The 72,089-nt window shown below is 33.7% G+C and overlaps 3 protein-coding genes and 1 long non-coding RNA gene across 6 annotated transcripts; 2 read left to right on the top strand and 2 right to left on the bottom strand.

Annotated features, from left to right (window-relative positions):
- Positions 1–5,591: 5,591 nt before the first annotated feature.
- On the bottom strand, positions 5,592–25,707 carry LOC147407430 (kinesin-like protein KIN-7D, mitochondrial). Its single transcript, XM_086436002.1, has 26 exons — positions 25,349–25,707; positions 25,119–25,216; positions 24,687–24,776; positions 24,467–24,519; positions 23,129–23,194; positions 22,959–23,012; positions 22,572–22,631; positions 19,855–19,933; positions 19,688–19,755; positions 16,138–16,194; positions 15,943–16,047; positions 15,579–15,683; positions 15,169–15,276; positions 14,924–15,055; positions 14,627–14,809; positions 13,119–13,349; positions 11,962–12,102; positions 10,081–10,200; positions 9,905–9,955; positions 9,620–9,667; positions 9,265–9,411; positions 7,735–8,490; positions 7,459–7,588; positions 7,243–7,364; positions 7,032–7,127; positions 5,592–6,712 (listed from the first exon to the last, which is right to left on the bottom strand). Exons 1-24 carry the CDS (start codon positions 25,690–25,692, stop codon positions 7,279–7,281), a joined length of 3,312 nt encoding a protein of 1,103 aa, XP_086292128.1. The 5' UTR covers positions 25,693–25,707; the 3' UTR covers positions 5,592–6,712; positions 7,032–7,127; positions 7,243–7,278.
- A 4,585-nt stretch (positions 25,708–30,292) lies between these two features.
- On the top strand, positions 30,293–35,164 carry LOC147407431 (uncharacterized). Its single transcript, XM_086436004.1, has 3 exons — positions 30,293–30,849; positions 34,372–34,578; positions 34,731–35,164. The coding sequence occupies exons 1-3, from the start codon at positions 30,352–30,354 to the stop codon at positions 34,788–34,790; spliced, it is 765 nt and encodes a 254-aa protein (XP_086292130.1). The 5' UTR covers positions 30,293–30,351; the 3' UTR covers positions 34,791–35,164.
- Positions 35,165–35,830: 666 nt separating this feature from the next.
- On the bottom strand, positions 35,831–47,046 carry LOC147407432 (protein DETOXIFICATION 46, chloroplastic-like). 2 transcript variants are annotated; one of them, XM_086436003.1, is made up of 14 exons: positions 46,463–47,044; positions 46,267–46,361; positions 44,112–44,220; positions 43,882–43,937; positions 41,316–41,371; positions 39,540–39,678; positions 39,255–39,392; positions 39,109–39,177; positions 38,867–38,977; positions 38,499–38,627; positions 37,608–37,685; positions 36,917–36,988; positions 36,307–36,369; positions 35,831–36,222 (listed from the first exon to the last, which is right to left on the bottom strand). In XM_086436003.1, the coding sequence occupies exons 1-14, from the start codon at positions 46,875–46,877 to the stop codon at positions 36,115–36,117; spliced, it is 1,638 nt and encodes a 545-aa protein (XP_086292129.1). In that variant the 5' UTR covers positions 46,878–47,044; the 3' UTR covers positions 35,831–36,114. The 2 variants fall into 2 exon arrangements, 1 of the variants encoding a protein (XP_086292129.1); XR_015176796.1 differs by having other exon boundaries at positions 36,147–36,222; positions 36,896–36,988; positions 46,463–47,046.
- Positions 47,047–54,744: 7,698 nt separating this feature from the next.
- Positions 54,745–57,543, top strand: LOC147407433 (uncharacterized). 2 transcript variants are annotated; one of them, XR_015176798.1, is made up of 4 exons: positions 54,745–55,103; positions 55,234–55,586; positions 55,674–55,782; positions 56,881–57,543. It is a non-coding gene; the product is annotated as an uncharacterized LOC147407433 (long non-coding RNA). The 2 variants fall into 2 exon arrangements; XR_015176797.1 differs by lacking the exon at positions 56,881–57,543 and having other exon boundaries at positions 54,746–55,103; positions 55,674–56,361.
- The last annotated feature ends 14,546 nt before the right edge of the window (positions 57,544–72,089 follow it).

Genomic DNA, 72,089 nt, shown 5'->3' on the forward strand with positions numbered 1-72,089 from the left:
GACTCGGGCGATGTCTCGGTCTTGGATGAGTTTTGAAACAATACTCCAAGTAGTCTTTTTTTAAAATTTAAAAAAAAAAAAAATTTCTTTTTCATATTTGAAGGACAAATTGGCCCCTTTAAATCACTATTCAACATTTTAAACATTAATCATTTAGTTACAAAATAAAATAAATATATTCAAAGACAGACATGGACATCTTTTATAATACATAAACTCAAATAAACAGCTGATCAGTATTAAAGATAGTATTTGTTCCCAACCAAAAACCTTAATAAAATGTAAAATCCTCGAAAAAATACCTATTTGAATTAAATAATTCAATCAACTTAGAAAAACCTACACCTATCAAATAAGACAAAACTATTGACACCTCCTTGTGCTTAGTTGCTTATATCAAAATATCTTATTAACATTTTCTTGATAAATTAAATACACAAAATCATCAATTGATATCAACCACCCAACTTTTCACATATCTGAAGGTTCCATTGGTTATGGATAGCTCCTTTTGTTTAACATTGATGATGGTCACCAACTTGGGTCTATAAAAACAAAGTGTTACAAACGTAGTACCTAAGAAACATACGCTTCTTGACCTATTTGTGGGCTCTGAGTGCAGTGGAAGTCCCACATGGCCTACCTGTCTTGATGGGTTTGGTTTCCAATGATGCCTTCATGACTAATCCATCCGTTATACCACTAATCCATCCGTTATACCACTAATACCAACTATATTATAATATATTATTTGTCTTTCTTCATCCACTTAATTATATACTCCATCATTCTAGGTTTAGTAACCAATTACGAATTAGTTTAGTGAATTAAGTCATTAATCGCACTCGATCACAATTAGCAATTTCACTGGATATTAAAAAAAAAAATCATTTTCTTCATAAAGTTTTAATTAAATGTGGCCGACCTATTAAAATATATATTATAGTATTATACTTGTGTCTTTTAAAATATACTTAGCTTAGTTCAAACGAATTATTAAACAAAACTAAAGATGGGTACGTGTAAATTGCACAAAAATAAGCGGAAAAAATTTGTTTTTTTATCATATAAAATTTTTATCCCAAAAAATTTGAGATCATCTGGATGAATCTCATTTCTTCACTAATTTTTTTTTTCTTCTAAAATTATATCTTTTGTATTTTTTTTCTTCCACTCGATCTTAAAACATTTTACTTGTGCATTCTATTATAAGATTATAATTTGTCTTAGTTCCTGACCAAATCAACTCAATGATCATTCCCTTAATGTTTCATCTACTAGAGACACTATATCTTTTTAAATTAATACATTTATTTCATTCTTCATCCATATATTTAATAAAATTATAAATTATAAATTTTAAGTTATTATATATTTTTTTTCTTTTGCCTAAAATTTTAATTATTTTCATATTAGCAATTGAATCACCGAAGACAAATTAGTACATCACCCAACATGATGCATTCTATCAGTAAATGTATAGAAAGAAAAAAAATCTCTTTTTTTTTAGAGTGATGCTAAATACATGTTGTTTTTGGCCAACACCCTTGACGTCATTTTCTCTCTCCTGCCCATAGGGAAAAAAAAAAGAAGCAAACTTTCTGTTTTAATCACCTTGTGACATTCAAAAACATGATCCAATTCAATGGAATTGTAGAAGACAAAACTATATAAACTTTTAAAAAAAAAATTAAATAATTATATTTTTCACCGTTGAATTTTATTTTTAAATTTGTATATTCACTGGCCATCCATTTTCAACTCCTTGGATTAAGTTCAAAAAATAATATTTTTATAATTTCTTTTTTCTTTTTTAATATGAATATTTTCATGAAATCTAAAAGACTATATTTTTGGATTGTCAAAGTGATCATCAATGTGATCCCAACAACTCTTTTAAAGATTTGAAATCCAAAAATATAAATATGTGGACAACGAGCAAAAGAGAGAAACTCTCTTTATTGTTGATGTCATTACACCACATATCAAACGTTTGTTGGGCTGTGAGCTAACACCACAGGGCGTTGGCTAAAAACAACTTTTATTTAGTATTTATTTATTTTATTTTTTTATTATCGGGTATCCTTGTAGAAAGTAGATCGAGCCTATAATTGAATTTTGTCCAGTCCATAGACCATGGTCTAATCCAATGATAACTTTCTGGACACGCACATCACACGCACCAAGTAAGTGAGGGTGCACCGCAAGTGACCCTAAAGTATTAATGCCCATACTAGATATCGAACTCAAATCCAATCGGCATTAACCGTTTACATGGCCATTGAGCCAAGGAGCCAAAGCCTTGGAGTAAAAGAAAAAAAAACTACTCGTGCATGAATAATAAGAAAAAGGAAATAATACTCTGCCCACGTGCTATCCACTCTAGAATTATTTTTAATTATTTCTTAAATATTTTTATAATCGAAATAAAGTTCCACTCTTTTAGATTTTTGCCTTTAACGTTTGTAGTATTTCATTTGTGTCAGTGAGAACAAACAGTCAGACATCTCACTTGGATGTTAAACATTTGACAGTAATAACGTCAGCCCAGACTGACTGTAAGTAAGGCGGACTTTCATCCCAAGATCTAGGCCATTAGATCAGATTCACGGACTATGAAAGGGAGGATTATACAAAGATCTAAATTTTGGGATGACGGTGCACACTACTCTGTGGATTGAAAGGAACCATTTAGGAGGTTTATCAGATACAATAAGTACAGGTGCATACATCCATAGTTTTAATTGTTTGTAAAAACAATAACAGTAGACTCGAGTCCGGTTTCTAAACAAAGACAAAAGAAACTCCAAATGAAAATACCAATAAAAGAATTTAATTTTTTGAAAATATTTACCACCTTGACTCTTTTGTAGTGCCCGATAATGTTTCCAATATGTTAAATTTAGTCATTTTTAATATTATTTAATTACTATTAGAGTACTATTTATATTATTGCATGATAGTATGAAAAAATAAATGTATGTCGTAGTTGATGGTGTTAAAAATGGAGAGCTGCTATTGGCACCCTAATTTTTACTTATTACACTATGATTTCTTAAATTATTTATCACACCCTAATTAAAAATTAACTCACCTTCTCCAAACATTACAAAGGTTTGGCTCAAACTATAATCTCAACATTATAACACTCTTCAAACAATTCCAGGTAGATGTTTACAATTATGATTAAGCTCGTATAAAATCCTAAACCTACAAAAAAATCGAAAGAGTTTCTATTGGCAACCCAACTTTACTTATTCGCAATTATTCATTTATTTCGTTTATTTTAATTGGGGTGCCAATAGCAACTCTCTAAAAGTGGCAACTTTAAAGACTTTAAATCTATGTATACAAACTTAAAAGTAGAGAGCAACTCGAAGAAATGACCTTAAATTGTTATATATTAACTCCTAATCTCAAAAATGAAAAAATGAAAAAAATCAATCTAGTTCCTATTGCCCAGCTATAGATATAGGTATTTTGATAACGTCTTAACAACCAAGAGCAATCTATTTTTTAATATCTTTCTTTGATAGCAAACAAAGACCAATTTATATCTCTATATAGGTTATAGATATGGGAGGCGTTCAGCACCAAACATTTTGGCAAATATTTTGCCCAACCATTTTTGTCCTACATGGGTTGGAAGTTTTGGAATGGGCTGATTTTTGGTGAGGATGATCTCCGTAGAGATCATCCTCACCAAAAATCAGTCCATTCCAAAATTTCTAGCCCCATATTTACAAGTTGAAAAATCGTGAACCGTCCATTTTTTGTAAACCATTTTTGATGGGGTTAGAAGTTTTGGAATGGGCTGATTTTTGGTGATGATGATCTCCTCACTGTAGAAATCATCCTCACCAAAAATCAGTCAATTCCAAAACTTCTAACCCATGTTTTGAAAAATGTTTTGCCAAAATGTTTGGTGCCGAACATTTCCCTATAGATATATAACCTATATCAGACCATGGCTTGATCTACCAAATATTTCTATATTGATGCATCCAATAGTTTTTCTTCAACAATGTAATGGAAAATGGATACAAAAAATGATACTTTCATTTTCGATCTCCTATTATTTAATATTGTATTTAATTTTTTCATTTAGTTGTAAGAATAATAAAAAATCACTCATTGGGATTAGTAGAGTTACTAGATCAAGGCATTCGGATCTGGTTCAACCCAATTAACCTAGTATCATGGGTCCGACCCATACCCCAATCAATTTGGCCAAAAGGGATCCGACCCTTTAACCATGGCCCAAGTGGTTCGACCTTTATATTAGTCGATCCCATCACCCCCTCTCAACCTTAAGGGGGTTCAGCATCTCTATTGGAGTCAACCCCTTCACTTTTCCAAACCTCAAGGAGCCGACCCCATGTTATTTTCATCTGAATGAGGTCTAGACTTATCAAGGACGACCCCTTATCATTTTCATCTGAAAGAGATTCGATCTCCTCAAATAGTTGGCCCCTTGCTACATCATCCAACCTTTCCCTCAAACACTAAAGTAATTTGACCAAATTCTAACCGTAGCAACAGCAATAGCTGTTGCTACTTCTTCTTCTCTTGCTCTACTTAGCAGCTACTATTTCTTCTTCTTCTCATATCATGCTCAACAGTTACTACTTCTTCTTCTCTTACTCAATAGTTAACACTGTTACTATTGTTACTACTACTCTTTTTACTTCTGGGAATTATTATGAGGAAATTGATACACTAAAAAAATTATGTGAAGCTACCCAAATAGAAAAGAGCATGCTCTACAACCAAAGTAAAACATATATAGTGCCCGACAAAATTGCGAATACATAATGCAATTGAGTTAACTCAAAAATTGAATAATCACCGAATTTAACCAAATACACATTAAGACCACTCCTTATGAAAATTACAATAATCAAAAGGAATGGATCTACAATGTCATTAAGGTCTTTTATTATTATATGAGTAAGTAGTTATAACTGAATTTACTACCTTCTTTAATGAGTCAAATCTATAAATAAGGAGACTTCTCCCATTCAATAGATGGGATACAAGTCATACAAAAAATTCTCACTTATTCACTTCTTTTTACTACCTCCTTTAATGAGTCAAATCTATAAATAAGGAGACTTCTCCCATTCAATAGATAAGATACAAGTCATACAAAAAATTCTCACTTATTCACTTCTCTTTACTCTGTAATTTATCTAAGATCTAACTTGATCTTCAGAGACTCCTTAGTCAATGCTCCATTAGTGTCTTTTCAAGATAAAACGATATCAAGATGTGATTGGAGATTCTGATACATCATCAAAAGAATTTTCAAAACTCAGAAGTTACATCGGAGAAGACGACCTAGGTCGATCATCAATTGTAACTTGCATCTCGAAGAAAAGTCAATTAATCATTGTAACACGTATTTCAAGAAAATACTTATTATCTTTATAACTCATATCTCAAGGAGTGGGATACCCAAAAAAATCTCCTACAAAATTTATGTTAAAAATATTTCTAACACCTACTTCATGCCATCTAAGTTGTTAGAGAAAAAATCCAACATATATGTTATCAAAGAATAAATCTCTTTACTTGTACACCTTAAATATCTCATATTTATCAAAAAGTGATTTGATTGATGGGATTTTGTATGATACTCATGAGATCAATGAGATCGATATTCAAATATTTCTTCTTAGAATATATTGATTTCATATTGATTTCCCCAAGCAAGACCATCACTCAATAGTACGTTGCCACCAAAAGCAAAATGTTACATTTCTTCCACAGAATCTTCTAATTACTACGGAGCAACTAGAAATAGATTCTTTAACAAGAAAGAATTTTGTTTAGATGTAAGATATTTATCTAAACTCATACATTGAATGAAACTCTAAATGAAGAAAAGGATCATTTCTTAATTTCCCGGGGCATATCTCAACTTAACAATGCATGAATCAATGAGTGGAAGTTGAAGATGAATTTCAACCCCTCTTTTTTTTGTCAAACAATTCACTCTGAAGCTGTGACCTCCCCTTCCATGCCTTGCCTAATGGTTCATGTAGCATTACAACGCTTACCACAATGATGCTATCCACAAATCAAATTATTTGTGGTTTGGATTTCACTTGACTATCGACAACTCCATTACATGTGTTTAGGGTAAAATGTGTACCATGATGCATTTTAACACAAGACATGATCTTATAGATTTGAATGGAGGGATGTGATTGGTTGACGACCACGAAAATTTTGGGGAAAGGTGTGAGTTGAAGCCAATACTGCCTAAGCAAAAGATGGGTCGGGATCAAAGGACTCATGAAAAATTATTCATATAAAAACATTATTAATCCCAACCACTAAAATACTTCTCAGAATACTGAAGAAAGAGATGATCTCCCCAAGAATTATGCCTCACCCTTCTCTCGGTTAATAAAATACTGCTCCTCCCTCAACTGATTTCAAACCTGCAATGAGAAGTGTTTGAACAACGAAATTCAAGTCCTGACATGCTACACAGTAGTAGCCAGCCCATCCCAGTTATTTATTTGGTCCAAAAGAGTGAGCCAAAACCTGAACAGTGGAATTAAGATGTCACCTGATTCAACATGGGGTACGCATTGGCACCGTAAATCTAATATGCTTAGCCCAATTGTCGGACGGACCAACTACACCCTGTGTGCTAGCATTCTAGTTAATGAGGCACTTCTTGGATGGATGGAACCATATCCTGAAAGTAACATCAATGAGGCCATCAGCACTGTAAAATATAAATGCTGCATAACTGACGGGACAGAGGGATGAAAATAATGCTTCTCCACAATCCATTCAAAAGGAAGAAAAATTCCAATACAATGCTTCTTATTTACAGAAGCTTTAGTTGACCATCTGTACATGATAATGGTTGTCCAAAAACAAACTAGATAGTATTTTAGGTATATTTGAACACTAATCACACGTCTTAGAATTGAAACTTAAAAAATTTCTTGTTTGCTTCTTTTCCATTTTCTTTTTTTACAGCCCTTTAGGGAGAGAATATATGGTTGTACCTTTTAGACACAGCTACATACTGTCCAACTAATGAAACAATTGTAGCTGATATTACATGAAAAAATAATGAACGGCTGAATGATGATTCAAGTCCCCTGGAAAAAAAAATCAAAAGCATTTATCAGAAACGTTATTCAGATTACTGAGATCGATCAAGCTCTTGATTTAAATGGGTCTAATAAAAAATTTTGATCATGTTATGGAAGGTACCATTTTATACAACCTTCTGGAGCACATGATGCATGATTAGGAAGGGAAAGTGAAGATCCTATCTGCAACCTTTGTGCGACAAAATGGACACTCGGAACATGCAAGAGAACAAGGCTTGCACACTGCACAAATTACACCAAGGTTGATTATGAATCTCAAAATAATGAGCACATGCAAAATCATACACAGAATGAATTCAAGCCAATTAATGCTTACAGCAAAAATGCCGGCATGGGAGGAGAAGTGCAGCAGTTGGTGCTTCAAAGCAAATTTTACATACATGAGAATTTACATCACCGTTACCCAACCCTTCAAGCTGTCTTTCCTTCATCTCTTGCATTCGGGCCTAAATACAGACACGGTAAGGAAAGAATAAATAAAACACCTCCAAAAGAACAAAGTCTATAAGAACATGGAGTAAATCCAACCAGCCCATGCATTAGCATTGAGATATGTCAGACAAAAGCATATACGTACTCAAAATTAAATTACCTTCAGGCGGACAACCATAGGTTCTACCTCGGGAACATCTTGAACCATTTCTGTGCTATCTGAAACTTGTATATCTTTGAGGCCAATATCGTTATTGTCATTGTCATTTGCTTTCAGATCATTCACTAGGTATATTCTATCAGTAAATCTTTCATTAACATTCAACTCAGGGACAGCGCCACCCTCTTTCTTTAGCTTTGCAACAAGCACCCACATGTTTGCCAAGTCATTTTCCAAGGCTGTTTCTCTTTTCTTTGCCTCATCAACCTTCTTCATGTATTCCTCTTCAACAAGTTCCTTTTCAGCTAAAGCTGCTTCTAGAGTAGCCTCTCTATGTTTCCTTGCCTGCAATTCCATCTTTATATCATCGGGATCAAGATTCCAGTATTCACGATCATCATAGACTGTGCCATGAATTTCATTACCCCTTCCAGTAAGTCGACCTTTCCTTCCAAGCTTCATACTATCAATCTTGGTCTCGGAATACTTGCGGCTGGCACCATTATAATTTTGCATGACAGCACCTCTGGAATATGCCATATCTTGGGCGGCTATCAATTCTTTTTCTTGTCTTGCATTCTGTAACGAAAGCTTAGTGACCTCATCTGCCAAATTTTTCAGCTCAACGGCAGCAGCAGATGCCAATTCCTTTGCATAAGAAGCTTCTTCAGCCAACTTTTGATTCTGTACATGCAATCCACTGTTGTCCTCCATTAATTGAACATGTTCTAGCTTTAGTTTCTCATTCTCAATCTCCTGTTGGGACAAGTAAATTCATCTAAATTAGCTGCAAGAACCAATAAACATCCCATAAATCATAAATGTATTACCAGATCCAAGAGATGAGCCGAAATGCACTCTTATGTTTAATAAGAAGTTTCAAACAACATTGATTATGCAACACGGTACAAATGAGGAAAGGACTAAGGTTTAGCTATATTAATAAACAAGGCCCAATAAAATCTAGAATAAATACACAGAAAAAATATTGCACTAAACAGGGGAAAACCAAGGTCATCATATCCGTGGTTGAAGAATCCAGTTTGACTAAATCTAAAGCGCAATTAGATATATTTGTCCATTTCACTTACAAATATACTTGGTTCATTTAGAGTTTGCAAACTTCTATAATTTAGTTATTTCAAAGATTTATTAGTCTGTTTAGAACAACAAAGTTTTGCTTTCTATATAACAATGTAAACCAACAGCTTGAATTGAAACTGGTCCCAGTAACCAGTTCTATGTGAACAAAACTTCTAGACCAATAATCCCTACTAGAAGTATGTTTCGCTATATCAAAGAAAAGGTGCTGATGAATGTCCCTCAGTTTAGAATCTTCATGTGGCCGGTCAAATTTCAAATAAAAATTTATATTCCACTCAAGGAAATTAAACTAAAATGATTGGACTCAGTAAGTATGAATGTGGGGATTGGCATGGTATCTAACCCATTGTCACCAAAGACATCAACTATTAACAATTACGCCAAATGAACATATTAATTCAAATATAAGCAGATCATAGTAACAACCTGTGAATGAATTTTATTTTTCAACTCATCAATGTATTCTTCAGACACACACTGATCAGAAGATGATGTTGATTTATCACCCGTGACCGAAGCCAGCTGCCGTTGCAGGAGAAGTATTTTCTCTTGCAATTCTTTGTTCTCTGAACACTGAAAGCAACAAAACTACCTCAAACTTTGTAAAACGAAAAAAACAGGGAAAAAAGAGCTGCAGAGAAAGGCAGAGCTTTTTATTTATAAAAGATGGCTTCAAGCATCTTCAACCCAGAGGAATATTAAAGGTCTGGTACTGTAAAAAATAAAAAACAATATTGCTTATAAATAAACAAAAATTTGTCATATGAGCAAAGCTAAAAACCTTATCCTGAAGTTGTTCCTGAAGGATACGATTGTCTGCTGATTTTATCTGCATCGAAAACCCACAGGATTTAACCAAATGAGAAATAAGAATAGTTGATTTTAGCAAAAGTTGGTATCCTGCCATTAGCAAATAGTAGTTAATTAAAATGTTTATAACACTGAATACTATTTTAGCAAGAGAAGCATCAACGGGCATGAAATACATCACAAATTAAAAAGCTGCATGGCTCCAGCTTTTCTATGACAATAAATAGTATAAAAAATTTAAAAATCAAGGAGTTACCTCTAACTCAAAACCCTTCTCATTGCACTGTGTCATCAATCTCATAACTGTCTGTTTGCAAAATAACCCACAATATAATCACCCTTGTTAAATAAACTTCTTAGCACCTTAGTGAGTAAGGAGAAAAGTAACTGAAGTTTTGTTGTTGACAATGATAAAAATCAAACTATCACTACCTGCTGCATATCAACCACTGATGCATTGGACATTGAAGCTTCACCACTCTCGAGTATGTGTCCCTCTAGAACCCTCATTTGCCTCCTTTTCTCTTGGGTTTCACATTCCAGTTTCTGAATCTGTATTGTAGAAAGCATTCCCAACAAGAACCCAGTCAAGGAAAAGGGACAAAATTTCAGATAAAGAAACTCTGTTGTGCAATTGTATCATCGCTCGATACAGGAACCAATAAATCAATGGGATCCTGTTTAGGACTAATAGACAGTAACAAGTAGATTTTATAGATCGTTATATTCATGTATTATGGATATCAAAAGAAAGCATATGAAGCATCTTAATTGAAATTCATCCTCATAAATGTATATAAGCAACTTGAATTCTTTTTTTAGTGTCTAGCAAACAACTGCTAACATAATTGGCAATCTAGTCAAGCAACTTTCTATCCACTTTTTTAGTTTCCTTTATCAAGACCTCAGGCAAAAGGTCTCTCGTTAGTGCAATTACCAAGATGCAGTCTTGAATTCTTTTTTTTAGTGTCTAGCAAACAACTGCTAACATAATTGGCAATCTAGTCAAGCAACTTTCTATCCACTTTTTCAGTTTCCTTTACCAATACCTTGGGCAAGAGGTCTCTCGTTAGTGCAATTACCAAGATGCAGAGTCTATACCCCAGAATCATTGGAGGTGGTGGATGTTGAAATGTGAAATAGGTGGTACGGTGGGAAATCCCAAAATTCCTGGATGGGTTTCACCAATGTTTAGAATAGCAACAGTGAATCATCCAAAGATTGAAGTCTCGACAACAAAGCCTTATCCCAAATATTGAAATTTGCGAGAATAAAATGAAGGAAGTTTTATGATGTGAAGCTTGATGGGAGAGATTTCTGACTTTTAATCGGTGAGATGGTAACAGGGAATCAAGTATGAAAAAGGTAATAGTAACATAACCTTTCAACAAGCAGAATGCACGGCCTCGCCAACGCACCACTGGCTAGACGTGGAAAGGACTACGGAGACCAAAGGATCGAAGTGGAGCCGTCACGGGCAAGGTGGAATGGCAGGGAGGAGTGAGATTAGTCTCACATCGGACATGAGAACGTTCAAATCCTGGCCTATAAGACAAATCAGACCTTACATGGTCCAATGCGTTTTAAAACCGTGTGGGTTTCGGCCCAAAGCGGACAATATTGTACTATTGTAGGCCTAGGGCATTATAAATGGTATCAGAGCTGAGGACGGTTTTTCCTGTTTGGTCGGGAGATTGTCATGCTCGTCGATGCACCACTGGCTAGACATGGGAAGGGCTAAGGAGACCAAAGAGTCGAAGTGGAACCGTCAATGGCAAGGTGGAATGGCAGGAAGGAATGCAATTAGTCCCATATCGGACATGAGAACATTCAAATCCTGGTCTATAGGACAAACCAAACCCTATATGGTACAACGCATTTTAAAACCGTACGGGCTTCGGCCCAAAGGGGACAATATTGTACTATTGTGGGCAGAGGGCATTACACAGAAATTGCATCTCAACATGTCTATCGATATTATATGAAATAAGAATCTAATAAAGAGAAAACATTAAAGAAGCATATTTAGGGAAAAATGATATAAGGACATAATTTGAGTTTTTTATTCATACTAAGAATGAGATGCAAATATGCAATTCTTGAGATTTTACAAGGGGGGGGGGGCGCAAAATAGCAACGGAAATGTGATGACGAGGAGTCCAGATTTTGCAACCCACAATATTCTAGTATCATTAAGAGACCCTGTATCAGAATTTAAGACCACCCATTCAAAAAAAAATTTACACCTACCTATTGGAGAGAGATGATCCAACCAAATTTTTATGATATTTAGACAAGGAAGGAAATTTATACCTGAGCCTGCGAGCCATCTGGATCATTTATAGATTGCTCCATTAAGCGTTTCAGAGTACTAGTGCTGAACGCAATCTCTCCAGCAAGCATCTTAACCTGTTCAACAAGTAGCTCCCTCTGCTCTGAGACTGTCATCCCAGCCTACATTACGATAAGAGAAGGATAAGACCTAATGGTATACTCCCACAAACAAGAATTCCAAAATATGACAAGAATTAAGGTTAACAATACAGTTGTCAACTTCTAGAAGTGGTGGCAATAAAAACTATACGTCCATTGCTCATTGATCTTTGCGATGATTAAAAAGTTCAATGAAGCTAGTAATAGACAATCGAAGCCATAAATAATAGCAAACCGATGCATGTATGTCGATAGGATTTTCTTAAAAAAAACCCTTAATGCTAAACAGATAATGAGGTGAAAATATAATGAATACATTAAAAAGAAAGTACAGAATTAGAAAAGAAAAAAATACAGCATGCATACAAGGAAGGTAATCATCCTGACTAAAATATGATATATTCGATGTCTTTTACTTATGCCAACAATAAACTACTCATGTACAATGAGTTATGATCTAAGATGCCCAGATACTGATACGAACATTGCTAAAAATGTGGCACAGGTATCACGTCCATTATGTAGATGCTATGCTTTAATTTTAGCCTTTACAAAAGTAAGTATCTTTTTCTTATTTTTGTATTTATATCATGCTAAATCTAATGAAACATCTAATACAGAAAAGGTGTTTACTGTGAGATATGCAATGGTATACTATTTATCTATTTGTTGACAAAAACAAACAAACAAATTGTTAGGATTTAAGAAGTAATTACAAGTACAACAGGAAATGGGAAATAATATTGTAGAAGTATTCATGCAGTATCCAGTATAGTATGGCAGCATCTGTAACGTATCATGTGTATACGATTAAGATGAGCATAATGAAGTATCATTGATTATAGTGATAGTTTAAGGCTTTAAGGAATTATAGCAACACAGCATGTCCCTAATCTTGATTTGTGCAGTTGATTGCAGTGATAGAATTGTCATCCATCCATGCTACCGATATTTTATTAAACCAAAAAAAATAAGCACTTGGTTATCCTAGATATTGGTTAGAGATTATCATTTAGTAAATGGACACCAAAACATACCATTGGCAACCTAGAACCACTGGAACTACCACTGATAAGTTCACCGGCTTGAGTTGACTCTGTGACTGAACTGTTGACTGGTGATTGTTCTTCACCCCACTTACTGGAAGATCTTCTGTGTTTAAAATCACAAGAGGGGTCTGATGGCATTGACAGAGCATAATATGGGGAGTCTTTCTGATTCTCACTTTCATAAGGCAGAGGAGAAACCTCGCGTAAGACATCCAATTTCTGACAACAGACAAGATAAAGGATAGGCGTCAAAATGTCTTCCAGATTGAAATGGGGAATACGGCCAGCCCGAAAGGTTAGAAAGAAGTACAAATTTTTAACAACTTCAAATCACGATTTCAGTCAATCCCATAAATTCATGATTATAACATCCCTTGGACAAATGACATCCCAAAAATGGGACTCTGTATCAGATTGTTATTCCAAAGCTTTCATTTAATTGGTAAAAGATAATGTGTAGACATATGCTTCAATCTATGCAAGAAACTACAGAACACTGAATTTTTATAGCCACATGAATATATTAAGTCTATGGACATCGATGTGTGAAATGGCTAACTCTGAATTTACTTTAATAAGCTTCCCACAATTTTGGTTTTTCATCATTTCTCTAATATTTCATTGTAATATCATATTCATATTTCAAATGCTAAATATACCATCTACTATTTTCATCGAAAGAAAGCTTCAAAACTAAGCTAATAATGAATTTTCCTCTAATTTTGACTGTTTTTATTAAATGAAAAAAGCATAAAATAGTCTTTGTGCTGCCCTTGCACAATGACAACATTGTCTTTCCAACACACATCACAAGATTCACTCAAACCTTCAATCTTAAATGGTTCTTTTTTCCCTCGGGGAAACTTGAGGTGTTGGTCAATAGTACAAGTCGTATATGTTGGTTGAACCAAACTTCACTATTCAACAATCTTTTAGCCCATTGAACCAATGAATGTTTGGATTAATCCTTGACGAACCTCTACAATGGAAATCAGCTTAACAGGTGGTTCTAGACATTGGATTTGAGCTTTTTCTCATGGTGGACATTAAGAACAAATCATTTGTAACGCCCTAAGCCCACAATAGTATGATATTGTCTACTTAGGCCAAAGCCCGCACTGCTTTAAACCGCGTTATACTATGTAGGGTCTGGTTTGTCCTTATAGAAGATTTGAACATTCTCATATATGATGTGGGACTAAGCTTCACACTCATCCCTACCATTCCACCCCGCAACATGACGACTCCACTTCGACCATGCGGTCTCCACAGCCCTTTCCACGTCTAACTAGTGGCGCACCGGCGACGCCGTGACACCATCAGTTAAAAACAATGCTCAAATACAATAGATAGAAATCATCTATTCAGGTTGCTTTTGGGTGTGAAAGTGCATCTCATGCACCTCCCACTAGTATAGATTAAGATCAAAAAGAAAAGAACATAAAAGAGCACATACTAGTGCTAATTTTCACAACCAAACAAACCATAAAACTTACATCATCTTCACAAAAAGAATGGCGCCGTTGATGGCTGGGTACATCATTCAAACATCCAGGAATTGTATTCTTTGTAGAAACAAGTATTAGCTTCGTTAACCTTTGGATTCTACTCATGAGAGCTGCCTTTGCTTCCTCTTCTTCCTCTAGTCTTGACTGCATTTTTACCTGACCCTCTTCTAACTGTTCAAAGATACCAGAATCAATAAATTCTGAGCAAAAAAGAATAATACATATAATTAAAGCAACAAACTTAACAAGTATAATCACAAAAATCAAATATGACATGAACAGAACCTTTTGTCTCAAGCTTATGATCTCCTCATGATTGATAGCAGGAAGAATTCCCTGCTTTAGCTGATCAAGTTCTTGTTTGAGGATCGAAATTTCTCTTTGATACTTCTTAATCAATGACTTCTCATCAATAATCTGGCATGCCAAAGTTTTCAAAGAATGAAACCCAAGCTTTCAGTTTTTTAATAGTTGACATCTAATTGAAACCTTATAACTCATTTACACTATATATGATATGAGTTACTTACCCTGTTGCATGAAGCAAAGATTTCTACACGCTTTGCCCTGCTCGCAAACTTCAATGTATTGTGAGTTTCTTCCATATTACTTGATGCAGGAGTAACCGTGCATATGAGCTGTATAAGATCCATTAGTTAGTATACCAGAAGAAACTTCTAGATGACAACCAAAAAAAGGACAATAATTCAATATATGAATGAATACAAGCATAGCTTAACAACTTCATTGCAAGGATTAACCAAGGAGAAAAGAAGAAAATGAAGATAACCGAGTAAGAGTATAATAAGTAATTACATAGAAATGAATGATAAAATTTTCTGTACACATGCAAAAGTTTCATGATTTCCCATATACATTGAACATGCAATATCAAATTAATTCACTAATACATAAATTGTTAGTGCTTGATAAAACTCACAGAGACATGTCCACAGCCACTCAACGAGGATTGTAGAAGGCGGGTAAGCTTAGAATCACGATATGGAACATGAGACGCTTTCCCCTCACTCAGTTTTCCAATTACCTTTAATATTCAAACCCACAATCAGTGTATGCTCTTGAAAAACCTGTTACAACTTCAATTTAGGCTATAATTGACAACATGCCAAACTCTATTTTCCAACATTAAAAATAAATTAAAATTAAAAAAGTACACATAAAATACAACAAAACTAGACTTCAATAAAATGGAATAGTGTTATTTAAACAAAGGAAATCAATAAATGATACCAACCAAAAAAAAAAATTAGTTAGAATTAATGAAACAAATAGCTAGCACTTACAGTTCCAAGAGTTAAAAGACTTTTGTTTATGTAAGATCCTTCCTTTCTCCTTAGTCCAGTTGTTTCAGTTTTTGAACTCTCAGATCCTGCTAGATCAATCAAATTCTACAACAAAGAAATAAGGAAAATTTAAGATGGTAAATCAATGAGAAAAGAATTATTCTAGATTCAACAATAATAATTGATTTCACATACAAGCTGGGAAAATATTACTCCCTCGTATTCATCACCATGGACACTACTTTCAATCATCTGCGAGAAACAAATAATGTGTAGAATTAAGCAGAGCAAGAGAAGGAAAAGTGAGGGAGAGATATGTATGAGTGAATATAAATAGCCAAGAAAATAAACAACAAGGAAAAACTGTAAAATAATTGAACTAAAATAGCAAAGAATCCTTTGTGATTGAACAAACAAGATCTTGTCCTTCTGCACCTACAAAAGGTGCAAGTATGGACAAACTAGCTAAAATATGGCATGAATATCAATCAATTATTTTTTTTTTGATAAGAATATCAATCAATTATGACAACAACAATCAATGAGAAACAGGATTCATTCACCGAACCCCTAATTTTTGAGATAAGGCTCATAAGCCATGCTGCTTGTCCACCCACACGCATGAAAATCATCATTCAAGCTTTGTCCTAGCTATTTAGGGTGTGAATCCCAGTCCACCATGAACAATGGACTAGAAAGTCCACGATGCCATTTGCTAACCTCAAAGTTTGACAGCTCTCTTTTTCATATACCACCAACAAAATGCACCACTGGGCTTCAAAGGCATCTAACCAGCCTTGAATGTGGCTGTTTAAAGTGTACAGAACAAAAGTAGCAACAACAGATCTAAAAGACAGAAAGCAAACATGTGCCATAAAATCGCAGTGGATAGGGTGTTTAAGCTCTCAGCTATAGCAAAGGAAGCATGAATAGAGCATTATCCACCATCGCTTGAACAAGCTTACAAGATGCGCATTATGCTGCATCTATCCAGTGATGGATGTATTTGTATAAATTCAATAGCCTTATTAAATGGATCTATTGTCTAATAAAAAATAATTATTATATTGTACGTAATAGTCATAGACACATGTATGAATATCTGACACAACACCTTGAGAAGCCCTAAACGTAAACAAATCCATACACGTATTATAATACCTTTTTGTGTGTATATATATATTGATAGGTATAGGGTTAGTGGATGGCAAATGAAGTTAGATTCAAGAAGGTTTGAACTTGGGGCGTGGGAAGTACACTCCACACATCTTACCACTTAGCTAAGTGGGCACTTCATTTTTTTGTTATATTTAAGTCAAGGTTTCTAACAGAAATAAGAAAGGAAACAAATAGAACAGAAAAGGAAAATTAGTTTCATACATCAGTCTCATCCAATATCTTAATATATAAGAAGATAATAAGAGGGAGCTATAAAACAACTAAAGTGGTGTTTTACGACCTTGATAAAGTAGTGTATGGAGGACAGCTCACATATCAGCATTTTTTTCATATCACTTTATACAAATATATTAGAACAGAAGGTAACATTGTAATATATCAGTGTGTATGTCAGGATGTATAACGTATTGACACGTGTATCCACATCAATAAATGTCAACATCAACACAATCGAAAATGAAAAAATTGATGTCCTTGTTATGTACATCATGTTGATGCAAGGTATAGAGACTGTATCATGCCCATGCCGAATGATTGTTTTGGGTGACTGTTTAGATGCATCTGGAGTCAATAAATTATAGCTACGACATTTCATAGTTCAATAATTAAACTATTGTAATATGTGACCGAAAAGGGCAAATAAAAAACTGAAGGGAAAAAAATAATGCTTCATCAAGTTCACAAGATGTCATAACTAATATGATTGGTGTAGAAGCATTTGTCTTCATCCATGATTCATATAGATTTCCCCGTAAATCTTTTATTGCTTATGTAATTGATAACATTAAGATTGTGTTGGGAAGTCTAAAGCTTGAAGATCGTATTGAAGTAATATTCGTTGAAGCTCAAGCTAAAGGAGGTTGGAAAGAAGCATGAAGGACCGATCTAGACCAACACAAGCTAAAAGACCGAAAAAGGAAAATCCAAAAAAATTTGTGTGAGTGTCCTTGTTCGGTCGACCGAACCCAAAACTCTTATACCTCCTCTTTTCTGCTCACTCGAACAACTGAACCCGAAACTCATGAACCTTCGCTTTTTCTTACTCGGGCAACCAAGTCCTTTCAGTCGATCAAAGAAAGTCTCATATCTCTTTGGTGTGGTCACTCGGTTGACCCAGACATGTTCGGTCGACCAAACACTTAAGTTTCAATCTGTGCGATTGTTTCACAATCTGTTTCTAACAACTATTTTTTTATAGAAAGACTTGGTCTATTTGATTAAGTCTTCGACTCTATCTAGAGTCTATCCTTGGTTGTTAGAGTTTTTCCTTTAAACCATATTCTCTTTTCTCTTCTATAAATCGGAGAGATCTATCAAAGGAGAGCATCAAGCAAAGTTCAATCAGATCTGAGACAAGCTCTTGAGATTGCCTTTCTCCCTTTCTTCTCCTCTGATCTATTTTTAGTAATATTTTGAGTTAGAGAGAGAGTTGTTCCATTTTATCTTTAATTTTTTACAGAGATTTCTTGTTGTGATATCTCGGAACGGCTCAGGTGAAAGTCTCAAGCATGGTATCACGACAGTGTGCTCGCTTTTCTTTGTAAGCGGTTGTAATCCGAAAGCATTGAATAAAAAGACATCAGCAAAAGTTACTGAGCTTTCTGAGAGTTGAGTAGGGACCGAGGTTGCCAAATCACAATAAATTTGTGCCTCTTTGATGGTTTGATTTTCTCTAAACTCTACTCTGTTTTTAATTCTATAAAATCTTATTGATTATATGTTATGTTTGCTCAAATGGAACATTAATTGTTTTGATATTTAAAAATTGGTAGTAAACCCATTCACCACCCCCCCCCCCTAGGTGTTCGTTATAGTTATTTCAATGGGCTTCAAATATATTTGTTTATCAAGTCAGCATTATGATATATTGTGACCAAAAAGGGTAATATAAATTGAAGTAAAAAAAAATACTATTTTATCAAATTAACAAAACCAAATTATTAAGTTGGACTTCAAATATCTTCATTTTAATTTCTAATCAGAATAATGGTATTCTTATGTCACATGGAATAATTCATTTCATTTCAAGGAAGAGTTTGCCTATAGAAATCTGAGCTCTCTGGGTTAATTAGTTTTTCTACAAACGGAAAATTCAGACTGTTTCAGTTTTGGATGGGTGAATCACATAAAGGCACATCTAGCTTTTTATCGCAGAATGGTAATATTAAATCAACAATACTTAAGACATAAACTTGCAAAATAATAAATAAAATAATTTACATCATTTCTAGAGAGAGTTGTTCAATGCTTCATTGTGTTCCTTAGTATCCTCCAAATCTTTCAACTTTAAGACAAGATACAAGTCTACACTCTTTTAGTTTTGGGTTGGTTAACCACATTAATTAAAATAACAATTAAAAAAAAAGCACATCCAGAGAGATGAAAGAATCAAAAATAAAATAAAATGAACAGAAAATGTCATTTAAGTTCCCATAAAGAAAAAGAAACAGCAATAATTAAAGAACAAAGCATCGCAAAGCCATAAAATAGCATCCCATGTTCCTCAATATGCCATTCCTATGATTAATAAAGCAAGAAGAGGCCGGTTCCATTGAAAAGTATGTACCAGAGTAAAAATGGTGTGACTTCGGCTACTGAATAAGTTGAAATTATTCGAACCGACATGACGATGTTCTGCCATCATAAACATCAGTAGTTAGAAACACTAAGTGTATGTGCATGCATGCGCGCATGGATGTGTGTGTGCCATCAGCAGAAATCTCCATAAGATACCTTCTCCAGCAGCTATGAACGAAAGAGCGTGCCCAGGAGACAATACTACTTCTTCCTTTATACCCTCGACATAAGTGCCCTGCAACACTTTTAGTACGCACAATTAACAGGCCAGTTTTTTAAAATATAACAATATAATGAATTTCGCACAATAAAAAAACAGGATGAAAAGAAAACTTTGTCGCACTGTGGACAAAAATGTTCCACACACTATAGTAAATCTATGTGAAACAAAGAAAGGTCTCAGGTCAACAAGAATGTAGAGTGTGTTCTTAGGACCTGATTTGTATAGCAAGTTGGATATGCCAATGTAATTTCTTTTTCTTTCTTTCTTTCTTTCATTCATTCTTTCTTTTTTCTCTTGCCCCTTCTGTAATCTCCTTTTTTATTTCCCCTCATAATAAAGTTTCATGATTCATCAGTATCTACTGGGGAGGGCAAAGAAAAGAAAATTGTGGGGGTGCATATAAGCACATGATATTTTCACCTGCATAAAGCTCAAGATGATTAGTTTAGTTTTCACTTTGGAGGAATGCAAACAATGCAAATTAACGGATTGTGATATGTTTGGAAAGATTTATCTGAATATAAAACCATGAAGAAAAAAGGTGAAGCTAATATGGAGAAGCCAAAACAAGGATGGTTGAAGTTGGATATCGATAGATACTTGGCCCCATCTTGTCAAAACAAGGGGCACTAGATATGAGAGGGCTCTGATCTTAAGGTTTCCACCGGGCCTACAGCACCTGAAGTAAGGGCTCTCTTTCAAGGATAAATAATATCTCACTTTCTTTGTTGCTCCTTTGGTTGTAGGTTAATTCTTCCAATGCTATTGGTTGGGATTAGGGTGCTTAAGAAGGCCCTTGGAAACTAGGAAAAGGTATATAAAATTGTGTATAATTATAAAATACCAGCAATTTGGGCACTTTCAATGAAGGCCAGCTACAGGTCTAGTTGGAAAGAATATACAAATTGAGGGTTCAAAAAGAGCGAGAGGAAGACCCAAAAGAACGTGGATCGAGATAGTAAAAGCAGATATTTACACACTTCCAATAACATAAGTCGTGGCTCAAGACAGAACTGAATGGAGGGCCAAGATTCATTTAGTAGACCCAAATCATTGGGATGATGACAATGATGATTGATGTTGATATGCTACGAATACCAACAGTGATGCCAACTCATTGGCTAAAGATGGTGTATAACAACATTCTTCATACATCAAAACCTATTCTTAGGTTTTTATTCTTCTCTTAAATAAAATCTAAAAGTTATCTAACCAAAATAATGGAAAATAAATAGCTATTTCTTATGTTCACCAATGATTTCAAGTGGTCTGCAAAGCAAATATAATGTCCACATTGTAAAATGTTTTTGACAGAGAGAAATAAATACAAAAACTGAAAACATATATTCGTAAGGAAAGGAAACTATCTATAGTGCAGAAGGTTTTGAGCACCTAGTTCTCTTGAGAGAAATACAAATCACAATTAACAATGAAAATATAGCAATAGTGCAGTGAGCACAATGTGAGCCATGCAATCAAAGATGAAAAGATACCAGCAGTACAACAAGAATATATGAACAGAAATAGTGCTAAATAATGTACTTGGAAGGGGGAGGAAAAAAATAAAAACTGAAAACAGAGCCCCATGAAGCCCTTGATCACTTCAGATAATAAAATAGCAACTCTTAGCAGTAAGACCCAAGCAAATTTTCTTTGCATTTGTAAATTACAAGTCTCCAGGAAGTGGCATACCAATTTCAAGTTATTTGCAGATAAAATAACCGCAAGTGACGAAGTAATTACTCCTATTCAAGACAAAGCACCTCGGTGTATGTTATTTTCATATGATGTAATATTAGTTGTTGAAACTAGAGAGGAAGTCAACATTAAACTAGAATTATGTAGAGTTGTGTTGGAGTCCAAGGGCTTTAGAATAATAGAACCAAAACCAAGTCGAGGAATATCCAGTAAAAATTGATAATCCAAAAAATACCATCAAGCAATGCCTTTCGTTATCTCAGGTTTATTATACAAGGATGGAAAGATTAAGGAAGATGTTGCCTATAGGAACAAAACTGGGTGATTAAAGTGGAGGTGTGCTTCTGGAGTACTATGTGATAGACGCATACCAATAAAACTAAAAGGAAAACTTTACAATAAGGCGGTAAAACCAGCTATGTTTTTTGTATCGAAATGTTGGGCAGTCAAGAAGCATCAAGTTGATAAATTGACCATAGTAGAGATGAGGATATTGAGATGGTGAGTGGAAAGACTAAGAAAGATAAAATTAGAAATGAATACATTCAAGAAAATGTAAGAATAGCTCCAATAAGCGATAAACTAAGAGAAAGTCAATTGAAATGGTGTAGGCATATTCGACGAAGGCTGATTAAAGCCCTAGTTGGAAGAAGTATTCAAATCGAAGGTTATAGAAGAGCGGGAGGAAGATCCAAAAGAATGTGAATTGAGATAGGGAAAGTGAATATGAATAATAGAAAATGTGGCTTTGGACAGAGGGAAATGGAAGAACAAAATTCATTTAGCAGACCCCAAATCCTTGGGATAAGGCTTTGACGATGATTACTAGAGGATCAAAAGGAAGTAGGAACCATAAACTAAACAATAAATACAATTCAAGTGAAAACTATACCCTAATTAACATGAATGCCAATAAGTTATAGGATCAGAATTCATCAGTTAAGCATCAAACCTGTGCATCTTCTCTAACACGCAGATTTTGTCCTGTTGGATCAAGTAAGTCATTTATTACCTAAAATCAGAATAAGCAAAGAATATGTATTAGACGACATTCACATTAAGAATGATAAAAAGTTCTACATGGTTGAAAAGAAATACTCAAATCCAAAGAATGTGTAGTCTAAAAGCACCAAAGACTGAATGTAAACCAATATACAATACTTAATTCTGAAGTTTAGTGCTCAAATAAAAATTTACTAATCCAGAAAGACAGGAAGTAACTGCTTATTGATTATAGCTTTGAGAGTAACCCAGAAAAAGAGCTGTTGAAAAATTAGAAGAAGAGTCATAGACATGAAATCTTGCCAGATACATTCAAACAATGCATACCACTACTGACCTCATTATATATTTCAAGATATGAAACACGAAGTAAGAACTCTCTTCCAGGAGTCTGCAAGGAAATTGACATAATTATGTCATCCATAAATGTAAAGTCATACACTTGGAAGGGGAAAAAAAGAATGTACAGTTACACATCAATGTTGCAAATTTTATATATACACTTACATCTTGGATTATGCTGAAAACATCCTTGATGGCTAATGGTATAATTCCCGGAGAATTTTGATCTCCCTGGAAAATATTAACATGGAAAAAAAGAAGTAAAAAACAAGATCTATAAGGAATAGTTTGCATTTATGCATGAATATTAGATTCATAATAAAAAAAAGTTGAAGCCTTAGAACTTTGGAATAAAGGCAAATAACAAATAGAAAAGATTTATAAATGTTACAGATGAAGAAAACATTTCCATGGTATAACCAGATCAACCATCATACAAAATTAATAATATAAATAAAGAAAACAAACTGTGAAAATACAGACGTTAAAAAATAAACCCAATAACTACCAAAAGTAATGGTTAACCTAGCCAAACCCAAAAATCATATACCATAAATTTGTACACGAAATAAATCTAGAAAAGCTAACAATCATCTTAAACCAAGATCAAAAGTTTGTGTTGCTTTTGTTGACTATAAACTAGGTTGTGTCTTTATACAAATATTCATAAGATAGAGGATTCATTAAAATTCTTTGTTAAATATATTCTGGTCAAATATTATGTACCCAACCTTCCATTAAGAGGGGAAAAAAAAGCTCCAATAACAATTGTAAGGTCCATGGAGATCAAGTCATAGTCACTATCATCGCTCGGAAACAAACTTAATTAGTAGAATTCTAACAAGCTGGAGAAAACATCTATGTAACTAAAACTATGTCAACACTCATTGGACTTTTATGGTGTTGTTTTATTATCTCCTAAGATAACTACCCGGTCTAAGCCTTTAACTAGTTAGTCATGGCAAAGCCCTGAGACGGGTTTTTTTTTTTTTTTATTAATGAGGCCCTTGGTAACGAAACATAATACCACTTTGTTTATTATATTGAAATTCATTTTAAAGAATAAACCTAAATTGAGATTTGAGACTGAACTAAATGATAAACGAAGCGAAATCTACTGAAGTACTATACTACAAATAAGAATAAGATGAATTGTATCAATATCCAGATTCTTTATGTATATAGGAAATTAGGGATACTTTATCCTGATTTGTTCGATAGAGATCTAATTGCTCCAATCGGTTTTTTTATTCAGAGTTGGAAGTTCTTACGCCATAATGGATCAGTGACCTTTGGAGAAAGGGGAAGAAATCTTCTCAATATTCTTTCAATATTCCTTGCTTTCAAGGAGACGTTATTAATCATATCAAGTCTTTTTTTTTTTTTTTTGTTTTAAAAGACAAAAGAAAGAAAAGGTAGCAATCCAACGGTCTAACCTATATGATGGATGAATAAATGGTCAAAGAAAGAATAAAATATCAGCTTGGTGATCTAGGAACTTACATGCATGGTATGTGTCTTCCCACTACTTGTAACACCATAAGCAAAAACAGTCCCTGAAATGGAAAGAAGTATTAAGAAGATTTCAATAAAATCGGGTTATTTACCAAATAATAGCATTCAATTAGGAATTCCACCAATTATTGCTTTTGCAAAAAAATCAATGTGTTCAGTAACTCCACTTGGATAAGAGTTGGGAGGATTTAAGGATGGGACACAATACCATTGACACCCTCCATTGCAGCCTTGACTACTGGTCGAGCAGCTACATCATACACCACATTAGTAGTTGTTGACGGTCCAAACACTCGATCTGTCACACAAAAACAGTAATAGCTTATGAAGTATATCCACCAAAGAAAAGAAGAAAAAAGTGGAAAAATTCTCCCAGTATCAAACATACAATAACAACCAGAGGAACAAGAGAAGAGAAACTGAACATTATCAATCCAGTAATTGCATCTGTTTTGTTGATGCATTCAGGCAATTAATATTACCATGGGTAACGCATTTTGTAAATCTTCTCCAGAATTCAACTAAACCAATGAAAACTAATAATGTAGAACACATAGATGGGATCTTAATTCAGCTCCGAAGTTCTTCTAACAAATCAACAATACTTTCAAATGTCAAATTGAAAATTGAACATAATTACCAAATGCATATGCCGTAGCTGGATTGTACACATTCCGAACAATTTTATCCCCATCTGCATACCATGTGATCTCATCTCCACGTTGAAATTCCCGCTCACTACAACAACAAAATGTTCGAAACACAATCTCTCAACTCCACAAATCCATAATGCAACCCTAAATCCCCAGATTTCAATCCTTCCACTCTCAAAACCATCAGATCCGTCAAAATTCAACCAGATCTACATACCTTAAAGGCCTAAATCGAATGGTAACAGAAATGCTATCTCCAGATCTCGATGCATCAACCGGATCCCCAATGAGTTCATCCGCAGAAGGAAAAGCAATCGAAGTAAGACTTCCATGGCTTCTCGAATCTCGATGTGTCGAATCACTGCGACCTCGACTTTGTGTCACGGATTTGGATGAGAAACCACTTGCAGAGCCGTAAAATGAAGAAGACGAAGATGAACAAGAACGAGGGATGGATTTAGCGTTCATGAGCGAAGAAGAAGACGTCGAAGAGTAAGGGCTGGAAGGTTTACGGTAACCAAATGGCGAACTACTGCGTCCTCGAGACGAAGAGGCCGCCATTGACCGATCTATCAACTATCGATTCTCCTCAAAGAAGAGGACGAGAAGAATATAAGGAGAAGAAGAGAGAATAGAATCTGACAGTCAGTCTTCACATGCTCTGAAACATAGGGAGAAAAAAAAAAAGTAAAAAACGACAACTATATTTAATTTTTTTCTTTAAAGCTGAGTCTTCATTTTATTTAGGAAGAGATGGGCAATTTCGTCTGTTACATTTGCTTTTTTAATGTGGAGAGAGTTGCAGAAGAGGTGAACGAAGTCGATACCTTGAGTCATGAGTGCTAGTGAGAGTGAAGGATCTGAGAAGTTTTTATCGTTTTAAGGGTTTTTTAGGTTTAGAATTATTTTTCGGAAAAAACGTGCCGCTGAGTGGCTATGTTTTGCTGACGTGGAGACGGGTGACTTCAGAGATTTTAAACCTGCGGGAATATGGCCCGCCCTTTAGGCTAAGCTTTCAAAAATGAACTTAAAACAAGCGGGAATAATTGTAGCCTTCGGTGGATGAAATCTTTGATCGCCACTATGCCTTTTTTGCCCTTCCTGTAGATAAGTTAAAATGAGGTATTGATTGAGAAGGAACGAGAGACACGGGACATGATAGAGTTAGACAAGATCACAATAATAGAAAATAATAGACTAATCATTTCTTGACTCAAAAATTTTCACTCGGTCTTCACTCAGATAACGTGGTAAATGTATAGTATCATAGATATTTTTCCTTGTGTATACCGAATAAAAGGATCTATGGTTCTGTGCCCTTGTCTCTTTGACCGAGTAAAACTTTTTGAGTTAGAAAATTACAACTCAAAAATAATTTGTTGTAAGAATAATAATAAATCGATTGAAAAAAAAAATACTCATTTGATGCGTGGAATGTGCATAGAACCATAGATTTTTCCTTGTGTATGTGCCACTTTAGTTGAATATTTTTTTTTTCGTGTCAATTTAAGACAACTCTATGCTGAAAATTTATAATCTCTAATATGCAAGCCAGTGCCCATGCCACACTAACATCATACTACGTTGACACCATCAATTTTCTTGTGTGTACAACACTTGTATCTTGAGGAAAAGCACCTATGGTTCCATGCACAACATCACATTAGCACAATAACATTTTTCATACGAAAATCACCCTAAATCAAACATCTCCGTTAAGAAAGGATGTTTGCCCTTCTCTTCCCCATAGCCAATGCCATCATATGGGTATTTCCAGGGGGTAGAGTTGGGATTTTCTTGTAGTGGGGGCAAACTATGGTTAATTGTATAGTTGAAGAACTTGAATGATGGGAAAATTATTTGTGCTGGAAAATACGATTGAAGGGAGGTAAGGGTGTGAGGGTAAAAATTGGAGGGAGATGAGTGTGTGAGGGCAAATAGGGAGAGAGGTGAGGGACTGGGGACAAATGGGGCATGTAATTAGTTGAAAATATAGGGGTGTCTCAAAGTTCTATGGGGGCAATTGCCCCCACCAGCTCCTTACTAGCTCCGCCCTAGGTATTTCTCTAATTCAACCCAAGAGTGGCTTGAATCTTGAAGCCCGACATGTGTAACCCTAGACATGTGTAACCCAAGAGAGACTTGAATCTTGGAGGGTTTGTCAACATTTGGAAATAAAAGATAACAACATCCGAAGGGACACTAAGGCCGCGCACATTTCATAGCGCTATGCACCCACTGCATCACCTATATGTGTATCCATACCTTTCCTTTAATGGTTCCCATAGAAGGATTTGTCTATCCCCAATTTAGTGATGTATCTCAATATGGATTTCTCGGTGCACTTAGGTTGAGTAGTTCCCATCATGTGGTGCTATAGAGTATAGATAACGTGGGTGATGTTGCGCGTTTGAGAACCAAAAATGAACTTAAGACCACTATGTGAAAAATGGTTAAATTCAACAGACCTTGGAGTCGAATTTACCATTTTTTCATGTAGTGGCACGTTGGACTCGCTAGGTGCCCAACATGCATCATGTGACCCTTGAGTTGCCTCAATACATTTAGGTTATAACCCAAGGGTACACTGCTATGGATGCAAGGAGGCCTCGACATAACTCGCATTCATACATGCCATAGAAACGTGAAAACCTTTTACGAGACAACAAACGTACCCAAATACTCGATGCTTGCACTAGTTGGACCACAACGATCGCATTGCATGATCCATATATTATTGAAACCTACATTACTATGACAACATCAATTCACCAATGACCTCAATATTGGCCATTGGTGTAAAGCTGTCCCAAGCGTTAAAATCGTCACCACGTGGAGTGTTTCTTCTTCCTCGCCATCTCAGCCGATGGAACACTTGTAACTAGAAGATGATAAGGGACAATGGTACAATGATTCCATGGCCATTTGAATGTGGAACCCTTTTTGGTTTTGTTGGCCCCTTTTGATTGTTTTGGCACATCATTTCATGCACATCATTGTCAAGCACTATCTTTTACCCCCAAAAATGATCTATTGATTTTTATTTTATTTCTAAGATTTAAATTCTTTCCCCCCCTCGTGAGCCTTTCCCATTTAGATGTTGATTGGGGTACCCCATCTCTAGCTTCGATAACCTTTTTTTCCCATTACGACCCACACCAAAGCAAAAGCTTGAATATACACATTGGTCAAGGAGAAATGAAGAAGTAAAACAATTAAAATAGGCCATAAAATTTGCTATCTAATATAAAAGGGGAATTTTCAACAGAGTAGAGGCGCTGAGTTTAACATTTTATGTAAACGAATGGTTGAAATCTACGCCTTGTGTCAAGGTCGACACTTTATACTTGATACCAGATGCCAATCTTAACGCTTTGTGCTGAGTATAAAGGCATTGATGAGTGCCCCATTTTTTTGCCAATAAGCTACCTTTCTTTTTCCTGTACAATTTTTCATATAATCCCAAGAGTTCCATTCAAATTTTCACGAAATCTTCAAATCTTAAAAAACGAGATTACTTAGTTAGTGTGAACCTTCCATTGAACAAGATGTTGCAAATGTAGTATAAGGGTGTATTAAATCACTGTTTAGAACAGATTGCCATAGTTGGAAAGTCGAAATCGAGACAGTCGGGGAGTTGTTGGAGCTTAAAGGTAATAATAAAGTAAAAAGAAAATGATTAGTTTTATAATAAGCCTCAGAGAGTATTATGGACATTTTGAGAAATCATATAAAGGGAGACATATAGAAAGAAAAATTTCACCAACTGTATCCTCAAAGTGTTATATATATTGAGAAAGAAGTTCCTTCCTCAGATCCATTAAGTGATTTTCCCTTAGAGAGGTAAGATGCATTTGTGGGTCCCATATGAACTGGTAGGGTGGTATTATCTATCTAAATCCTATTTCAAAGAGAACTAAGAGAAGAGAGAAATGGATGTTAAAACTTAAAATAAAAATAAAAATAAACCTTCACAGTCACATCTCTGTCTAACTAAAGTTGTGGTCACGTATGAAAGAGTGCAAGTGAAGAAGAGGTCTGCTGAGTTCTCATTTGATTGCACACGCCACCTTTATGCTACTTGGTCCCAGCACTTAAAAGATTGGAGGGGGCACTTGTTGTACATGTTCTCCTCTTGGCGCCATACATATGGCTCACATCCAAGCCAAGGTGAGTGCGACACAATTTAAATGTTCAACGTGTCGCTATCATAGTTCTAATACTTGAAACGCAACTCGATCGAAGTGATTTGGTATTTATGCTGAAACGTTGATTTAGTGACTTTTAACTTACAAACTTGCTCAATCATATTTTCACTTTGGGTTATGCTATCTGTGGTTGAAGACTAGGCATTCGTTTTTCTTTTCAGGCGCTTATTGATTCTCCGTTGATCTTATAGAAAAATCAATTCAAGAACAATAAAGAAATAAAATCATAACAAAATGCAAACTCACATAAATTCAAAGATTTTACATGGTTCCCTCAATATTGAGGTGTACTGATTCCAATGTGAAGAGAAAACTTGCAATTATGGATTACACCCTTTCATTGAAAATAGAAATATATATCCTCCCAAAAATAACTTAAGTACGGTTTTACACAGTACCAATAAAATTACAAAAATACCCTTGGAAAATTTATTTCGAGACTCCACTCCTACCCCCTAGCAAGCTCAACGTTGAGCTCTACCAACAAGGACTATGTTAAAGGATGAACAATACTCCTTGTTTACCTGTAACATCAGGGTCTACAAACCATAACAGATCCCGAACATATCACTCTTTCATGTAAAAATGTTATTTCCCTTTGATACCAACTATGGTCATTGAGATTGAAATGATCTCACTATTTGAGGTGCACTTGATCGTCTAAATCTCATTTGTGTCACTCACCCGATACATTATTGACCATTGAGACTGCTTTTGATTCAGTCGAAGAAAGGTTTCTATGAGACAATCATGAATCAATCTGAATTTTTTTATGTGTCCAAAAATATATAGATTTGCTACTAAGGAATGGGCCAAATACTTCTTATACAATAAATGGGCCAATAAGCCTGCATTTCTGGATCAAGCCCTACCCTAATCGATTCGACCTGAAACCTAATTGGGCTTGTATTTGTAGCAACCCGGTCCATTGATACCTCAACTGCTCTCTACTTACTTATCTTCCCCACCAACAAATTACAGTCCATCCATCACAGTATATCCAGCAGTAGTAATGGCGGCATCTCTTTTGCTGCTCCACCATCTGCTCTTCAAATCTCCTCCTCCTATTTCTTCTACTATTTTTATTAGACCCTTCCGTACAATCTTCAACAATCCTCTCTCTTCTCCATCACCACACCCTCGTCGTTTCTTCTGCTCCTCATCTTCGCCCACATATCTTCAAAACCCTTCTTTCTCTCCTCTTTTGCTTCAAGAAGACAACATATCTGATTCCAACTCGGATGATGAAATCGTTCAACGAGAACACCAACAAATCGAACCCCAAAACATTAAACAAGAACAAGAGCCCGAATCATCTGTGAAGGTTTCTACTAGTAACAACTCAACAGAGAAATTGCCGAGTCTGAGTGTAAAGGAAAAGAAAGAGCTAGCATCTTACGCTCACAGCCTAGGAAAGAAGCTTAAATGCCAACAAGTGGGTAAGTCTGGTGTCACTTCCTCTGTCGCGGCTTCGTTTGTCGAAAACCTCGAATCCAATGAACTCCTCAAGGTACATATTAATTATATCTTTAATTTAGTGGGCAAATCAGTTAATCTCCCAATTTGAAAATGAATTTGATGAATTGTGTATGAATCAGTTTGTTTAAAATAGCTGGCCACAGCTCATATGTTTTGAGGGGCCAAATTAGGGTTTAAATCTCATAATTCAAACAAGAATTTGCTGGATTATGTATGAAGCAGGTTACTTTATAGTTCCATTTAACTATTGCAAATGACTTACTTGGCATTCATCAAAGAACATACTTTTTAATTGATTTAGCTGACTTATAAATGGCATTAGAACTTTGTGCATTTAGTTTATTGGGAATTGTTTTTGTTTGTGAGGTGATGGTCCAAGTGTTGGGTTTTCGTGTTAGGTGGCGTGTCGATGATCAATTGAGGTAAAAAATGCAGTTAGTGGGGATGGTTTTGATGGTATGGATGTATAAATTTAATTGGCTTTGTTGATGATACACCATTGTGTGTGTGTGTTGATGATCAATCGAGGTCAAAAATGTGGTTAGTAGAGATGGTTTTGAGGGTATGGATGTATAATTTAATTGGCTTTGTTGGTGATACACCATTGTATGTGTGTGTGTGTCGATGATCAATCGAGATAAAAAACGGTTAGTAATGATGGTTTTGATGGAATGGATGGATAAATTTAATTGGCTTTGTTGGTGATACATCCTTGTGTGTGTGCGTTGATGCTCAATTGAGGTAAAAAATGCAGTTAGTGGAGATGGTTTTGTTGGTATGGATGTATAAATTTAATTGGCTTGGGTTGGTGATACACTATTGTGTGTGTGTGAGTTGAGATCTAAACTCTGCTTGCAAGTCCAAACTATTTATAAATAAGCTCAACTCAAATAATTATTTATTGGAGACTTTCAACTATTGAAATACAAAATATTTCAATTCTGCTAAAATATAAAATTATAATATTTAATATCATTATTTAGTGATGGATTAAAACTTGAAATTCGATTGTGTATTGGAAATTTAGGGCCTGATTGATTCAGCTGTCAGCTTCTGCTGTCAGAATCTGCTGTCAGAATCTGCTGCTAAAATCTGCTGTCAGAATCTGAAACACTGAAAAGCTTGCTTGATAGAGCTTTCTAAAAGTGCTGTGCTGTCAAAATCTGCTGTCAGAATCTGGTAATTACTGCTTGATACAGCTTCAAGAATTTGTTGTATTAGGGTAAAATGACCAAAATACCCTTAAGGTTGATAATGCACCCAGAATACATTAAAAATTACCAGAATACTCCTATAATTATATAATTACACTAAATATATATAAATATAATAAAATTATATAAAAATTAAAATTATTATTATTTTAATTTTAAAATGTCTATAAAAATTATAGAAAAATTTATAATTCTATAAAAATTTCGGCAGCATCTCCTCTTAAAAATGGACATATGAAATTTTCCTGATAAACAAAATACTTGCATAATACGCAATCCAAAATTCACATCCCCATAATATATGTAATATTGTGTACCTCGACGAAAAAAAAAACTATGATTCCAACACATGCCCCGTAAGGAGTGTATGCCAGAGGGATGACAGTTTATCATTATTCTTTCTTTATTTATGATTGAGTTGTAATAAGTAAAATAATATATTAAGGATAAGTATTTTAGATATGCTACTCTTGTATTAGGATTTCTATACTGTTGAGGTGGACAATATTGGGTCCAGCTGAGTTTCCATGTCATGCCATTAGGCCTACTCTTCCCTTGCGTACGTGTCCATCGCTCAATAGGCAGACGGATCGAATTGATCAGGCTGAGCTACACACTTGTTCACGTCCACATAATAATACATATAAGACAGATCTCAGAGCCTTCCTCCCTTAAATATCTCTCTCTCTCTCTCTACAGATAATTAACAAGACGATGTCATCGAACCTTGACCTTGACAAGCTGACCGTGGTCAGGGTTCTGGGCGGAGGAGCTATGGGAACCGTATTCTTGGTCACCAACTGGGCAGCTGATCCATCTGCCCGCTTCCCTTTCGCCCTTAAAGTTGTTGAAAAATCAACCCTCCACACCAAATTCGACGCTGACCGACGTGCCTGTTGGGAGATATCAGTACTTGCCCGTTTTGACCATACCTTCCTCCCAACCCTCTTGGGCACCATTGAAACCGACGAATTATTGGCTTGGGCCATGCCCTACTACCCGGGTGGTGACCTTAATGTCCTCCGTCACCGTCAATCTGACCGTATATTCTCTCCTTCCGTTATACGCTTCTACGTTGCCGAAATCGTATGCGCTCTCGAGTATCTACAGCTGCTCAGAGAGAGAGAGAGAGAGAGCTCATAGATCTTGTTCGAAGCTGCTGTGAGAAGGAATCGAAAGGCGTCGATCGGAAAAGAGGCAAACGGAGAGTTTGAGTTCGCTTAGACTTCGATTCGTCGTCGTCAATGGCGTCGATCGGACTCGGAGTTGTTAATGGCGTCGATCGGCGTCGCTGTCTTCACTGATTTTCGGTTTAATGACAAATGGGTTTCGAATCCTTTGCTGTTAATCGATGGGTTTCGGTTTAACAAGACAACGTCGTCTTTGTCGATGGGTTACGATCGGAGAATTGATTGCCGTCGTCAAGGTAGGTCGTCGATGCTGTCGAAATCGATGAGAGAGAGAGAGAGAGAGATTGAATGGACGAAGGGCTGTTGTCGAAGTCTTTCGTTTTATCGTGGACTGTGGCTGGAAATTTGATAAAAGACGAAGGTTATTTTCGTCTTTTCACTTCGGCGCTTTTCAACTCAGCTGTGCGAAGCTCTCGTTATCTGCTTTTCAAAACCGCGGTCAACTATAACAATTTGCGTTTCAAATTTCGAAACGCAAAGTTAAGAAGCGCTATCAAGCACGTTGCACGCGAGGAGAAATTTGCTTTTTGACGCAAACGCACCAAAAGCTGCGTTTAGAAGCACTATCAAGTACGCCCTTAGAAATAAGCAATGGTTATCCTTTTTTTAATATTAGTTATATTAAATATTATATTATTCATTTAAAATATCATGCATGTGAGGCTTACGCTTTTATGCCTCGAGGTGCTAGCCAGCCGAGCACGTTGCTTCATGCCTCAACATCTGAAAACATTGGTTGGTATTTCTTCTTAGGGTTCAATTGTGCAGAATAGTTGATACCATATTTGATTGTTCTGGGAATAGTTTCATATATGAATATGGTATGGACTTTCTATCTTGTAATTTAGATTTATTTTTTATCTGCTTTTTGATACGCACGATCTCCAGTAAAACTTGTTGATAGGATGTTTGATTTGTCACCATTTGTTTATAATCCATGGCAAGTCAATCACATTTTACGAGTTCATATAGATTAGGAAACCATAAGAACATTTCTATGCTTCATGCTCAAAGAAAATTGATCTTCTTCCAGCTTTCATTTTTCATGTATTTTACATTGATTTGCATGCCTTTATCCTTGTTCCATTGATAAAAGAAGCTCAGATTTGGTCTGCTAAGCTAATTCTAGTCCATGAAACATGGGAACAGCTTAAAATACACAACAGCTGTCCAGGGGAGCTAGCTGATGTAGTGAAACAATTAGAAGAAGCAACTGGATCGGTGGCTGTTGGTCTGATTGGCCGGTCCGTGATTCTTTACAGACCCAGCCTTACCAAGTTGAAGGCAGCAGAGAAAAAGATACAGGCCCGGAAAGTTTTTGTACGTAAAGGATTCAAACTGAAGCCAACTGAGACGGTAAAATATTTATTTCCCAAGTTAAATTAACACGAGTTAAAATTTTTAAATAATTCTCAAGAAACAAAACATTTATTGGTTTTAATTCTTTTATGATAAAATCTCTATTAAGAGTGAATGAATGAAGTGTTTTTCTCATAAACATGATGCAGAAGATAGAACAAGTGCTGAGATTATCTGGGCGTGGTCGCCGTGGAAGCAGCCGTTTTTGACCTCCCATCACTGCTACCTCTGTATCTTATGAAAGCAATGTCAAAAGAAGGATCATCCAAAGAGCTACTCCTCGTGCTTCTCTTGTCGTGTCAATGCAGTTGGGTAAGCCTATTGTAATTGTTTGGTGATAAATGCAATTTCTCTAGTAAACTTCAAAAACTATTGGTGGAGGAACGAAGTGCTGATTATCGATGAGGAAAGAAGGATTAAGTGCTCTGATTGGATGCCGTGGAGCCAAATATGAATATGTTTTCAATCTCAAAACCCATGCAAGAGGTTGTCAATGTTTTTTTCTCCTGATGTAATGCTTGGCTTGAGCTGCTGCTGTTTGTACTGTTGGTCTCTGGTAGTAGTATGGGGATTTGTTTCGTTATCCTTTTTATTTTTATTTTTTATGGATAATTATGGCACCAATGTAAGATTGTGCCATTTTTAGGATAAACCAGGGAACACCTGCAAATCCCCCATTAACAGTCTCTCCATCTACAAAGAACCCTGAAAAAAAGAGGGAAAAAAACAACTACTTAAGAGATCTCTTAATATTACAAGTTAACAGGAATCTCACAAAATCCTAAATCCTCTCTTGTCATCAGCAAAATCTCACCCCTCTAAATTTTTTCTTCAATTAAAGAAAAAGAGAATCGATGCTAGCCACGACTAACCCACTTATCTAAAAACAAAACCTAGAAAGTCCTCTCTTGTACAAAATGTAAGTGTGCTCTCATGCACTCCAGCCAGAACAATCTGACACTTTGGTAGAACCTAATGTGCTTCGATCGTTCTTGTTTGGCTGAGGGGTTTAGATACTGTGTCTAGTCCCATCTGCTCACACTTATTTTCTTGTTATTTTTTTCGGTGGGAGGGGTTATTTTGATAATAAATTTTCATTCAGAGTAGAACAAGTTTAAAAAGCCACATTCTTGTATAATATAATGGAACTGACCGACCACTCACTGTTAATCTGCAATTGCAAATATACACCAATCTAGGAAGGTGGTACCTACAATAATTCCCTGCTGTAAAAACCACAACAGTAACATAACTCAAGGAATGGTTTACTTTAAATTAGTAGGGGAATGAAAAGTTAAAACAAATGTACAAGATATATCACAACCCCTTTTTAAACTATAGTGCATCACTAATCCAATAAGCTACTTTGGAGGCTCCCAAGTTAAATGACCATGTAGTTGATGAGTTCCACAAAACGGACCTTCTGCTGCTTCGACGATACCACACACCAATTCTGTCAGGCTTAAGTATCTCAAAGCAAAAGAGACACCACACCACTGCTGCCCATACCATTATGAAGCAAGTATTTTGTCATCAGTTTCCAGATGCACAAGGACCCGTGCCAGGACGCAGATTAAATTTCTCTGAGTAAAGTAATCCACGAGGAGAAATCAGACGCCTTAGAGCGAGGAGATACCGAGCCTGGAAAAGGCAGCTTTCTTCTGTTAGCGGTGTTGAATAGAAAATGTTCACTTGCACGAGGAGAAGTTAAATGAAATTTTTTACCCATTGGAATCCTGCAATGGCCCACCAGCAGCCCAGCAAACCATACCCTCTATTGCTCACCAGCTGATAAGATGATATACATGAGAGTTACTATAAATGGTTGAGAGATTCAAAATCAAACTTGGGGATATTGTTTTAGCTACAGTTTTTTGACCAGGCCAAACGTAGGCATTGCTTGAAGCATTTGCTGACAACTAAATGGAGGCTAAAGGCCCAGTTAATCATCATCGGCCTCACCTCACAGTCTCTATAAATCTAACCTCAGCCTCACATCACAGTCACAAGTTCATAAGCCAAAAGCCAAGATGGGCAAGGCTCAGCCCATTAATAGCACCAATATTTAAGTACTTCATGATATAGAGATATTTAGGATGTTTGGGTAAGGATTAGATATTTAAAGAGAGATGGTTGGTGAAGATGGCAAGTGAATGAACTACAACAAACCGAAAAAACCAAAAAGATCTTTACATCAGTTTAATCAATTTAAAGGATGATGTAATTACTTATATTGTGAAAGCAGTTATTGGGGATTAGATGGGTGATTTCAAATTTTTGCTGTTCTAAAAGAATAAGTTCATACTGTGTGAACCTTGAAAAAAAGATGTTATACCAACAGTAGAAGGCCACCCAAAGAAAAGCATCCGGTCATTGATAAACTCAGAAACCGAAGATCTCGGCCAGCCTGCACACATTAACAAACAAACAAAAACAGTAAAAATTTGAACTTTGAACTTGGACCCTTATAAGGTTTATGTAGAAAATAGAGAGAAATCCTAAATATAAAGGTAAGGAAACCTAATCTAATCAAACAATATGTTATTCTAATCTTTAGAGAAGATGAAGTGGTGTATGACAATACACCTTATTCTAATGTATCCTATAATATACCCTCCTGCAATCGCATGGTCCTTTTAAATAAGGAATGTGTCATGATTATGTTTAAAATCAACTATTGATCTCATTGGTTGAATGGTTGATTTTGCGAGAAAATATCCATCATACTTTTGGTGCTCATCGCCCATCTATGAAGTCCATCATTGCTGCATCCTGCTAATCTTTTAGTTTGTTGGAGTAGGGTCATGTGACGAACAAAAACTCTTGTCAAAGAAGCCTTGGATAAAAATGAGGAGAGTGAGGCATGAGTTTACAGATTATGGGGGTTTGTAAAAGTATAAAGTAAGGTGCCACCATTCCAAATAAACATAGGATTTCAAGCCAGAGTGCAAACTTCAATACATACAAGATATAGAGCCATTGAAAGGATTAATGACGTACATTAATATACAAAAGTTTAAACATACCAGTAATGTTCCTTCAACACTATTTGTCGAGGGTGTCACCACTAAAGCAACAAAGAATGCAAGCAACAACTTGTGCATCTGCATGGACACGAGGTAACCGAGAAGAGTGATATTACCCATGACAAAAAGAATTAAATACATAATCCCCATTAGTTATGAAAATGCACTAAACTATCCATTTTGGATCACAGTTCCATCGGTGTCATTTACAAATCATGCAACAAATCTATTTTACCTAGAAAACTAAAAAAGAACTTGGAGAATGAAATTTTTAAAAATTGCAAACTGTAAGGGGCTAAGGGCAACAGTGTAGACTAGATCATATGGTCTTGACAGCAGTTAAAACATAAAATGATAGTTCCCTTGTTTATGATTCACATCATTTCATAAAAACAAAAGGAAAATAGCCCAATTTGGATTCACTTTCATGGGTTTCAGAAATATTGGTAGCTGGACTAGATAAATGGGAAAAAAGAAAATAGGACGACTCAATATTAAAGTTTAATTATCTAGAGAGCATAGGGCATACCAGAGGTACAAAAATCCTAAACCAATTAATGTTTTTTTTTTTTTTTGACAAGTAAAGATGGGTTAGTGGTTAGCATAAGAAGTATGGGTTCAAGGGGGCTTGAACCGAGGACGTGGGAACAACTCTCCGCACGTCTTACCACTTAGCTAAGTGGCACTTCTTAAAAACCAATTAATGTCTTTCTCTTAATGTGAATGATTAATTAAAAACTCAGGTTCTCTTCCAGGGAAGATTAAAGTTCATTGGGCTTTCCCTTGTTAATGATATCAAATCACCAGTCATAATAACAAAAAAATAAGGAGAATTTGGTCATTACAAATGGTTAAGACAATTAGAATAATCAGTTAAGAAACAAAACTAACCTCTCCAACGACCATACGGTCAGTTGTAAAAAGATAGGGGAATGACCAAGGTACAAATGTTCCAACAGTTGCTATTGTCAATCCAGTTATCCCTCCAATAAGCAGAAGTGAGTTCAGTAGCATCCGTGCCTGTTTAATATTGTAAAACAACACCCATTTTTCTCAGAAAAGTCTGCAACAAATCATCCTGTTTATTCAAAAACAGAAATGTAACACTGAAACACCTATATTGACCTCAAGAACAAGTAAGTTTCGAAGGTATGCCCATACAAAAGTCTTAGATTTGCATGGTGGTTAGCAGCAACTGTGAGAAAAAAACAAATACAATAAAAGAGCTATTGCCTTAAGTGAAAATAAAAAATGCTAACCTTTGCCGAACTCCGACTAACTCCATATAGCAATTCAGGCATAAATGACTGTGCAGTTTGAGAGAGGGGCTCACCCCATACGGTACACAGACAGTAAACCTGAATCATAACCTTCAGTGACATAAAACAGATTCCTTACAGATCAGACAAGTATTTAGAGAGCAGAGAAATTACTCAAATTTTTTCTTATATCCAAATAATAATTAAATTTTCCAAATTTTGAAAAGGGAACAAAAATTTACCTGATGGGCTGCAACAGTGATTGTGCCCATAGATGTAGCAAAATAAGTAAGAAGGGAAAAGAAGGCCACCTGAGCATTAATACATCTCAGCGATAGCAAAATAACTACAAAATACAGCTAACAAACCTAGGAAAATGCAACAAGACCTTCGAAATCAATGTTATGAACACTGGAGCAGCAAGTTCAAATATTTGCAGAAGTTCTACCGGTGAAGGAACAGATACACAGAAAGCATTAAAACCTTTCATCTTCAAAGATCGAATCATCATAACAGCTGCAGTAACCTGGAAGATACACCAGTTAGTCACAATGCTAAAAGAAAGGAAAGTATGTGCGTGCTTGGTAACACTGAGAATACAACACATGAAAATGTACTCAAAACCCATAGATAAACTATATTAAATTGAGAACTGCAATATCAATATGCATACTTGTGAAGCCATTGTTGCCCATGCTGCTCCAGCAATCCCATAACCGAATAAGCAGCACAACACAATATGGCCAATAACATTTACAGCACTAGAAACCACCAAAGCCTTCAAAGGCCCCCAAGAATCTTTCATACCAAGGCTGGGTACCACAAGAGACGTGAGAATATGAATTTAATAAGAGTAAGTACCTACAATTTTTAATGGGTAAAAGCGAATAATTCCTGAATTATACATAGATTTTCCGAAATAATACAAGAATCAATTAAAACTTCTCTGCACTTCAATTCCTTGGAAAAATTCATGACTTTATGACCTTTTTCGAATTATTCACGATTTATCCATTTCCCGAATTAAACAAATAAAAAAAATGCATAAAGAGAGCTAAAAACTCATGAACCCTAATTATTTTTTAGTAATTTTAATTCAATCTCAATCTCGCATGGTAATATGTTCCATGTGAGCCAAGAGACACAGCTAGGGATATTCACACTTCACGGCTTCACCATTAGTCAATCACTAACCATCATCCAACTCCAATATTATCAACCACAATAACAGTTTTTTCATTCTTTCTCTATCTTTACTCTCCATTTGTCGACCTAGATTTTTGGAAAAGGAGTTGTGTTGGAAAATCTTATTCAGTTAAGTAAGAGTCTATGCTTTGTGTTTATGAAGCTGTGCTAGTAGTGTGATTAGCATTTAGAAAAACTTTATGTTGTTCTTAGTTTTAAATTTGTTTCATGCTATTTTGGAATACAAGAATTAAAATGTCTGACAAAAATATGTAAAAGTATCCAAGTGTCCAAGGTTTCAATTGATCTCATGTTCAGAAGATTTTTATTCATACTTCAAGTCAATCATATAGTACATCAACATGTGAGTGAGATTCATTTGAATTTGCACAAGCAAAGGGGAGAAATAGATCATGTATGTTGGAAGACTTGATGCATTCAAAGTCTTGATGTGCAAAGGATGCATTCAGAGATGAAGTTGCCTTTCTTTTCTTCTGCCAAATTTCTAAATGAATTGTTGAATGTATATTTTGAATCATACTAGAATTAATCCTGTAACAAAACATTTCCGTACACCAAATTGCTAACCATGAGCTGGATTTGATTGAACCTCAAAGTTGCATTGTGTATGTCAACCGAGGCATGGTTACAAGCAGTCCCAAAAAAAGAAAGGAAATTAGGAAAAGAAATCACTATTGAGGGGCAATTACAATTGGGCATATGAACCCCAAATATGAAAATTTCCAGAGACTCCTTGCACGAGCAAATCAGTTGTAATTCATTTCCCCATGAGTGGGGGTTATAAGACCAAAGGCAAAACTAAACATTAAAATTTGGAAATAATTCTAGTAGAGGGTAAGCAAATGGAGTAAGAGAGCAGAAGTAAGATTACCCACAGAGCAAAAAGCCTAAACTTTATGATAAAACAATGCAAGAGTGACAAGTAATTGCATTGAAGTCACAACCTATGACTCAACATAAAGGAGCAAGAATATCCAGGTTTTATAAATCGCGAGGCAATGTCAGTCTCAGGTAAAATACATTTTTCATACAAAAACAGAGGCACAAAGACAAAAAAGTTATTACATACTTGGAAAGAGTGATATAATAGTTCTGGCATAGCCGATGATAAGGAGACTTTTCCATCATGCACGGATGTTAGACAACCATATATAGACGATAATTGTATAATGGAATGTACAGTATCCAAGAAATGGTACAGAAATATTACACATTAAGAAGACAATAATTTGAATAATAATACCTAGCACTTTGAGCAACCCAGCCAACAAGAAGTGCGGGCCATGCTAAGCCTCGAATCTACCAAGAGAATGACAGTGTATTGGTAACGAAGTCATTGAACAAATCAGCACAAAACAATTATGGAGGTGACAATTTTTTTTACAATAAGTTCATCATGCTGTGACATGGACACAGACATGTTTGTTGGTGGTCAGACACAAAGACAAAGTGTTAAGACACATTGACACAGTACATCAATGTGTCTGTATGCTTCATTCCATCCATGGGAAGATTTACTTTTTAAATAGCTTAGTTAATGTTAAGTTTATAATATAGGCACAATAGATTTAAGGGTTGGGATCCATAGACTCGTGGAAAAGGAACTCATGTTCACACACAATCCTGACCGTGTAAATGCAAAATCCAATGGTTGCAATAAAAAACATATCCCAAGAAATCCCGACCGTTGGATTTCACATCTACATTGTCGGGATTGTGAGTGAACATATGAGTTATTTTCCATGAGTAAACAGATCCCAACCCTGTAGTAAAATAATATACATAATATATAAATAATAGCTGACAGCAAAATATTTAAGGTTTCTTTGAAGATATGTCAGCAAGTATCCAATATGTGAGTAAGATACAATGTCCAGAAAGTTTTAGAAAGAGCCGTTTTATACTGACTTCCTAGGACACTGCATTCGACACTGAGCTGATGTGGATGTGTGCAAAGAACCATAGATGTTTTCGCTCGTATCTCGAGGAAAAGCATCTATGGTTCTTTGAACATGTCAGCTCAGTGTCGAATGCAGTATCCTAGAAAGTCAGTTTAGCATTTTTCTTTAGAAAAGGAGGCTCTTTGTTACATGGCATGTACAAAATTCTACATGCAAATAAAGATACAATTTTTTTATAGGTATGAAACCAAGTAATCATCTTACAATTCAAAATAGATAGAACAAAGAGCATGGCATAAGCAATATATTAAGAGCAGAAGCTTATCGTATCATACAAGAAACAGCAGCAGTTTGCTTCTCTAACTTGCCAATCCCAGACAACCTATCAAGTATTAGGGCTTGCAATGGACCTTACCACCAGACTAAAAAAACAGCAAAGAACCTCATTGTTTACGAGTTTACAACCCATTGCTGCATCAACATAATCAAAATCTTCCTCTCCAATGTTTAATCCCAAGAATATAAATAAATAAATAAATATGATGCAGGACAACCTAGGTTTTATCAATTCTAGGCCTGTTCTACTTTAGGAAGAGTGGTGATGAAGAAGAAAGGAAATTTATAGAAAATGGTTGTTAGCCCAAAAGATTTTATTGGCCATTATGAAATGTTTCAACAAGGCCAATTGGGTATATGAAACGCAAAGTTTTGCAATTAGGGATGTGATATAACATTCAACTAACCCAACAATAATAATTTTTCAATGAGAAAACTATACTGGCCTAGGGAAGGGGGGTTAAGGCATTAAAAAAATGAAAAAAAATGTAGAAGAAGAAGATAATAGATTACCTTGGAATTACATAGTTTCTAATCACAGGAGAGCTTCTCAAAAGTGATTTGCAAATTTTCATTCAACTGTGATAAATCAATTACATTTTTTTTTTTTTTTTTTTATAGTTACAGGTTAATGGTTAGCAAATGAAGTTGGGTTCAAGGGGGTTTGAACCTAGGATGTTGGAACAACTACACACGTCTTACCACTTAGCTAACTTGGCACTTTAAAAAATCAATTACAATAGTCATATGCATATAGACTTTCACATGTTAGACTCAAACCCTAATCTTGTCACAACTTAAACTTTGACCTAGATGCAAATCCCGTGTAAAACTGATACCTTGTTAATATTTTGACTATAACTTTCTCAAAACTTATCGGAATTGCAAAATCTTGAGCTCATTGGATATGTAACGGAATAACTTTTAATTGACACAAAATCAACATAATACGACAAGTTTTGACCCATCAAAATAAGGCCTAAAGAAAAATTACATGAATAGCATTTAGATTCAAATCAAACTACTAAAATTGCTAAAAGACAACTCAAAATTAAAAATTAAACCCAACAAAATAAAAATATATCTGGACCCCAACTCAGTGACAACCTATATAATTACAAAATTGTCATTGGAACCCACTGCTGGCTTGTTTTGGGTCTCATATTAAAATGTCTGCAGGTATCACCTTCTATTAGACAGTAGAGGCACTAGTTATATTGACAGCTACTTTAAGGTGGATAATAGTATGGCCATACATGAGGACGCTTAAATGGCCTTTCAAATTATTCATGGAGATTAATGAAGAAATTTAATTATTCCTGACTAACTGTTCTGCTTGCTCCTTTTATTTCCTTGAGTTTTTTTAATTGCTACTATATGCTTTATAAAGAAAAAAACAAACAAACAGAAAAGAAAGAGCTATTCATCAGAAAATTAAAGAAAGATAGTCACCTCACTTCAAGTTAAGGGCTTCAACCTTGTGTATTTTAAAAGCAGAATCACAATATTTTAAAAGCAGATTCTCAATATAATGTAACATAATTAAATGGATTTAGTGGATAATAAATAAACCTGCACATATGTGTTTGCAACTGGTACTATATGACAATTCTTTGGCCCGGCAAAAGCTGAAAAGAAACACAGAAACATATTATTAGTCACTTTATGTGCTTCTCCTTTGTATTTTTTCCTTCAACAAAGGATATCTCTTAACATTGGTCTGATATACAAAATAAATCACAAGACTAAAATTCCACAAGTAACAGATCACTTCAGTATGTTCAAATAATCAAAAAGTATACCAGTTAATAACTGTGCACCCAGGAATTTCGTAAACAAAAGCATCCCTACACCACAAGTGAAACCAACAAAGAGCAAGATGGATATCTGATGTTGCACTTCATTTTTATCCTGCATCAACACTATCTGAGTAGTCAGGCAAGGGAAAACAAGACTTGAGTGCAACCATTGACTGATTATAATAAATTGCCATACCATTATTGAACTAATTATTTTCCCAACTACTGTTCTCTTCAAAAGCATAAGTCAATAATAATAATAATTTTTTTGTTTGATCGGTAAGTCAATAATAATAATCAGATCGGTTACAATAAGAAAAATTCAATAGACAAGAAATCTAGTAAAACAGAACAAAATAGTAACATTTTCTCACGAATGAGAGTGACAGAGATGAAAATGTTGAGATGCATGAGTGGTAAAACTGGACAGATAAAATCAGAAATGAGTATATAAGACGGAACTTAAGAATAGCCCTAATAGGAGAAAAAAATAAGGCTATTGCTTTTCTTACGCCCCCTCTGACACACACACCTCCTGACGTGGCATGTGATAAAATCACAGATTCTTTTCCTCGGGATACACAACTGCAACATATTTATGGAGATGTACAGTTGTGTATCCCGGGGGAAAGATCTATGGTTCTAGCCCATGCCACATCAGGGGGCGTCAGAAAATCACGACTCCATAAATAAAGGAAGCCAATTGAGATTGTTTAAGATAAAATTGATGCAAACTAGGATTAATGTTACCAAACACAATATTTGGGATAAGGCATAGATGATAATTTTTGCACAGATGACCTCTGCATTTTCCCAAATCTTAAGTGAGCAAAATGAGAATTATAAAATGCATGATTTAGTTGGAGCAACCATGCTGATTCCTCAAGTGAATAAGCAAATCAAATACATGAATAGAACCAATAACCTTTTTTTCGACAAGTACAAAGAGATTATTTATGCCATCATCAATAACAACTTGTAAATATTTCAAAAAAATTGTTTGATGGATTAAAATATAAAATTATAGAACAACAACAAAGCCTTATCCCAAAGATTTGGGAATAGCTATATGAATCCTGTTCTTCATCCTTAAAAAACAAAAAGTCATTGCAGTACTGCTTATGAATGCATGCTTGGAGGGAAGATCCCCCATTCTCCCATGTCCATACTTTAAATCAGTTTATATTTATAGAATTACATAATTAACAATAAAATGGTAAATAAACAAAAAGTAACTCCAAACAGAGCTTGGTTTTGAACTAGAGTCGTGATAATCTGACTACCCCACGTGGCATACTCAATCGACTACCTGATGTGACAAGTTCAGGAATCGTAGATCTGTGCTCCTTGGGATACACGGTTCCCTGGGGATACACTTTTTTATGGGGAAGTGCAGCCATGTATCCCGAGGAGTGCAAATCTACTGTTCCCGAACTTTTCATGTCAGGGTAGTCGATTGAGTATGCCACGTGAGGTAATCAGATGATCACAATTCTTTGAAATGTTCCACTCTTCTGAAATTATGTGGTTTCATTTTATGTTTGTCTCTCAGTGAAGACGGCAGTCAAGGAGTTTAACATCAGTTTAAAAAACAGGGGTATCTCAAAATTCAACAAAACCTGCAGGGTAAATCCAAAATACCCAAAAATAAAATGGGTGATTTAGAGAGGCCTTCAAGAATGCTGAAGTGACGAAAGCTCACCTCATACCGCATTTCTTGACGTGAACGTGTACGGACCATAGATATGAGTGAAAAAAAACATCTATATTCCTATCCACTGTCACGTCAACAAGTACGATATGAGGGTCACTCTGGCACGACTATTTAGACAGACCTATGTAACTGATGATATGCCGTCTTGACCTCGGTATTCTCTAACAGACTAACGAAAATTGACCTAAATGCCCTCATCTTCAGCCCATAACCAAAATCACCCCCTTTCTTCCCAAAGAAATTGAGTTTCTCTTCTCTTTAATGGGTTTCTCTCATCTCCACTTCTCTCGACCCAAACAAAGTGTAAGAGAATACCAAAGTCAGGGGGCATGTCATCAGTTTGAAAAGACAAGGGTATCTCTATAAAATGCAACAAAACGTAGAGAAGGGTGAGTCTAAATTACTAAAAGAAGAGTTGGGGGAAAAAAGGAAAAAGAAACTGACCTTCTTCGCAAGTGAGGTAGCAACCATATTCGAAGTAGCAATTGAAATGAACATAAAGACGTAACTCAGATAATCACAAACAACTGTGCCCGGCCCTGCCCTCATCATCATCAATCCAGAACCAGAATTAAATACTATAAACCCCCATATAAAATTAAAGCAGAATTAATGAAACATTTTCAAGCACGCACGATACCTAACGCAGCAAGCTCCAAGGAGCTCCCTTGCCCGATAACTGCAGTATCAATGACACTCATGAGTGGCCCACATATCCAGAGTCCTGAAGCAGGCGCAGCGAACATGGCAATCTCTTTCATCTGTCTCCAAATGCTCTCGTTCGCATCAAATTCCTCTCTTTCTTGTTCAATCGAGACAATTTCTTCGACATATTGTTCTTTAACACCAAAATTCTGCTCAATTGGACCAGTGCAAGCGGTTCTATACTGGTGATTCGTCCTAAATGGTGAAACAGTGAAAACCGATGCAACGACAGACGAACAAGGCGAAGAGAGAACGAATCGATTGAATGAGGTCGCAGGAGTTAGGAAATGTGTGTTAGGGTTTCGAATGGGTGTGATGTGAGGAGTTATAGCTAAGGTTTTGAAGTTCATGATGGTGAGTAAATGTAAAGATACAGAACACAGCCAGCAGAGAGAGAGAGAGTTTCAAATATAAAAATCGAAGAAGAAGAGAGATTATTGGTTGGTTGTGGTCGTTATTGGATCAACTGTAAACGTGTGATGAGCATTACTTCCATTAGCTTCTAATGATTTCCTCATAAAACACGATTTTCACACATGTCACGGGTCCATTCCTTTCGTTTTTTAAAGAGAGATTTACCTGGCAGACTTAAGTTTTGCACTTTTATTACGTAAACTCCTTTGGAGTTCTCACAACTCCAAGAAAACCTTACTTTATGAAGTTTGTTACCCACCAAACCTCACTTTTTACCGTTCGTTACGGAGCAAATCCTGGAATAGGATCCATGTCATAAATTATAAATTTATATGGTTAATTTGTTACTTAACATACCAAGAAATAAATTCTAATCGCATCAATTTATGACATCCAACAACATGATTTGATGACATAGGATTTTAAAGACAAATTTCTAAGAATTTTGAAAAAAAAAAATTAATTTTCAACTTTGAATTTTATTTTAAATTTGGGAATTTGGTAACCATCCAATTTCAAAACCTACGATCAAACTAAAAAATGTTTGTTTGTTGGTTTTTTTTTTTCCTTCTTCTTTTGAATCTGAGTTTTCCATGAAATTTAGAAGGAAGTGGCGTTAGATTGCTAATTTCATAGTCCATGTGGGCCAGCGACCCTTCTTAAGATTTTATGTCTTACTAAGTTAGTCATGCGTAGTTTATTCATAGAGTAAGGTCTATCCCAGTAACGAACTTGATAAAGTAAGAAAGTTATTGTAATAAAATTGCAAAATATAGGTTTGCCTAGTAAATCTCTCTTTATGTTTTACTCTAGTTTCTTTCCTTTTCTTTTTAGATCGCGGATCAACCCAGGGTGGAGGATTGAACCCCTCCTGCCACACCCCAAGCACGATATCATGCCATTTTTAGACATTTCTTTTTGTTGGTTTGTTTAGTAGTTCTTTTAAAGGATTGCAAACTCCATTGAAGGGCCAGGTTCCGATCACATTTCTCAACTTCCTCTCTTGTCGGAAAAAAAATTGCTTGCAAATCCGAGATCCACTAATCTCATAAGCATGTTGTATTGAATAGCATCCCTAATTTACAAAATTACCCTCAAAGTGAATAGTGTGATGAGAAATTTTGTCAAAATAAATACTTGTTAGGGGATGCAATTTTTGATATCCACATTCTTATTAGTCCACCTGTATTGAAGCATCTCAACGTTGGTAATATGGGTATTTTTGTTAATTGATGGTGCCTTCAATACATGTGGACCAATAGGAATTTGGGATTTCCTATGATCTCTAAAATCATGGTTCTTTGAAAGGTATGGGAGCTGTGCTTAGAAATGCAGATGGTAGGGTCCTTAAAAATGTTTGTTGAAGGCTATAATGTTTCTTCCATTCTCTTCCTTGAACTTCAAGCAATCTTCAAGGGTTTTGAATTGGCTGCTAGAGAAGGTATACTTGATATCATTGTTTCTTATGACTCATCCATCACAATCGATTGTATTTTGACGAGGTTAGAAGATTTGTGAAAGACATCCAAATCCTTAGTACTTCTTTCCGCTCTTGTTCTTTCACATTTTGTTATAGAGAAACTAATAGAGTAGCTGAATACTTGACTTCTTTTTGTAATTCAAGCTTTTATTGCGAGTTTCCCCCTCCCCCACCCCAAGAGAGCTAGATATCCTTGTGAGTGAGGATGCAAGGGTGTTGCTTGTACTACATGCTGTAGCTGTTTTTTTCCTTTATATATCTTGGTCTGGTGGTCTGCCTAACCCCTTGATTACTTAAAAAAAAAAATAATTACACGGTCCAAGGGTTTGTGTGTCAACATACGAATAATTGAAAATGATCATATAGATTGATGACACCATTAATAGTGAATCCGTCGTTCCTATCTCAATCGGAAGTCATCTCCCATTCAATTCAAATAAACTATACCATCAGAGGCGAAGCTAGGATTTTGCCCATGTGGGGGCAACTAAGAGTAGAAAAAAATTGTGGGGGCAATTTATAGTGAAAAAATATTTTGTGGGGCAATAGTGGCGGATTTTATTATCTGCCACTAATATCTATCACAATAACTCATTAATCTATAGACTTCAAAAATTCCCCTGGGGGCAAGTGCCCCCACTGTAAATCCTCCTCTATATACCGTGGTCGACACTCCTCAATTCAAAGGATAGGATCTTCTTATTATTTTTCTTCATAATCACACACACTACATAATGAAAAGACTATGGTTGCCTAGTTCCATATTAAAGGAAAGGGAAATACGTCGGATTGGTTGCACATGACTTGGAGTTGAGAGTTCTCTGTCACCCTTAGCACTAAGTTTCGGGGAACAACTTTTCCATAAAAAAACGAGAGGCTCCCTCTCTAAACTTCAAAAGAGAGAACGAATTGATTGAATTCCGTTTTACGAATATTACTCCCGTAACACTTCAATCCATTAATATGAATTTTTCATCACATCCAAAATGCCCTCAATGGCGGTGGTGTTGAGATTTCATGTTAACGCCATTACACCTACATGCATTAATTTATCTGAACTTAGGATAAATTTTCAACATTGGCCATCTGATCATTGAGCCATATAAAAAATGGTGGATTAGATCATTAAATCGGCCTGATTCTTTATACTACTGATGCCTTCAATAAGTCATAGACACTAGACTAAGGGTTTATGTGGTGTTGCAACCTCCGAGATTATTTAATATGATAAATCACAAGACACAAAAAATTCCACCATCTAATTGTTGTTTTACATTTTGCAAAGTAAACATTTCATGGCAATCGTTGGGTACAAGTTTATCTGATTGAAAAGTTGAAGGCCACTCATAATCTTGTAGAAAGCCAAGTGGCATTGATAGGTGTGGGCGCTTTATTTTGCTCAATCCTTGTTTCTCGATATCTTTCTTAGCTGATGCTGCTTGAAATCTCTGATCGCGTAGTTGATCCTACAAATATAATTTGACGATCAAGTAATTTAAAAAAAAATAAAATTAGTATAAGGGTTAATTAGCATAAATTGTACACATTTCCCTCCATTATATACCTAATTTTATATTCACAAATCCATATATGGTGCCTCGATCATATCGTCCCCATGGATGGTGACACGTACATGCCAGTCCCTAAAATCTCATGAAGTACCATCCCAAATGGCAGCTTCGTGTCACAATCAACTTGATAAGCAGGCTAGTTTACTCAGTGTCAAGTTGTGTGCTTAATTGAGAGGCATGCATGCAATCATTCTTCGCATGGGGTTTTTCGCTCGAGGGCTACACTTGCTGTTTTTCAGCTCACGGGATCACAATTTTACACTTAATAGGCTTCATTTTCTTCTAAATTGGGCGGTCGATGTGTTGCTCTTGTAAATCTCTTGGTTAATGTGTGACATGAGCAGGATGATTTGTATTTGCCCCCACCATAAGTAAATACTAAAATATAAAGGATTAATTTAAGAATAATGGAGTGGAGAACTAGTATGATCATGGACAGAAACCTTACTAATGGATTATTCCCTCTAAAACTTAAAAAAAAAAAAAAAAAAAAAACTGATTTGTTTTTTCCATTACATAAAAAGTTGCTACACTGTAGGTGTGAGCTAACTTAGTTGGTAAAGACTTTGGGTGATGATACCAGAGACCTGAGTTTAAATTCTGCCAAAACCAAGTTACTGAACTCATTAAAAACAGGCTTGGCAACAAAAAATAAAAAGTTGCTATGCACACTTCATTGGGTCCATCAACATCATGGTAATCTTTGATGAGTAAAATAATTAAAATAATAATAATTTGATTAACGCCACAAAGATAATAGACTTGAGAATTAAAACATGACCAAGTTAACGGTTGAGATTCAATAAATTACAAAGAGAAATGCTAGATTGACTTTCTACAATATTGCCCTCACACTGCACTGATGATGTGGCAATGCATACAAACCTTGTGTTTTTCTCGAGCTATGAGAATTGTATACTCAAGGAAAATTGATGGTTCTCCACATACACACATTGCGGTTGAAAGTGTTGTAGGTTGTCAGTGTAGCACAACTCAACTAAAAATATCAAATCTATACCCAGAAGTCACTTGTCAAGATAATTGTGTACACTAAACAACAAAAGATTCACTTATAGGGTAAGTGAGCATGAAAAGTATTAAAAAAATGTTATGACTAATATCAATTCTTTTTATTAAGTTTACCTCCATTAAGGACTTCATCATCCTCTCACCTATCTTCTCAGGGAGCGGCTATTTGCACACAACACAATGACTCATTCACCCACTTTTTTGCGATACCCACCTTAACTTTAAAATAATTATTTACACACACCTATTAAATATGGGTAGCGTTCTTTTGCCAAAGTCCTAGTCAAAGTATTTTGTCTTATATGAGCTAAAAGTTTTGGAATGGACTGATTTTTTTGTAAGGATGATCTCTATGGCGAGGAAACCATTCTCATACAAAATCAGCCTATTTTGAAATTTCTAACCCTAATTTATAAGTTGAAGAATCGTAGATTGTCAATTTTTAATTGTTAGTTTGTAACCATTTTTCATGGGGTTAAAAGCTTCAGAATGGGCTGGATTTTTGTAAGGATAATCTCCTAGAGATCATCCTCACAAAAAATCAGTTCAGTCCAAAATTGTTAGCCCATATAAGACAAAACTTTATCTAAGATTTTGACCATACATTAACATAAATTTTTTATTTCACCCACCTAAAGGTGTCGAATCATTTATCTTTTTCTTCTTCTTCTCTTTTACTTCATCTCTCACTTCTTCTTCACGTCTAGAAAGGTTTCATAAAAATGTAGTGAATTACCTGTAAGGCGTAAACGCATCCATATATGTTGTAAGTCTTTTTCTCAATGACCTCTGAAGCAATTATCATTGCAACGACGAGGTCTTTATAAACAGCCACCCCCCATGAAAAATTATTGAAAACATCTAAGTCATCAAATAAGTCTACATACTAAAGTTGCACCGCTTTATTACCATTTGGTAACAAAAAGGTAATCAGTATAAATAAAAGAGATAGCCTAACATGATCTTCGGCTTAGAGACTCTTTGTAATTTTGGAAAAAAAAATATTTCCCTAAAGGTCTAATGGCCCTCTGGCACATCCTTGACATGATTTTCACCATTTTCAACCCTAAAATAGCTCTATTAACTAGTTTGAATTTTCTATCCACCCTGCCAATAGTAATCGTGAGCATTGGTTTATGCATAGATAGCAAAACCGTAATAAACGTTTGAACTGACATCAAAATTGTCATTTTCAAAAAATGACCAAAACATGCTGTTTCTAGATTATTTCTCTGCTCTTCAAACAAGTCCTTGAAAAACTTTAACAATTTGGGAACACTGCATTGAAAGAGATCCCTTTTCCCTATTTATAACAATAACCCCCCACAAAAAAAAAAAAAGAAACTTAAAGTGTTCATGCACAAAAAATAAAATAAAAAATAAAAAATTAGATCATCATAGTTCATATTCAACTTATATATGTGTCGATTTGATGCATCAAGTGTTAGGGTTCGTCTATAGAGTTAAGGTTCGACAATGATTCTATCATTGAAATTGAATCTCAAAGTTGGTTATTAATGTGGAAGCAAATTTTTTTTACCAAATCTTTACTAAAAATACAAATAACCGTAATAATGCAAAAATTTGTATGAAATCTAAACATTTAGTCCTAGGTTTGTATGAAACTTATGATTATGCCCTAGGTTTTTTTCAAAACTTAAATCGATGAGGTTCAACACTAATTTTACTGATGAATATTTTAAAATCATTCTAAATGTATGCAGAATCGTCAAATCAATGATTTATTGTAAAATCCTTCTTTAGAAAAATAATTAAGAATCAGTAAAAGAAACTCTTACCTGAATTATTTTCGACAATAAATTTTAAGTAAGGAAATCGTTGAAACTCCTTCAAAATGAGATTAAAATGGTCAACACTATGATGAATCTGCCTTAGAGATGGAGAACTATGAAGAGGGAATGAAAAACGACTTGAGAGCTGAAAATTCAATTTAGGACGACAAAATGAGTGATTTCAACAGTTTTATTTTAATTTTTTAGTTTTTTACACCCCCCTCCCCAATATATATATATATTATTATTATTATTTTGTCTCGACACGTACAAGTAATACCTTGACGTATGTAAATCAATTGAACCTAGATTACTACCATAGTGTTAACTTAAACTTTGAAATACAAGCACATAAAAGGTGCCACCCATCAAATAAATTTTGAGAGCTGCTATTGGCATCCCAACTTTTACTTCTTACACCCCAATGAAAATAAGTGAATGCGGTGTAATAAGTAGAAGTTGAGGTGCCAATAGTTTTTTAGCTAAATTTATAATTTTTTTTTTGGATTTAAAATTTTATATGAGTCTAAACATAATTGTAAACAACTACTGGAATTGTTTCAATGAGTGCTAGAATATTTTGTAATGTTGAGATCATTATTTGAGCCAAACTCAATGTTTGACGAGAGTGTTTTAATATTTAATTGGGCTGTGATAAATAATTTAAGACATTGGGGTGGTAATAAGTAAAAGATTCTATTTTAATTTTTAAAAAGAATTTCTACAAATTTCAGATAAATTTAGTTACAATCGAAGTTTGATGATTTTAAATGTTGGATATGTACAACCTTGATGTACAATTATAAATCATTGAACCTTGATTTCTTCTACAACTTATCATTTGACAAAAATATGAAAGAAACTAGAAGAATGAATTAAACATAACACAATTAATCTTGGTATTTTGTCTGAAAAAGGTAGAAAAGAGAAAGAACTCTTATATGAAAAATATCTTCTTCTTCATTTTTTAAGAAAGAAGAAGATTAGGGTTTGATATAGAACATGGCAAAAAGTCAATTTTGCCATCTTCTTCTTCGTTTATTGAGGATATTCTAAACAATCCAGGGTATCAAATGTGGTGAAGAGAGAGATGAAAAGGGATATCGTTCTTCTCCTTATTTGGTTTGATCTAAAGTGTTGAAGACAACGGAGGAGTTTGAAAATATTGAAAAGTTACTAAAAAGGTATTTTAATCATTACACATGTATTATTGGAGAATTTCGACTTTTTTTTGTATATTAAAAAGAAGTGATCTGATTTTGTAATAAATCTAAACCTATGGAATTACTTGGTAAAATGTCCTTAATGTATTCATTAAAAAAATCATTAATTTATCAATACAAAAATCACTAATTTATGTCTTAACTCATAAAATAATTAATAATAAATAAATAAATATAGTTATTTATTATATAAGATTTGATTTAGTTTAATTTTATATAAGTCTTAAACTGAGAATCGAATCAAATTGATTCGTTTTCCATTCTCTAAACCTAGAATCAAACTGTAATTTATTCAAAATCGAATCAAATCGGCCTAAAACTATAGGTTTGATTTAATTCTCGATTTGAGTCAGAACAAATTACACCCCTAGTGGAAATAGAATTGCAAATGTGCGAAAACAGAATCCTCCATTCAATTATAACCACGTGTGACAATTATTTTCACGTATGTCTTGAAGTAACCAACGGACTTCGAAGAAAAAGTAGATTCCGTGCACATACCGTCGATTTTAACTTTCTTCGCGTGAAAGAGCGCATGAGAGATACGTTATAGTTCATTTTCGAATTACTCCGAACCAAGAGGTTCATTACAACTTCCCAAACCTCACTTTATAATTTTGGACTTTTCCGAACCTAACTTTCTAATATCGAACTCCGAACCAAGATTCTTTTTTTCCCCTATAAAATGCCCAAATAGGTACCCAACCAGAAGTCACAGCAACGAGAGTTGAGAGAGAGAGAGAGAGACAGAGAGAGAGAGAGAGAAGGGCATTTGGAGTTCAATTTCGAGGCATTTGGCATCTTTATTTGAGTCGCTTTCGCGACTTAGGGTTTGGAATCGAGCTTCTGCAAACCAACAATGGTGGAGCGCACAGAGGATTCGATTTCCAATTCGGGGTCGTTGGTGGAGAAGGTAATGGAGAGAGAACTTTTAAGATCACGATTCGTTCTCCTTCTACTCCTTCGATTCGGATTACGAGAAGAAGCCTTCGTCTCCATCATCCGCGAAACAAGTGATTTATGGGTTGTTCGGTAGACAGAAGCGAGGTTTTAAGCGGAGGAAAATGTACGGAACCCTCTTCGTTTTTTCTCCATTTCTCTTTATATTGGTAGTATGTAAGCCACCTTGTTATTGTCGTTCATTTTTGAACCTGAAATCAAATCCCTAATCCAATTTAATATAATCTTGCGTCCAGAAACCATTAGAGTAGAGTGGAAACAGTGAAAGTTGGCATCGTTAACAGTCTTTTTGGCGAGAGTTAGGGTTTCGAATTGAGCTTCTGCTAGCCAACAATGGTGGAGCGCGCAGAGGATTCGATTTCCAATTCCGGGTCTTTGGTGGAGAAGCTAATGGAGAACCTTCAAGATCTCTATTCGTTCTCCTTCTACTCTTTACGAGAAGAAGCCTTCATTTCCATCATCCGCAAAAAAAAAAAAGTGATTTATGGGTTGTTTTGGGAGACAGAAGCCTGTGTACAAGGGTTTGGGTGGATAAAAATGCATGGAACATTCTTCGATCTTTCTCCATTTCTCTTTACCTATGTAGTTTGTAAGACTCCTTGTTATTGTAATTTATTGATCCAAATTAAACCTGAAATCAAATACCGAATCAAATTTAATCTATTTTTTTTTCTAGAAACCATTAGAGTAGAGAGGAAATACTGAAAGTTGGTGTCTGTTGTTCTTCCTGTATGTGGTGACGCTCAATTTCTTCAGAGCCCCCATCAGTTCTCCAAATTACTAAGGTACCCCCTCTTTTCCATTATTTTATTTACAGAAATCTCCCTCAATTCCATTACGTGATTTTTAATTCTAATTTGATGATCTCTTCTCTAGATCTAGCAGATATAATAATAATATAACAGAACAGAAAGAAATTGCATTGAACATGATATTACTTTCAGCTGCACAGTCATTCTGTAGTCAGAAAACTTTAGAATGCTCTATAACTATCTAGACTCTATAATCATCCTAGGAAATATGTAGACTCTAGTTCAAGAGTTCTCTACTCACGTATAACATAAATATTATTGGACTCTCTAGATTTTTCCACAGTAGTACATACCGTTCAAACACTTTGTGAACCTTGTTAGAAGTTTCCAACTTCTCTGTTGACTATTTTGATTCTGTTATGTCGGATTCATGTAGTGACCTGCAAGTTGGGCCTAACTTAATCAGTATTAATTGGAGGACCTTGGTATACTATTCAGTTTCTTATTCATTGATGTCTGGGAAATTGGTTAAAATTGGGTTGATATACAGAGAGAGTTACTATTGGCACCCCAGCTTTTACTTATTACACCCCAATTAAAAATAAATATAATTAATAAATGGTTGAGAATAAATAAAGTAGTTGGGGTGCCAATAGCTCTCTCTCTCTCTCTCTCTCTCTCTCTCTCTCTCTATATATATATATATATATATTATATATATATATATATGCTAGATTTCTGGTTTTTGGGTTTAAGATGTTATATGAGCCTAATCAAAATTGTTAAAAAGTCCTGGAATTGTATGAACAAGTGTCAAAATGTCTTGTAACGTTGAGATAATAATTTGAGCCAAACCTTTGTAATAGGGGTGCAAGTTAATTCGGTTCAAACCGAGAACCGAACCAAACCGTGAGATTTGGATTGGATTGGTTCGGTTTAAATTGATAATGGTTCGGTTTCGGGTTGAAAAAATGGAGAACCGATGGATTCGGTTCGGTTCTCGGTTCAGATTTTATATATAACCGAACCAAACCGAAAACCGAATCCATATAAGAATTTTTTTTTTCGTAAAAACCCTAAACACCACTCGTTCTTTGCCTCTACTCTCACTGTCGCTCTCATCCCTTGCAGCCAACCTGCGGCTGTGGGCTAAAATCTGACGGTCGGAGTTCGGCTGTCCTCCCTCCCTCATTCCCTTCCTCTCTCTCTCTCTCTCTCACGCGCAGTTGTGTGGGACTGTGCGGCGTGCTGCAGCTCACCTGCGATTGCAGCCTCAAATCAGGCGGCCGACGATCGGCGATCATCCCTCTCTCCCTCTCTCTCTCTCTCTCTTGCAGTTGTGTGGGACTGTACGGGCGTGCGGCTGCGACTGTGGCTGTGGTTGTGGGCTGCCTGAACTCCGACAGCCGACGGCTCATCTCTGTCTCTCTCTCTCTCTTGTTTGCATCGACTGTAAGATGGCCGGTAGAATGGCAGTAGAAGATTTATTTTAAATTGTTTTTTTTTTTTCTTAATTATTGATGACGTTTTTGGCAACCCATGGAACCGAACCGAACCAAACCGAATGAAGGTCGGTTCGGTTCGGTTCGGTTTTACATCATATCGGTTCGGTTCTGGTTTCAATATAATAGAACCGACCTTGGTCGGTTCGGTTCTAATTTTACTCGAAACCGAACCAACCCGAACCGAGTTGCACCCCTACTTTGTAATGTTTGAATGGTGTGTTTTAATCATTATTTTGGGTGTGATAAATTATTTAAGGAATTGGGGTGTGATAATTTATTGCATTGATAACCTTTTGGTACATTATGTTGGATGGAGTTTTATAGTTGATAGATTAATTTTAATTTATTTATTTTTCTAATTGGGGAATATCATGAGCCTTGGATATACGAATTGTACTTGAACTACTTTCTCGAGAGTGAGATCGAATGAAGGTTATTTAGAGAGTTTGAAGTGACATCGATTAGCTTGTAACGAGTATACAAATGTGCATGACATAAATGAATGACATAAGGGAAAATAGCTCAGCATTGGATTTAGGATGGTCAATCATAGATACATTTGTAAGTGGTAGTTTTCTAAGATCTAGCATCTGCTTTCTTTAAATGGTCAGACTTCTGAAATATGGGATTTCTACATTGAACATGATATTACTTTCAGATGTGTGGTCATTTTGCAGTCAGAATCAATCATTTGTTTCGTAATTTCCTTGCTTGTGAATTGGACTGTTGTATTGCGTTTTAGCTCCTCGTTTTATATTTGATAGATCTAGTAGTCCCTTTAATTGGTTCTCTTATGCTGATTTCTTCAGATTCTTTTATAACATTTTGGGTTTTTTTAGTTACCATGTCTTTATTATAGCTCTTACTAACTATATAATTTCTCTTGGTGACATTCATAACTTAATTGAAGTGTGTTAGTTACTTTTTTAGCATTGGGCTCCATATTTTTTAAAGCATCCTATATTAGTTTCTTTCATGTTTCCAAATATTACAATGTTATTAGTAAAAGGAGATGTTGAGTGCAAGAGCGTACCTCACTAATGTTTTCAACAGATTTAGTGTTATAATGACATGCCAATTTTTGTGATTTTATAAAATGTTCTCATTTCAATTTCTAATGATATTTTGGAAGTGTTTTTTGTCCCCATTTATTTAGTTTTCAAAAGCATTGTTATTTTCCTATTGAAAGTATTCGAGTTTCTCCTTCTCAGATTTTTCAAAAATGTTAATTTCTCCTCTTTAGTATAATGTTCTTTCAGTAGTGTTAGTGTTACCATTTCCTTATTTTTCCAAAAATTTGTTATTTCACTTTGATAAGCATTCAAGTTTCTCATTCTAAGATTTTTGAAAAAGGTTAAGTCCTCCATTTGAGTTCCAATATTCTTACAAAAATTTAAAAGTTACCCATTCTCTATTTTTCAAAAGTTTTGTTGTTTCACTTTTGAAAGCATTCGAGTTTCTCCTTTTGGGATTTTCTAAAATGGTAGATTCCTCCTTTAGAGTCCAACGCTCTTTTATTATCTTTATATATATTTAAAATTTTTTGTTTCTCTTTTAAATTCATTCAAGTTCCTCCTCCTAGGATTTTTGAAAGTGGAAGAGTTTTCTTTTTGAATTCTAATGTTCTTTCAAGAGTTTCAATGTTACCCAGTTTTCAATTTTTTAACAGTTATGTTGTTTCTCGTTTTAAAGCAATTGAATTCCTCCCGAGATTTTCGAAAATGGTATAGATCTCCTTTTGAGTCCCAACGTTTTTTAAAATTGTCAAAGTTATGTTTAATTATCTTTCAAATGCTTTGTAATATCTCTTTTGAGATTTTCGAAAATGGAAGAGTTTTCTTTTTTGAGTTCAATGTTCTTTTAGAAGTGTTAGTGTTACCATTTCTTTGTTTTTAGAAAACTTTTTGTTTCTCTTTTAAATTCGTTCAAGTTCTTCCTCCTAATGTATTAAAAAATGGAATAGTTGTTTTTTTCGAGTTTGAACATTCTTTCAAAAGTTTCATTGCTACCCATTTTCTATTTTTCAAAAGTTATGTCGTTTCTCGTTTTAAAGCAATTGAGTTTCGAAATGGTATAGATCTCATTTCGAGTCACAATGTTTACTTAAAATCGTGAAAGTCATTTTTATTCTCTTTCAAACGCTTTGTTATTCGCTTTTGAAAACATTTTGTTTTCTCTTTCTAAGATTTAATTAAAATAATAAATTCTCTATTTGAGTTCCAACATTTTTCATTAAGGTCAATGTTACCCTTTCTTTACTTTAAAAAAATTTCTTTTCCTTTTTTGAAATTGTTAAAGTTTTTCCTTCTATATTTTTGAAATTGGTTGATTTCTATGTTCTTGTTAAATTTTTTTATAGAAATGTCAGTTTTACCCACTATTTATTTTTAAAAGCTCGCGTATTTCCCTTTTGAAATCATTCGGTTTTCTCTTTTTGGTATATTCTACAATGGTAGAGTTCTCCTTTTGAAGTTTTAACAATCTTTCAAAGTGTTTTTTTGTCACCCTCTCTCTATAATTCAAAAGAATTTTATTTAATAATAAAAAGCATTCAAGTTTCTCCTTTTCAAACTTCTAAAAATATTAGGTTTACCCTTTCAAGTCTAATGTTCTTTTAGATGTGTTGGTGTTACTTTTTTCTTATTTTTCCAAATCCTCGTTTCTCTTTTTAAAATAGTTAAATTTCTCATTTTAAGTTTTTTGAAAAAGGACAAGTTCTTTCGAGTTCCAATGTTTTTCACAATTTACAAATTCTTTTTATTTCGAAAGTTTTATTGTTTCTCTTTTGAAAGTTTTGAGTGTCTCCTTTTTAGATGTTTGAAATGGTAGCTTTCTCCTTTATTGTTGAATGTCTTTTTAGAATTGTTAGTATTTCGTTTTCTTTATTTTTGAAAAACTTTGTTGTTTCTCTGCTAAATTCATTTAAGTTTCTCTTCCTAACCTTTTCGAAAAAAGAAAAAATTTTCTTTTCGAGTTCGAATGTTCTTTCAACACTTATGATGTTTGCCATTTTCTATTTCTTAAAAGATAAAGTCATTTTCTGTTTTTAAGCAACTGAGCTTTTCCTTCTAAGATTGTCAAATATATCTCCTACTTAGTCCCAACATTTATTTAGAATTGTCAAAGTCATTCAATTGAGCTTTCGGAAATGTTAGTGTACTACTTTTCTTATTTTTCAAAAACTTGGTTGTTTCCCTATTAAAGGCATTCAAGTTTCTCCTTCTAAAATATTAGAAAAAGTAAAGAGTTTTCTTTTCAAGTTGCAACGTTCTTTCAAAAGTTTTTAAATTACCTATTCTTTAAATTTCAAAAATTGAGTTGCGTCTCTTTTAAAAGGAAATTAGTTTCTTCTTGTGTGATTTTTGAAATAGTAGATTTCTCCTCTATAGTCCAACGTTCTTTTAGAAGTGTTGGTGTTACCATTTCTTTGTTTTAAGAAAACTTTTTCTGTTCTCTTTTAAATTCATTCAAGTTCCTCCTAAGATTTTTGAAAATTGAAGAGTTGTCAACATTTTCTAGTTCTAACGTTCTTTCAAAAGTTTTAGTGTTACCCAAGTTTCTTTTTTCAAAAGTTATGTGTTTCTCATTTTAAAGCATTCGAGTTTCCCTTCCGAGTCACAACGTTTTATAAAATTGTCAAAGTTATTTTTTATTGTCATTCAACAAATTCTTTATTATTTACCTTTAAAAAACATTCAATTTTTCTAAGATTTCCAAAAATGGTAGATCCGCTATTTGAGTTCCAACATTTTTCAGAAGTGTCAATGCTTCCCATTCTTTACTTTTAAAAATCTTTGTCCTTTCTTTTTTCTAAATTCTTAAACTTTTTTCCTCATGAGATTTTCGAAATTGGTCGATTTCTCATTTCAAATTGAAATATCTTTTAGAAATGTCTATTTTTTTTTACGCTTTATTTATTTCAAAATCTCTCGCTTACTTCCCTTTTGAAAACTTATGATTTTCTCTTATTTATATTTTGTAAAATGGTAGAGTTCTCCTTTGATGTTCTAACAATCTTTCAGAAGTGTTTTTCGTCACCCCTTCTTTATTTTTCCAAAGAATTTTTATTCTCCAATTAATAGCATTCAAGTTTTTCCTTCTCAAATTTCCACACTTGTTAGATTTGCCATTTCTAGTCTAATGTTCTTTTAGAAGTATCGATGTTACCTTTTTTATATTTTTCCAAAACTTTGTTGTTTCTTTTCAGAAAGTGTTCAAGTTTTTCATTTTATGATTTTCAAAAAGGAAAGAGTAGTCCTTTCATGTTCGAATGTTCTTTCAAAGGTTTTGTTGTTTCTCTTTTGAAAACAATTGAGTGTCTTCTTGTAAAATTTTCGAAATGGTTGATTTCTCTTTTCTAGTGCAACGTTCTTTTTGAAGTGTTAGTGTTACCATTTCTTTATTTTTAAAAAACTTTGTTGCTACTTTTTTAAATTCATTCGAGTTTCAACATTCTTTCAAAAATTGACTTATTCCTCCTCTTAGTCCCAATGTTTTTTTGAAGATATGTTTCATTATCATTCAAACTCTTTTCCATCTATCTTTCTAAAGCATACACTTTTCTCATTCTAAGATTTCCAAAAATGGTTGATTCTTTATTCTATTCCAACATTTTTCAGAAATTTTGAAAAGCTTTGCTATTTCCTTTTTTTAATTCGTTAAAGTGTTTCAAAGAAGATTTTCGAAATTGATCAATCTCTCTTTTTTAGTTATAAACCGTTTTCTTTCGGAAAAGTCAATTATACCCTTTGCTTATTTTCAAATGTTAGACTATGTCCGAGTTGAAAACATTCGATTTTCTCTTTTTTATATTTTCTAAAATGGTTGAGTTCTCCTTTGGAGTTCTAAAAGTCTTCAGGAGATATTTTTAAAAATCCTTTATTTTTCAAAAGAAGTTTTATTTTCCAATTGAAAATATTCGAATTTCTCTTTCTCAAAATTTTGAGAATTTTAGATTTATCGTTACGAGTCTAATGCTCTTTTGAAAATGGCAGTGTTCTCTTTTTCTTATTTTTTCAAAACTTTGTTGTTTCCCTTTTAAAGGCACTCAAGTTTCACTTTCTAAGATTTTCAAAAAAGTAAATTTCTTTTCTTGTTGCAACATTCTTTCAAAATTTTTAAAATACCCATTTTTAAAATTTCAAAAATGTAGTTGTTTCTCTTTTCAAAGGAAATGAGTTTCTTCTTGTGTGATTTTGAAATGGTAGATTTATTTGTTGCTTTTCTTTAAATTCATTCAATTTCACCTAAGATTTTCGAAAATTGAAGAGTTGTGTTTTCTAGTTTTAATGTGCTTCCAAAAATTTTACTGTTACCCAAGTTTCATTATTCTAAAGTTATGGTATTTCTCATTTTAAAGCATTCAAGTTTCTCCTTCTGAGTCCCAAGGTTTTATAAATTTGTCAAACTTTTGTTTTAGTATCTTTCAACAAATGTTTTGTTATTACCCTTTAAAAAAAATTCAATTTTCTATTTCTAAAATGTTCGAAGATGGTAGAGTCGCTATCCGAGTTCCAACATTTTTCAAAAGTGTCAGTGTTTCACTTTTATAAAGGTTTGTCGTTTCCTTTTTCTAAATTGGTAAAGTTTTTTCCGTATGAGATATTCGAAATTGGTTGATTTCTCCTTTCAAGTTGAAATACCTTTTAGAAATGTCAAATTTTTAACCCTTTTTTTATTTCAAAATCTCACGCTTATTTCCCTTTTGTAAACATTTGATTTTCTCTTATTAATATTTTCTAAAATGGTAGAGTTCTCTTTTGATGTCCCAACAATCTTTCAAAGTGTATCTCACGCTTATTTCCCTTTTGTAAACATTTGATTTTCTCTTATTAATATTTTCTAAAATGGTAGAGTTCTCTTTTGATGTCCCAACAATCTTTCAAAGTGTTTTTCGTTAGCGGTTCTTTATTTTTCAAAAGAATTTTAATTTTCCAATTAATAGCATTCAAGGTTTTTCCTTCTCAAAGTTCCATACTTGTTAGATTTGCCATTTCTTGTTTAACGTTCTTTCAGAAGTGTCAGTGTTAACTTTTTCATATTTTTGCAGAACTTTTTTGTTTCCCTTTAGAAAGCATTCCAGTTTCTCATTTTATGATTTTCCAAAAAGAAAGAGTACTCCTTTTGTGTTCCAATGTTCTTTCAAAAGTTTCAAAAATTCCCATTCTTGATATTTCAAAGGTTATGTTGTTGCTCTTTTGAAAGCAATTGTGTTTCCTCTTGTAAAATTTTCAAAAAGGTAGATTTCTCTTTTATAGTCCAACGTTCTTTTGGAAGTGTTAGTTTTCCCATTTCTTTGTTTTTAAAAAACTTTGTTGCTTCTCTTATATTTATTGGAGTTCCACTGAATTTTCGAGTTTCAACATTCTTTCAAAACTTTCTTCCTTACCCAATTTCTGTTTTACAAAAGCTGTGTTTTTTCCTCCTCTTAGTTACAATGTTTTTTAAATTTTCGAAGATATGTTTCATTATCTTTCAAAAACTTTTCCATCTCCCTTTTTAAAGCATACACTTTTCTCCTTCTAAGATTTCAAAAAATGGTAAATTCTCAATTCTAGTTCCAAATTTTTTCAGAAGTTAGAATGTTACACATTTTTTAGTCTTAAAAAGCTTTGTTATTTCTTTCTTTTTTAGTTCCTTAAAATTTTTCCATATAAGATTTTGGAAATAGGTCGATCTCTATTTCTTAGTTATAAACTGTTCTTTTGGAAAAGTCAATTATACCCTTTCTTTACTTTCAAATGCTCGCCTATTTCCAAGTTGAAAACATTCGATTTTCTCTTTTTGATATTTCTAAAATGGTTTGAGTTCTCCTTTGGAGTTCTAAAAATCTTCATGAAATAATTTTTAAATCCTTTCTTTATTTTTTAAAAGACTTTTTATTTTCCAATTAAAAATATTCAAATTTCTTTCTCAAAATTTTAAACATGTTAGCTTAGTCTTTTCTAGTCTAACTATCTTTCGAAAATGCCATTGTTCCCTTTTTCTTATTTTTCCAAAATTTTGTTTTTTCCCGTTTAAAAACATTCAAGTTTCTCTTTCTAAGATTTTCGAAAAAGTAAGAGTTTTATTTTCGAGTTGCAACGTTCTTTCAAAAGTTTGTAAGATACCCATTCTTTAAATTTCAAAATTTGGGTTTTTTCTCTTTAAAAGGAAATGAGTTTCTTCTTATGTGATTTTTCAAATGGTAGATTTCTCCTCTATAGTCCAACATTCTTTTAGAAGTGTTAGTGTTACCATTTTGTTTTTTAGGAAAACTTTGTTGCTTTTATTTTAAATTCATTATAGTTCCTCCTAAGATTTTCGAAAATTGAAGTTTTTCCTCAAATTTTCACACTTGTTAGATTTTCTATTTCTAGTCTAACGTTCTTTCAAAAGTGTTGGTGTTACCTGATTTTTATTTTTCCAAAACTTCGTTGTTTCCCTTTAGAAAGCATTCAAGTTTCTCATTTTATGATTTTCAAAAAAGAAAAAAGTACTCCTTTCGTGTTCCAATGTTCATTCCAAGGTTTTGAAAATACTCATTCCCTATATTTATAACGTTTCTGTTTCGAAAGCAATTGAGTTTCTTCTTGTAAAATTTTTGAAATGGTATATTTCTCTTTAATAGTCCAACTTTCTTTTAGAAGTGCTAGTGTTACCAGTTCTTTGTTTTTAAAAGACTTTGTTGCTTCTCTTTAATATTCATTTGAGTTCCACCAAATTTTTGAATTTCAACATTTTTTCAAATGTTTCTGCCATAACCAATTTCCATTTTTCAAATGATGAGTTGCTCCTCCTCTTGGTCACAATGTTTTTTTAAATTTGTGCAGATATGTTTCAATATCTTTCAAATGCTTTTCAATCTCCCTTTTGAAAATATACACTTTTGTCCCTCTTAAGATTTCCAAAAATGGTAGATTCTCTATTCTAATTCCAACATTTTTCAGAAGTTTGAATGTTCCCCATTGTTTACTTTTAAAAAGTTTTGTTATTTCCATATTTTAATTCGTTCAAATGCTCACCTATTTCTGAGTTGAAAACATTCGATTTTCTCTTTTTGATATTTTCTAAAATGGTTGAGTTCTTTGAAATTCTAAAAGTCTTCATTTTTTAGAATCCCTTCTTTATTTTTCAAAAGAATTTTTATTTTCAATTTAAAATATTCGAATTTCTTTTTCTCAAAATTTTAAAAATGCTAACTTAATCTTTTCGAGTCTTAACGCTCTTTCGGAAATGTCAGTGTTTCCTTTTTCTTATTTTTCAAAATTTTTGTTGTGTCCCTTTTAAAGGTATTCAAGTTTCTCTTTCTAAGATTTTCAAAAATAGTAAGTTTTCTTTTCAATTTGAATCGTTGTTTCAAAATTTTTAAAATACCCATTCTTTAAATTTTAAAAATTGATTGTTTTCTCTTTTAAAAGGAAATGAGTTTCTTCTTGTTTGATTTTTCAAATGGTAGATTTCTTCTGTATAGTCCCACATTCGTTTAGAAGTGTTAGTGTTACCATTTCTTTGTTTTAAGAAAACTTTGTTGCTTTTCTTTTAAATTCCATCAAGTTCGTCTAAGATTTTCGAAAATTGAAGAGTTGTGTTTTCTTGTTCTAACGTTCTTTCAAAAGTTTTAGTGTTACTCAAGTTTAATTTTTCAAAAGTTATGGTATTTCTCATTTTAAAGCATTCGAGTTTTTGCTTCTGAGTCACAAGGTTTTATTCAATTGTAAAAGTTTTGTTTTATTATCTTTCAACAAATTGTTTATTATTCTCCTTTCTAGTGAATTCCTTTTATAAATATTAATTTTTTTAACCCGTTCTTTATTTCAAAATCTCTCGCTTATCTCCTTTTTGAAAACATTTGATTTTCTCTTATTAATATTTTCTAAAATGGTAAAGTTCTCCTTTAATGTTCTAACAATCTTTCAAAATTGTATTTCGCCACCCCTTCTTTACTTTTCAAAAGAGTTTTTTTTTCTTCTAATTAATAGCTTTTAGGTTTTTCCTTCTCAAAATTCCATACTTGTTAGATTTGCAATTTCTTGTTTCACGTTCTTTCAGAAGTGTCGGTTTTACCTTTTTTCATATTTTTCCAAAATGTTTTTGTTTCCTTTTAGAAAGCGTTCAAGTTTCTCATTTTATGATTTTCAAAAACAAAAGAGTACTATTTTCGTGTTCCAGTGCTCTTTCAAAGGGTTCGTAAATACCCATTCTTGATATTTCAAAGGTTTTGTTGTTTCTCTTTTGAAAGCAATTGTGTTTCTTCTTGTAAAATTTTCGAAATGATAGATTTCTCTCTTATAGTCCAATGTTCTTTTAGAAATGTTAGCTTTACATTTCTTTGTTTTTACCTTTTGAAAGCATACACTTTTCTCCTTCTAAGATTTTCATCATTTTTCTCTATTCTCTATTCTAGTTCCAGCATTTTTCAGAAGGTTGAATGTTACCCATTTTTTACTTTTAAAAAGCTTCGGCATTTCCTTTTTTTAATTTGTTAAAATTTTTCCATATAAGATTTTCGAAATATGTTGATTTTTTTAGTTATAAACATTTCTTTTTGACTTCTAAAAGTCTTCATGAAATATTTTTTCAAATCCTTTCTTGTTTTTTAAAAGAATTTTTATTTTTCAATCGTAAATATTCGAATCTCTTTCTCAAAATTTTAAAAATGATAACTTAATCTTTTCGTGTCTGATGATCTTTCGGAAATGTCAGAGTTTCCTTTTTCTTATTTTTCAAAATATTTACTTCTTCCATTTTCAAGGCATTCAAGTTTTTCTTTTTAAGATTTTCTAAAAATAAAGAGTTTTCTTTTCGAGTTGCAACGTTCTTTCAATTGTTTTAAAATATTCCCATTCTTTATATTTCAAAAATTGATTTGTTTCTCTTTTAAAAGAAAATGATTTTCTTCTGTGTTATTTTTGAAATGGTAGATTTCTCCTGTATAGTCCAACGTTCTTTTAGAAGTGTTAGTGTTACCATTTCTTTGTTTTAAGAAAAATTTGTTATGTTTCTTTGAAATTTATTCTTGTTCTTCCTAAGATTTTTGAAAATTGAAGAGTTGTGTTTTCTAGTTCTAACATTCTTTCAAAGGTTTTAGTGTTACCCAAGTTCATTTTTCAAAAGTTATTGCATTTCTCATTTTAAAGCATTCGAGTTTCTCCTTCCGAGTCACAACGTTTGATAAAATTGTCAAAGTGTTATTTTATTATGTTTCCACAAATACATTGTTATTTCCCTTCAAATTTTTTTCGGTTTTCTTCTTCTATGATTTTCGAAAATGTTAGATTCGCATTCCATTTCCAACATTTTTTTGAAGTGTAAATTTTTTCCTATTCATTAATTTTTTAAAAACTGTCCTTTTCCTTTTCCTAAATTGATAAACTTTTTTCCTTGTGAGATTTTCAAAATTGATCGATTTCTCCTTGGTCGTTTAAATACCTTTTAGCAATGTCAAAATTTTTTAATCCTGTCTTTATTTCAAAATCTCTCGCGTATTATCTTTTTGAAAACATTTGATTTTCTCTTATTAATATTTTCTAAAATGGTAGAGTTCTCCTTTAATGTTTTAACAATCTTTCAAAAGTGTTTTTCGCCACACTTTCTTTATTTTTCAGAAGAATTTTTATTTTCCAATTAATAGCATTGATATTTTCCCTTTTCAAATTTTCGTATTTGTTAGATTTTCCATTTCTCATTTAATGTTTTTTTAGAAGTGTCGGTGTTACCTATTTCTTATTTTTCTAAAACTTTGTTGTTTCCCTTTAAAAAGCATTGCAGTTTCTTATTTTATGTAAAGAGTATTCCGTTCATGTTCCAATGTTCTTTCAAAGGTTTTGTGGTTTCTTTTTTGAAAGCAATTGCGTTTCTTCTTCTAAAATGTTATAAATGGTAGATTTCTCTTTTATAGTCCAATATTCTTTTAGAAGTGTTAGTTTTCCCATTTATTTGTTTTTAAAAAACTTTGTTGCTTTTCATATAAATTCATTCAAGTTCCATTGAATTATTCAGTTTCAACTTTTGTCCAAAAGTTTCTTCCTTACCCAATTTCAATTTTACAAAAGTTTTGTTTTTTCTCTTTTAAGTCACAATGTTTTTTTAAATTTTCGAAGATATGTTCCATCTCCCTTTTGAAAGCATACAATTTTTTCCTAAGATTTCCAAAAATGGTAGATTCTCTATTCTAATTTCAACATTTTTTTAGAAGTTTGAATGTTACCCTTTATTTTCAAATGTTCGCCTTATTCCGAATTGAAAACGTTAGATTTTCTCGTTTTGATATTTTCTAAGATGGTTGAGTTCTCCTTTGGAGTTCTAAAAGTCTTCACGAAATATTTTTTAAAATACCTTCTCTATTTTTCAAAAGAATTTTTATTTTGCAATTGAAAATATTAGAATTTCTGTATCTCAAAATTTTAAAAATGTTAGGTAATCTTTTGGAGTCTAACACTTTTTCGGAAACGTTAGTGTTCCATTTTTCTTATTTTTCAAAAACTTTGTTGTTTTACTTTTAAAGGCATTCAAGTTTCTCTTTCTAAGATTTTTGAAAAAGCAAGTTTTCTTTTCGAGTCGCAATGTTCTTTAAAAAGTTTTTAAAATACTCATTCTTTAAATTTCAAAAGTTGAGTTTCTTCTCTTTTAAAAGAAAATGAGTTTCTTCTTGTGTGATTTTTCAAATGGTAGATTTCTCCTCTATAGTCCAACATTCTTTTAATAGTGTTAGTGATACCAATTCTCTGTTTTAAGAAAACTTTGTTACTTTTCTACTAAATTTATTCTAGTTCCTCTTAAGATTTTTGAATGTAAACCCATTTTTTTACTTTTAAAAAGATTTGTTTTTTTTTAATTCGTTAAAATTTTTGCATAAACGATTTTTGAAATTGGTTGATCTCTATTTTTTAGTTATTTCTTTCGGAGAAGTCAATTATACCATTTCTTTACTTTCAAATGCTGGCCTATTTCCGAGTTGAAAACATTCGATTTTCTCTGTTTGATATTTTCTAAAGTGGTTGAGTTTTCTTTTGGAGTTCTAAAAGTCTTAACGAAGTATTTTTTTGAAGTCCCTTTATCCTTCAAAAGAATTTTTATTTTCGATTTAAAATATTGGAATTTCTTTTTCTCAAAATTTTAAAAATGCTAGTTTAATCTTTTTGAGTCTAACCCTCTTTCGAAAATGTTAGTGTTCCCTTTTTCTTATTTTTCAAAAACTTTGTTGTATCGCTTTTTAAGGCATTCAAGTTTCTCTTTCTAAGATTTTCGAAAAAGTAAGAGTTTTCTTTTCGAGTTGCAACGTTGTTTCAAAAGTTTTAAAAGTACCCATTCTTTAAAATTCAAAAATTGATTTTTTTTCTCTTTTAAAAGGAAATGAGTTTCTTCTTTTGTGATTTTTCAAATGGAAGTTTTCTCCTGTATAGTCCAACGTTCGTTTAGAAGTGTTAGTGTTATTATTTCTTTGTTTTAAGAAAACTTTGCTGCTTTTATTTTAAATTCATTCTAGTTCCTCCTAAGATTTTCAAAATTTGAAGAGCTATGTTTTTTATTTCTAATGTTCTTTCAAAAATTTGTGTTACCCAAGTTTCATTTTTCAAAAGTTATGGTATTTCTCATTTTAAAGCATTTGAGTTTCTCCTTCCAAATCGCAATGTTTTATAAAATTGTCAAACGTTTTGTTTTATTATCTTTGAAGAAATGCTTTGTTATTTCTCTTTAAAAAACATTCTTTTTTCCCCTTCTAAGTTTTTCATTTTCAAATTTCTGTACTTGAGAAGGAAAAACTTGAATGCAATTGAGTGTCGGTGTTACCTTTTTCTTAGTTTTCCAAAACTTTGTTGTTTCCCTCTAGAAAGTGTTCAAGTTTCTCATTTTATAATTTGAAAAAACGATAGAGTTTTCTTTTCGAAACCTTGACATTTCAAAGGTTTTGTTGTTTCTCTTTTGAAAGCAATTGAGTTTCTTTTTGTAAAATTTTTGAAATGGTAGATTTCTCTTTTAGATGCCAACATTCTTTTATAAGTGTTGGTGTTACTATTTCTTTGTTTTTAACAAACTTTGTTGCTTCTCTTTTAAATTCATTTGAGTTCTACCTAATTTTTGAGTTTCAACATTCTTTCAAAACTTTCTACCTTACCAATTTCCATTTTTCAAAAGTTGCGTTTTTCCTCCTCTTAGTCACATGTTTTTTTAAATTGTCAAATATATGTTTCATTATCTTTCAAATGCTTTTTCATCTCCGTTTGAAAGCATACACTTTTCTCCTTCTAAGATTTCCAAAAATGGTGGATTCTGTCTTTTCTAGTTATAAATTGTTCTTTCGAAAAAGTCAATTATACTCTTTCTTTATTTTCAATTGCTTGCCTATTTCCCAGTTGAAAATATTCGATTTTCTCTTTTTGATATTTTCTAGATTGGTTGAGTTCTCTTTTGGAGTTTTAAAAGCCTTCATGAAATATTTTTTAAAATCCTTTCTTTATTTTTCAAAAGAATTTTTATTTTTTAATTGATAATATTTGAATTTCTCTTTTTCAAAATTTAAAAATGTTAGATTTATCGTTTTGTGTCTTACACTTTTTTGGAAGTGTCAGTATTCCCTTTTTCTTATTTTTTCAAAACTTTGTTGTTTTCCTTTAAAGGCATTCAGGTTTCTCATTCTATGATTTTCTCCTTCTGAGTCACACCGTTTTATGAAATTGTCAAAGTTGCGTTTTATTATCTTGCAACAAATGTTTTGTTATTTCCCTTTAAAAAAATTCGATTTTCTCTTTCTAAGATTATCGAAAATGTTAGATTCACTATTCCATTTGCAACGTTTTTCAGAAGTGCCAATATTTCCCTTGCTTTACTTTTAAAAAGCTTCGTCCTTTCCTTTTTTTAAATTGTTAAACTTTTTTCCCTATAAGATTTTCAAAATTGGTCGATTTCTCATTTCTAGTTGAAATACCTTTTAGAAATGTCAAATTTTTTTTAACCCTTTCTTTATTTCAAAATCTCTCGCTTATTTCCCATTTGAAAACATTTGATTTTCTCCTATTTATAGTTTCTAAATCGTAGAGTTCTCCTTTGATGGTCTAAAAATATTTCAGAAGTGTTTTTCATGACCTTTTCTTTATTTTTCAAAAGAATTTTTATTCTCTAATTATTAATAACATTCAAGTTTTTCCTTCTCAATTTTCCACACTTGTTAGATTTGCCCTTCCTAGTCTAACGTTCTTTAAGAAGTGTCGGTGTTACCCTTTTCTTATTTTTCCAAAACTTTGTTGTTTCCCTTTAGAAAGTGTTCAAGTTTCTCATTGTATGATTTTAGAAAAACTATAGAGTACTCTTTTCGTGTTCCAATGTTTTTTCAAAAGTTTTGAAAATACTTATTCTTGACATTTCAAAGGTTTTGTTGTTTCTCTTTTCAAAGCAATTGAGTTTCTTTTTTCAAAATTTTCAAAACAGGAGATTTCTCTTTTAGAGGCCAACATTCTTTTAGAAGTATTAGTGTTACTATTTCTTTGTTTTTAAAAAACTTTGTTGCTTCTCTTTTAAATTCGTTCCACCTAATTTTCGAGTTTCAACATTCTTTCAAAACTTTCTACCTTACCTAATTTCCATTGTTCAAAAGTTGCGTTTATATATTTCATATTCTTTCAAATGCCTTTTCATCTCCGTTTGGAAAGCATACACAATATTATCTTTTTTTTACTTTATAAAGTTTCGTCATTTCCTTTTCCTCTTTTTTTTTTTTTTAAAATCATTAAAGTTTTTCCATATAAGATTTTCGAAATTGGCGGGTCTGTCTTTTCTAGTTATAAACTGTTCTTTCAGAAAAGTATAACCATGTTCTGTTACAGGTGCTATGATGCCTGTAGCACGGTGATATTACAT

Source organism: Akebia trifoliata, chromosome 3 (assembly GCF_017979445.1).
Source record: "Akebia trifoliata isolate Shusen 1 chromosome 3, ASM1797944v1, whole genome shotgun sequence".
In the NCBI taxonomy this organism is placed as follows: domain Eukaryota; kingdom Viridiplantae; phylum Streptophyta; class Magnoliopsida; order Ranunculales; family Lardizabalaceae; genus Akebia; species Akebia trifoliata.

What these genes read in the sequence shown, in the direction of transcription:
- LOC147407430 (XM_086436002.1), bottom strand. Translation starts at nt 25,692, where the DNA reads ATGGCGGCCTCTTCGTCTCGAGGACGCAGTAGTTCGCCATTTGGTTAC. An exon ending in TGCAATGGAGGGTGTCAATG is followed by an intron (nt 24,520 to 24,686) that starts GTATTGTGTCCC and finishes TTTCCATTTCAG; the next exon opens with GGACTGTTTTTGCTTATGGT. An exon ending in TCTTTGCTTCATGCAACAGG is followed by an intron (nt 15,056 to 15,168) that starts GTAAGTAACTCA and finishes TTGGCATGCCAG; the next exon opens with ATTATTGATGAGAAGTCATT.
- LOC147407432 (XM_086436003.1), bottom strand. Translation starts at nt 46,877, where the DNA reads ATGAACTTCAAAACCTTAGCTATAACTCCTCACATCACACCCATTCGA. An exon ending in TTGCAAACACATATGTGCAG is followed by an intron (nt 41,372 to 43,881) that starts GTTTATTTATTA and finishes TTCTCTTGGTAG; the next exon opens with ATTCGAGGCTTAGCATGGCC. An exon ending in ACCGTATGGTCGTTGGAGAG is followed by an intron (nt 37,686 to 38,498) that starts GTTAGTTTTGTT and finishes GTGTCCATGCAG; the next exon opens with ATGCACAAGTTGTTGCTTGC.
- LOC147407431 (XM_086436004.1), top strand. Translation starts at nt 30,352, where the DNA reads ATGGCGGCATCTCTTTTGCTGCTCCACCATCTGCTCTTCAAATCTCCT. An exon ending in AATCCAATGAACTCCTCAAG is followed by an intron (nt 30,850 to 34,371) that starts GTACATATTAAT and finishes ACATGGGAACAG; the next exon opens with CTTAAAATACACAACAGCTG. An exon ending in AACTGAAGCCAACTGAGACG is followed by an intron (nt 34,579 to 34,730) that starts GTAAAATATTTA and finishes AACATGATGCAG; the next exon opens with AAGATAGAACAAGTGCTGAG.